Raw genomic sequence first — 72,089 nt, forward strand, 5'->3', positions numbered from 1 at the left:
AATACAAGGATGTTGGATCTACGTGCGAGGAAACACTGGTGTGCGATATCTCTATTTCGGATTTCAGTACCTCTATGAGTGTTTTGGACGATATATTTTGGTTGAAGGAGATAAGCTCGACTTCGACATACCTGATTCTTTGGTGAATGTTGCATAAGATGCCTTCAACTTGAGGTAACATGTACATGACTGCTCTAACGTTGGTAATCAACAACCTCCGGAGAGTTTTTAATGATTTCAATAATCCTATAGTTTATGTGCACCAAAATGATGACACCAACATAGTTTGCGCTTATGAGCTACTTGTAGCTTTTTTAAGGAAGAACCCATGGTAAACTCCCGATACCCGTTTACCGTCTAGCTTCTCAAGGATATAGGTATTTACCCTACCTTTTCCTTGACGCGGACTCTCATGAATTTACTCGCTAGTTTTCCCACATAGTCTCGACTCTTGTCTGACAAGTTGATGTTTTTCTTGAAAACCATGTTTCGATGTTGTGTCAGGCATTTGCTCGAAGGTTGTACGTCCTGAAATATTTCTGGTATGCCTTCATGAGGTTCTGTCGTTCTATTCCAAAGAGCTGTTTCTTCGCTTAGTTTCAACGGTCCTCGATCTGCATCTTCCGATTTTCGCAAGAAATCATACTCTGCACCCGAACTAATCCTATGAAAAACGGAGCATGACCTGTGCTATAGTGAGCCGTTGTCCGATTTGGTGGACAGATCGATCCCATTGCCGGTGATCTTTTTGTTGATGGAGGCAGCATCGAGTAGCGGTTACTTTTGCCCGATTTACCCTTTCAACAGAATTCGGGCTAGGGTGGTAGACGGTGAGATTCCAATGTTTCTACTCTTAGATCCAGGGTTAGGTCTCAAAAAGTCAAGGGAAATCATTTTCCATGATCGTGAACAGATTGTGGGATTTCCACAGACGGGTGTCTGAATGTTATTTGGCGTTTTTTACTCTTTGTAGATCAAACAGCTTTTACAATACCCTTGAATATCCGCTACCATTCGCGGCCAATAGAAACGTTCGCATAAATTGGCTATCGTGTTGAGAAATCCGTAATGAGCTTTCTCATCCGTTCGTTTAATTAGATCTCTTTGCTCTGGTCACGGTACTATTGATCACAAATGTACATTTTACCTTCTGAGACTTCAAAATCCTTATAGCGTTCCGGGAATTCCTCAATCATGTCACGAAGTTGGGAAATGTATGGATCGGAAAGGATACAAATGGATCGTGACAACGCATTCGCGGGAATGTTCTCCGATCCTTTTTTGTACTGGTACGGAACATCATATTTGGCCAGCTTCAAGGCCCACCGCGCGATCCGATACGTGGCGATTTAGACTCGATCGACATTACTACTGTGGAAGACCGTGAGGCTCATCGCGTCCATTTGCACGATGAATTGCGTGCCTTCCAAGAAGTGTTTGGAGTGCTTATTAAAACGGCCAAACACTTCCTTCGGTCGCACTATATCTGCGCTAGGTGCTCGAGAGATTTTTAGAGAAGTAAGCAATTGTACAGCGTTCCCCTTCTTGCACGGCACCGATTGCTAAATCCAAACTATCCGTTTCAAGGATCAAGGGAATTTGGAAGTTGGGATTGCCCAGAATCGGGGCCGTCATTAGCCTTTCAGGACGCGCGCCTTCAAGCAGCCGAAACTGCACCGCGCTCACGCTGTATACGACGAGCGAGGTTTTTTTGAAGTGTTGTACTTGTTACAACAGCGCGCGTTCTGAAAGGTTAGGGCAGTTTTCAGGCTCGTCAAAGCAGCTTCGGCCTCCTCGGTCTAGACAAATTTCTTTCTGTTGTTTTTCAGGAGATCGTTTATCGTGGTGGTGATGTCCTAATAATTTTGCACAAACTTCTGGTAGAAACCGGTCAATCCGAGAAGCATCCGTATGTCTTTCATTGTCTTGGGGCTCGGATAATCCAACACGGGTTGAATTTTGGTAGTGTCCATCGCGAGACCCTGTTCGGACAGAACATAGCCAAGGTATCTAATTTGCGTTTGGCAGAATCAACTATTGGTGAGGTTAGTTGTCAACCCCGGTTTCCGTAGGGTATTGGAAACGACGATAATATCATCCAAGTACACTGTACACATATACTCGCGGCTCCAAGTCATGGAGTATCTTTGGCATTAGTCGAGCCAAGGTTGCCGGGGGGTTGTGTTGGTGGTACCAAACGACATAACAGTAAAACAAAATAATCCTTTATTGGTCTTAACGCAGTCTTGTCTTTTGCGCACTTCGCCAACAGCACCTATAGCATACTATAGTAATAGAATTCCGACACAAGCTCCGACATATACATTTATGCGCAAGCTGATGCTATTTCAATGTTCTATAAATCTGTTTTAAGCCATCAAACATAAATGAGGTGTAGAACCATGACTTCAAAAGTTTTTGTTTAATAACATTCATAAAAGCAAACTCCTTCCAAGGTGAGCAGTACACATTTTTATGAAGCAAAACCCATTCGTTTGATGTAAACACCAGATGAACAAGCACGATCGTCCCAGCTGATGAACCTCGGGATATGGAGTAGTTTGCTCCTTTGACGGAGGCAGAAACAACTTTTTCATTCTATATGGTAATTTCTTAGCCACCGAACTTCGTTCGGCAGACTACGACTCGACGGCAAGGCCAGGTGAAAATCTGGAAAGTTTCCCCCCCTAGCCGCGCCGTTATGAATTGTATCGTAGTAATCCTCTGAACGATGTGAACACGACGTCGTGGATGGGATGTTTAATGAATTTATGGCGTCTGTTGAATTAATCTTGTCACTGTGAATGAATCTCAACCGCTGGTGCGGAATGCTATGACATTCTACATTCGGGCTAAATGATTCAAATATCTGTTGAAACAAACTCATTTGCCCGTGGACATTTAGAGACTTGCACTACACACCCAACATTACGAATTAACATGCAAAAAGTAAACATTGTCTTCATTTATTATAATATGCATAATAATTATTGCAGGAATGGGAATAAATATAGACCGACACTGAAGAAGAGACAGAGAAGCAGTTAATACATGACGTCACTAATTGCACAGTGACGTCATTATACACGGAGCCAGAAACTAATAAAAAAATAGGTTCTTTTATGCGTTTCTTCTTTAGCACGCTTAAATAGACAGTGCTAAAATAAAATTGTTCAAGTCTACGATTTCGAAGAAGACCATTTATATGATAAGCTTCATGCGCAAAGAAAACCTAGTGCTCTACTAAACCAGTTCTGCAGGAATATATTTTCTCAGATTGAATTGTCAGAGCTTCCAAAAAGCCAAGGCAAAAGGTGTAGTCCATAGCAATGACAAGGATTTTGTTCTTTTCTTTTCCAAATGTTTTAATTAGGACTTTCAGTTCACTCCGCTTCTTTCCTGCAGCATCTCATTGGGTGTGCACATTTAGCATTCGTTCCTACCAGAAAAAAAGCAAACTTTCAACGTCCAAGTTGTCGTACCCATTTCTGCTGCCGGCCGGAGGGCTGTGTACAGCGTGAATTGGGATAGACGGAAAGGTACTCTTCGGCGAAGTTTATTTTACTTACAATTATCCTTGCGATAAAGTTTCCCTTCAATTCAACTTTGGCGATGGAATCGAGCAACGAACGCAATGGAGAGAATGAATGGAATTTTTGTGATGTGTAGGCAAGCAGAGTTTCTCGGGCTTTTCTAAAAATTACGTGATGGGTGATAGCGCGACAATGACGGTTTTTCGCAACGATTTTATCGATGTTTTTTTTTGTGTATGAACTACATTTTGGAAATTGACTTTTGTTTTCAATATACAACTCATCTTCTTCTTCTTCTATATGGCTCTACGTCCCCACTGGGACTTTGCCTGCCTCACTTCAACTTAGTGTCCTTTGAGCACTTCCACAGTTATTAATTGAAGGGCTTTCTTTGCCTGCCAATTGCATGAATTTGTATATTGTGAGGCAAGTACAATGATACACTATGTCCAGGAAGTCGAGAAAATTTTCTCGACTGGAACGGGAATCGAACCGATTGGTGATCCATAGCCTTAACCACTAGGCTAACTGGAGACCCCATACAGCTCATGCATAAATTTAAACATTTTTTTCACTTCTTTCATCTGGAAACTATCATGGTGAATTCAGTTGAGAACGACCTTAACTCCATCGGATTCGCATAAAAAGGATAAAGGCAAGCAGCTTATAAGGACAATTGTGAGACAGCAGTTCAGTTCGGCGAACTAGTGAGCACCGAGCAACAGAACAGACCTGCTAAGAGCGCGCAACGAGGGGACCATTTTCACCCTCGTTGATGATAAAAGTTAAGATCTGAATCCGTAGAGCCATAGTTTCAGGGCAAAAGAAGTATTATTTCGCAAAAGGAGAAGCGTGTTATTCACAGTTCTTTCGGCGAACAATGGTGAAACAATTAAGTCTGCTCCTTAGGTGAAGATTAAAACTTCTCATCAACTCGATTCGAGAAGATTTGGGTACAGCCAGGATTTGCTCACCAGAGTTGTGTAATAAGGTGGAGAAGAAATATTTGTTGGGCTTTCGATTATGTGTTGAATAAATCAAAAAAATGTAGTTTTTGTCTTTACAATTGTTGAATGAACGAACAGCGTAAACACATGATGCAATCGGCCGGCCGTGACTTACCACCTTGGACGGCCGAGAAGGGAAAGTTCCGCCGAGTCGTGTGCTGTGCGACGGATGACCTATAAGGTCCAGACAAAAGAGGTCCTAATGGACAGGACATAAAGTGTAAGCAAAACCACAGTAATTAGAAGTAGGTCATTCGTCAGCGCATTATCGGAGGAACAAGAACAATCTTCACATTAACTACTTCAACAACTTAGTACTTATACAATACAATTTTTCCCCAGGCTGTTACCAAGATTCACCCAGCACGATCAACTCCTGAGCCACAACCTACTGTTGCATGCAATATTAATCAAACGTCTGTTGAATTGGCGGTGTGGGTTCGATTTCCACTCCAGTCGGGGAAAACTTTTCGTCAATCGGAAAATTCTCCACTTGGCCACTGGGTGTTATACATATTGTCCGTTGTCTAATGTTAGTAATGTTTTGTATATGTGGCCTCTATCCGAGAACGGTGTAATTGTCTTTTAAATTCGCGTGCATCCTCGGAACGCAACCTACAGGCCTACGCCTGCACAAGACCACATTTCCGAACAGCTTGCTAAACTGCGAGCCCACAAGGATTGCCTTGTGACTGCCAAAGATGGATTGGAGAACGATGAACAAAAAATATAAAAAAAGTTGAACGCGGAAATTAAGACGAAGGAACGGACATCGAAGACGGCCAAAAATTAAAAAAATAATGATGCATTCAAAGAGCTCGTATCTTTGAATGCAGATTATGTTAACGAGTACGTTCACGAGCAACCAGGAAAACAGCGGTTTGAGCAGGAAGACAAGCTGCTTGAGGTAAACATCTTGGCAATCATCGACTTGGTCGTCCTGAAAAGCGCTGCGGATGTAAGACGGCGACCTTAGATGGTTCGTACGTACCGAACATTGGACGAGCTGCACGATGCTGTTTGTGCACAAGGGTTCGATAAGCTGACTTCTTCGGTATACGCGCAATGTTCATCAAAGAACAAGGCCTTGGATCGTCTGATGCTGTAATATACTCTGTCCCATCTTGTTGGAATCATTTTACTATCAGAAACCTATGGAACACATCTAGATGGTCAAGGTAAGACCACTGATATGGATCTTGAGGTGAATAATTTCAAAGCGGCGGGTCTGGAGTGGCTTGCTTGAAGCTGAAGGCGAATTTAAATTTCCTAGCAGAAAGGCAGCCTGATGTACCACTACTCCCTAATCATATGTGGGGTAGTGTTCACATACGTGAGTCTCAATACGCCTTACAAGTTGTAAAGTATAGTAACCATTCGTGCTGAACACAAAGTTTAGTATTAAATGTGCTGAACATTTTGCCTGAGAGGTTTCTTCATCCGCGTTGCCCAATAAGTGAAACACGGTCTGGTCTCCTCGTTTCCGCAGCATCAGATGTTAAGAGCAATGATCAATTTCGTCCACGCCTTTCATTGCAAATTTATATTCCGATACCGCTAAGCATTCCGCAAGATGCCTTATGACATGTATTGTCCAAAAATAACCAATGACCTTGCAGGCCGCGTTTGTCATGAACGTGGTTTGTATTGTGCATAAAAAAGCAGTCAAGTCATTCTAAAGTTATACATTCAACGCGCCGAAAGCTTTCACGAGTGCCCGCCAAATGAGGTAAAGAATTACTGTGAGTCCTTCGTAGTCAGGAAACAGGTTCAGAAGACGTAGAATGGATTGAAGCAGGTGACGAGGACACCATCGGGCTTTTCGAATTTATCCCAATCTCCACGTGCGACTAGCAAAAACACATTCATAATGCAGTTGTTTGAATTTTAAGAAACTTATTCAGATTCAGCATCATTAAATTAAGTTTGTTCACTAATTCTTCCCTGTTTTTGCCGAAACCGTTGACTTTTCAATGCATAAGTGTAACAAGTCATGGTTTTATTTTACAAAAGTACCATTTATATTGCTCCAAAATAACCAAAACCATTGAAATTAAAATATGTTTTTGATATGGTGAAATTCTTATAATTTCGAAGCAGCATCAAATAAGGTAATACAAGTGTTTGAGTGTGTCCACCATAAAATTGTTACTTTATCTACATGTATTACGAAGATTTAGCAATGGATGAAGTATTTTATTTTAGATCAGAATTTACTTAAAATAGCAATTTTAATGTTGTAGTCGATTCGGGGTGAAATGAACACTGGCAATTACGAATGGATGTACGCGCATTGCATACTGTTAGGCGTTTTAGAGAGTTTGGAAAAAATCAATCCGATTATTTTAGCCTAAAGTTTATTTAATTAATTTTGATGTTATGTAAACTCGTCTAAGATGGAGTATTCTATCTGTGGTATTGATCTACGTAGGCAAATTACTTAACCTGGTCGATGTAACCAAAGATGGCAGAAATTTCCCAAATGGAGGAGAACGTGCCTCTGGAGCCGACCTACTGAACCAAAGAATTAGCATAAAATATGCAAGGGTGTCCATTATGCCCCGATGGGTGTCCATTTCGCCCCGTACCTTTCATGCCAGCCCTGAAAAACACACGGTTTACTATTCATTATTTCTTCACCATACAGACATTCTACCTGCTGTAAATGACTCTTCGAAAAAGTTGTAGAGCTACCTTTTTTTAACAATTTTGCTAAAAAAAATTTTTTTGGTAGCTCTTAAATTGATCACATTAGAGCAATTTTTCTCGTGAACTTAGGGTGAACCTTGCAAATCCCGTTTTTTGGCTCTAACTTTTCGAAATCGAATTTCTCGTCAAAACTGTCAAAGAATGACTTTTAGAGCTTTGAAAGACGCTTCATTTCATGCGCAGAGATTGTCGATATATTTTTTGGTTTAAATTTTAGAGCCATTTTTGCTAAAAAATATGCGTTTTTCAAACATTAACAGGTCAAGTTGGGGCAAACGAAAAATTAATCTTTTTAAAGCATTTGAAAGATTAGGAATTCCGCTATATTATATCAAAAAAATTGAAGAGGTGTAATTTTTTTAACTCAAGTAAAACATATTTGAAAATTACGTGTTTTTGTCAGAAAAACGCCAATAACTTTCGAACGAAAAGAGATATCGATGAGCTCTTAGAACGAAATGAAGCGTTTTTCAAAGCTCTACAAATGCCCTTTAGACAATATTGATGGAAAATCAAAACTGAGACAAATAGAATCAGAAAACCGTTTTTTTTTGTTGGGTCACCCTATACTGTCGGGAGCGGACCTGGTGTGGTGATTAGAACACTTGACTACCACGCCGAGGACCTGGGATCGAATCCCACTTCCGACATACTCACAAAATGTGGGTTCTTCCTTCGGAAGGGAAGTAAAACGTGGGTCCCGAGATGAATTAGCCTAGGGTTAATAATCTCGTTAATACAGACAAAAAAAAACCTATACTTTCGACCAGCTAGGGTGTAAAACCAGTAAATCTCGGATACTTTTTCAAAACGACGTATCAACATAGGATTTGTGTGTTTTATACGTCGTTTTGAAAAAGTATCCGAGAAATATGAAATGACGTTCTCTTAAATAATTGTAATCTAGTTTGCCTAGAATTAAAAAAAAGTCCAAGAAGCACGTGTAGTTTGACAATCCAACGAAATTCAGTAAACGTATCCATCCGGAAAAAGCAATTCGACATGGAAGTTTCACGTGAAGAAGTTGCCCATTTCTGGATTAATGGAAAGATTGATACAAAGGTTTGCAACTATTTATCGGAAAAATCTCCTGCAGTTTGTATTATTAGTGCGAAACAAATTCTTGAACTGGAAAAACTAAAATTTGTGTCGCGTTGGGACAAATGTTCGACAACGCTGACGCGATTCGAAAAACGTAATTATAAATGGTTACAGGGAAAAGTGTTCGTACCCGTGAAAAATTAATAAAAATAAACATAAAAAGAATCTTAAGCAATTTGCTAAAAGTTGTCGAAGAACGCAAAGCGATCGCTTACGGGCGATTCAAAATGAATTCTTCACCGAAGAATTGGGACTGGCAGCAGCGTTTAGTGCACGAGCGGATGGCCACCGTATTGCTGGAAAAGCGCTAGAAAAAAATGCAAAACATGCGGATTTGAATGTTGCTAATTCCAATCCCGACTGTAACCACGTTCCAAAGCAACTGTCACCAGAAAAAGCAATTGGGCTTATATGCCGAAACGATTTCAGCAAGACTCAATATATTGATGCGATTGACTACATTGAATCAGGGTATTGACTTATACCCAGCATATAACACCATAATAGAGGCTAAAAAGCATTGCTATCCTGATGGTAAACGTAGCTGTATGTATGACATAGACAGGCATAATTATACTGTTTATTATCTACAGGTATTTCCATAAAGCCAGCGGAAGCAAGTGTGAAGCTCCAGGAACTCATTGATCATACAGTAAAGCGAATGATTGAATTTTCGGATTTGGATACCACGACTACTGAAGAAAGCATGACTGTGATATTTAAATGGGGATGTGATGGAAGCTCGAACCATTCCAGGTACTTAAGTTTCGACTATACATTCATGCACATTTTAAATTATCCCGAAAAGGCACATAATGATGTGCTTCAAACTCAATTTATTAACCATGAATCGAATGATATGATTGACGTGCCTTTAAGGACAAACGTCTTGAAATCCCGCTTCAACAGTGCATCAGAATTTCAAACGCACAAATCTCAAGAAACAAGATTCACACAACAGTGCATTTCATTATTCTGTTCTTGCTCACTCGTAATAAGTTTAAAATAAGAAGATCCGGTGCGCTGGTTTTGTTTACGCAGATATTTGTGCCCTCGAAATCATGAGTAGGTACCAAAGTCGGCCATTGTGGCGGCCATTTTAGGATTCTAACAAGTCTGTCCTTAAGTATGTAAACATTATCGAGATTATTAGCCTTAAGCTAAATCATTTTGGGACCTGCTAAAGGAAGAACTCACATGTTTGTGTGCTTGCCGGAAATGGGACTCGATAAGAGGCGTGCATATAACTGTTAATTCAGGCCCGCTAATTGCTAAAAATACTTCATTTGATAATAACAAAATTTGATTTCTAAGTACGATTTAATAATAAGGACTGAAGAAGGATGCCACTTTTTTGAGCGAATATATTTCATTGGTTTTTTAACAGATACCATCAAGTTTTTTTTTTTCGATGAAAGTGACAATGACGAACTCCGTAAATACAACGATTCAAATATATTTGCGGTTTCAATCGTTCCTTTGCAGTTGTATTCAGAAAATGGAAATATCATGAAAATTTTCTGGAGCAATGACTAGCCGTCAAGCGTGTGCTTGTGCCGTCCGATAGCATTGATTTTTCGAAAAGAGAGTACAAATTTACCCAATGAAGTTATTGCAAAAATGAATGCAGAGATTGCGGCCCTTGAACCTACTTAAATTGGTAAGTTATCTGTATCTGCCACAATATGCTTTACCATGGTGGACACAAAAGTCATAAACGATCTCACGAAAACACATTCTCAAAAGTGCTACATTTGCCAGCGGTCCGGAAAAGTCCTGAATCTACCACTTGAAACAAACGACTCAAATGATCCAGAGAAACATAGGTTTGGGATGTCTCCACTGCATGCATACATTCGGACAATGGAGATTATATTAAAAATTGCCTATCGTTTGGTATTGGAGAAGCCCACATGGAGAGTTTCGAAGGCGAATGTTCAAGTTAAGCAGCGGGATTTATGTTACGTACGATATTTCCCATACAAGTTACCCTCCAAAAGTTGCATGCAAGTTTTCATACCAACATAAAATGCTTAAATCTATCAAATTTGATTAGGTAAAACGAAATAATTTGCATGAGTCGTTAATTTAGATGTTAATTGACCAATTAACCTTTTGATTGCATAAAAAAAAATTCCATGCTTAATGGCTTGCAGTCAAAAACTCCCAAAATCGCGTATATTGCCCTATAAATTGAGGTATAGCTCAAAATAGTGACGTGTTGGAGCAAATCTGAGTTCGGATTCGGATTCAGCGACCCAAAATCCTTCGGAGACACATAAGTTTAGGGCCCATATAGCCGAGGCGGTAAACGCACGGGTATTCAGCATGACCATGCTGAGGGTGACGGGTTCGATTCCCGGTCGGTCCAGGATCTTTTCGTAAAGGAAATTTCCTTGACTTCCTTGGGCATAGAGTATCTTCGTGCCTGCCACACGATGTACACATGCAAAATGGTCATTGGCAGAGGAAGCTCTCAGTTAATAACTGTGGAAGTGCTCATAGAACACTAAGCTGAGAAGCAAGCTTTGTCCCAGTGAGGACGTTACGCCAAGAAGAGGAGAGAGGACACATAAGTTTGCTCTTGAGACAAAAAAAATGTTGCGCTGTGTAATAAATAAATGCCTCATTTTTACGTTGATTACGTCTCTTGGCACTCAATGTTAAACTACATAATTGTATTTTGTTTTATTTTATGTGATTCGTTTAATATTTTAGTTCTTTAATAACTTGGTTGTCTAACCAGTTTTAGCCATGATTTATCCCTTAATCCGAACAAAGTTCTGAGTCAAACTATGACGGGCTGAAGGCGTTTATTTGACAAGTGAAAAGCTTATTATTCAGGAGCGTATGCTTATCGATACATCAGCTTAATAAGATGCAGACAAATGTTTTGTTAAACTATTTTGTTAAGGAATCAATGCCTGTCGAATAAATTTCTTGTTAAACTTTTGAAAAGTGTTTTAATTTATCATTGTTGATACCGATGAGGAAAGTCGAACATTGACTATATTCTCAATTGAAAAATCATTTACACAATAATATGTAGAGCATAATTTCAATTCAGCTATCATTACCATTATTAAGCAACAATTCAGCAAGCTTGCTTGTTTGTGACTTGCAATTGTAAGTTGGGATAATCACATGAAATATAAGAAAATTGAAAATTTGAACATTATCGCCAGAAAATGTATGTTTTGCTCAGTTCCGTTGTATTTTATGAAACGCGCATCGGAAGAGAAGATATACAATATATTTTTAGATTTTTTCTGCTTGTCTCAGATCACTTGACTTCATTTTGCGAAAACGAAACTTTATGACAAGAAAGATTATCTGGGACACTCCAAAGAGAAATTAATCTCAATTATATTGAGAAAATACGTATAAATCGTCATCTTGCACCGCGGGACAACGGTGCAAAATCTTTATAGCCATATACCACGGTTATCAAGCGTTCAACTGCAACTATCAGTAGGTACGAGGCAGCATGCCCATAGGGCCCATATAGCCGAGGCGGTAAACGCACGGATATTCAGCATGACCATGCTGAGGGTGATGGGTTCGATTCCCGGTCGGTCCAGGATCTTTTCGTAAAGGAAATTTCCTTGACTTCCTCGGGCATAGAGTATGTTCGTGCCTGCCACACGATATACACATGCAAAATGGTCATTGGCAGAGGAAGCTCTCAGTTAAAAACTGTGGAAGTGCTCATTGAACACTAAGCTGAGAAGCAGGCTTTGTCCCAGTGAGGACGTTACGCCAAGAAGAAGAAGAGGCAGCATGCAGTCAGTGATTCCAAGCTGTGTGATGCTTTCAGCTTCCATCATGTTCTCGGCGAGCTACTAGGGGCGATACTAAAAAGCGATGTAGATGGATGTGGATTTGGAGCCGTTCTTGCCTTGTGGCAGCGAACAAAATGTGTACACGCGATTCCAGCGAGGGTAGGTTAGTCCCACCGCAGCACAGCCGGAGGAAAAGATGTGCATTTTCCTCCAACATGCAACAGTACTTTACAGTAGTGTGCGAGCACGATCCACCAGATGATGATAGCTACTTGCAATTTCGGAACGTGGTGGGTGTGGCACATCGCTCCCGGTGGGAAAACCATTATTAAAAGAAATGGATCCAAGATATGCATTTCCGTCCTTATGGCTTAATGTCTGGTGAAAACGTTGGGTGTAGTTTCTCGAATCCTTGTTGCACAAGCATAGTGTGTGTAAATATTGGGCTGTAAATTGGGGAGTAGACATCCTGGAAGGAATGGTTCATAAACAAAAACATACCGAAATCTGGGGGGAAATTGATTACTTTCTCTCTATTCTGTTCAATAAAATCAGGTTCAATGCTATGATTACAAACAAATGTTTTTAAAACATGTACTGAGTTGACCTGTAACAAGTTCCGTAAACGATAATCAAGAAACTGCTATATTTAAAAGTAATGCTGAAATGGCCAAATTTTTAAACTTTCAGTCCGGGTTGAAGTTGATCAACTAATAACATATTATTCTGAAATTGAAAAATCATGGGGCGATTTTTCTAAACACATCGAGTAATAATACATATCTAATAAGTAGTACGCACATCCCAAGAAATTTCATGGCCTATCTCGATGCGTGAAAAATTTAGGCAAGCAATCGCTCAAGAAATGAGGATGCGTCGCTTTATTCCGGATCCTAGTACAGAGCTGAATCGAAACGTCAAATCAAATGGGGGTTGCTGTGCTTAATTTCTTGACCATTCCGGTCACGGAAAAAAAATGCACTGAAAATAACTTGAGCAATTTCGTTTGAAGTGCATACCTCGCATAAAAAAGTCAATATTGTTATATAAAATCTGACATTGTTTTATACGGTATGTGTGCCATCAGTAATCTCACGCTCCCATATTCACCCTATTCGAAAACAAGCGATTACGGCACCGATTGATTCCGTTCTTTGTGTTTACATGGGTTTTCACTTCTAACAAAAAATACAAAAATAAGAAACAAAACAAACAGCACTCCAATCCCTTGTTTTTCGTAGGATGAAAATGGGAGCCACATGCTTAATAAGGGAACCAATACCCTAGCATCTTCAAAAATTCTTCAAATATATTCACACAATTGATTCACGTTAAAAGTTCTTCCATTGAAACAGAATTGTAGCGTCCTCAGCCGTTTAGACGTACTTACCTTACCGGTCAGGCTAAGGTCTTAGTGGTCTCTGCTGTACATAGTAGCCGTCTCCATTCTACTCGGTCCATGGCTTTGTGTCTCCAGTTCCGTACTTTGCGAAGGGTCTGCAGATTGTCCACCACCTGATTGACCCATCTAGTTCGCTGCGCGACACGTCTTCTTGTACCAGTCGGATGACTCTCGAGAATCATTTTAGTCGGGTTGCTATCCGACATCCTGATGGCGTGACCCGCCAACCGTAGCCTCCCGATTTTCGCGGTATGGATGGTTCTCTCAGCAGCTGATGCAGCTCGTGGTTCATTCGCCTTCTCCAAGTCCCGTCTTCCATCTGCACTCCGCCGAAGATGGTACGCAACACCTTCCGTTCGAAAACTCCAAGGGCTCGTTGGTCCTCTGCACGTAGGGGACGACCGGTCTAATCAGCGTTTTGTAGATGGTTAACTTCGTGTTACGGCGAACTTTATTCGATCGTAGAGTTCTGCGGAGTCCAAAGTAAGAACGATATCCTGCCACAATGCGCCTCTGAATTTCTCTGCTTGTGTCGTTGTCGGCGGTCACCAGTGAGCCCAAGTACACGAATTCTTCAACCGCCTCGATTTCATCACCGTCGATAGAAATTCGGGGTGGCGGGCGCGGTGATTCGTCCCTTCCTTTGACACATTAATGACTAATCCGATTCGCCTGGCTTCCCTCTTTAGTCGGATGTACGTCTCCGCAATCGTCTCAAGTTTACGAGCAATAATATCAATATCATCAACGAAACCAAGCAGCTGAACGAAATTCATGAAAATCGTCCCACTCGTGTTTTCCCCCGCTCTCCTTATTACACCCTCTAAAGCAATGTTGAACAACAAGCACGATAGACCATCACCTTGCCGTAGCCTTCGCATTGATCAATCGTATCAGTTTATCCGGGAATCCGCATTCGTGCATAATCTGTCATAGCAGGTCTCCGCAACACCTGGCGAACATCTGGTCCGCTGTAGCGCGTTAACCCATAAATCCAACCTGCCCTACGAGCTCTCTTGCAATCGGTGATAGACGGCGGCATAAAATTTTAGAGAGTACCTTGTAGGCAGCGCTCAGTAGTGTGATCGCGCGATATTTCCCGCAATCCAACTTATCCTTCCTTTTTGTAGATGGGACACATCCACTCCTCCGGTAATACTTCCTCCTCCCAAATCTTGGTAATGACCCAGTGTAGTGCTCTCACCAGTGCTACTCCACCGTGTTTTAGTAACTCGCTTGGTAGTTGATCTGCTCCAGCGGCTTTGTTGTTTTTCAATCGACAAACCTCCTCTTCAATCTCTTGGAGGTTAGGGACTGGAAATCTTTCTTCCAGCGCACGTACTCCTAGATCTGTTACCACGCCACCTTCGATACTTGCAACGTCGCCATTGAGGTGGTCATCGTAATGCTACCGCCACCTCTCGACCACCTTACGCTCGCTCGTGAGAATATTCCCGTGATTATCTCGGCTGCAATACGGTGAGTCGATGAGAAGAGCATCCTACATAGCTCTGGTCCTCACAAGTTCCTACCTCATGTTTCCACGGGTCGAGCGATGATAAAGACCGCCAGCTAAGAGTTGTGTGCTTAGATGGTAGTGCAGCCTGGGCACTGTTGTCCTTCTGACTTCAGTTAGATTGAGGAGGTACGACCCGAGCGTCTGTTCACCAAGGAGGTACGGCTGAAACAGCGTCTGTTCTGGCATCCAGCGGCTGAGTAAGAAATGCTGCATCCCGTCCAGCTAGATCCAAGGTAGCCCCATCAGCGTGGTCGCCCCAGTGTTGGTTGGGACGTTAAACAGAACTGGAACGATGGCCGTTCGGCGAGACAGGAGTGTTGGCGTACACCCAATAAGCCACCCGTAAAAATCCCCATTGCGAAAACCATAGGATGAAATACGATTCGTTGAAGGACGCTGATCCGATAGATAGTGATTAACTTCAGCCCGAGGATTAACCCAGATTACGGTACTAAGGAAAATCTTCGGCGGTGTGCAGGGTTACTGTGACGTACCCAGCTAACACGAAGTCGTATATGATGTAGAATATGATGCTTAAGTGGAGGCCAAATGCATTCAGGCTACCGTTTTACCGTGTGTAAAGTGTACGCATATCGCCTCCACTTAAGCATCCCATTCAGCATCATATGCGATCGTATGTAGGCTCGGTATTGAACTCACTTGCGTCAATCATAAAACAATCCAGTTAGTTAACATGAAAATAGGAGCTGTTCATTTAGAAGCACCTCATTTTGTTTCTAAACAAAATATTTTGTTATTCCTTATCAAGTTTTTCGCCTACTGTGAAATGCTGTGATCTCAATGTTCGCCGTATTTTCGGTGCACCGACAGACACCAATGCCTGATAATTTGCATCCTTTGACCGTGATAACGTATTTCGACCTCAACTGTAAGGTCGTCTTCAGTGTCTTGTACTTGACTTGACTCGACCACCGCCTGTGTTTATTCATCATCGGCTGCAACGTTTCTATTCGAGCGAGGGATACACCCGTTCATCAGTCTACGTTCATAAAGTTTAATTTAAACATCAGGAAGAAACTCAGTGTGCACGAATAAGGCCGATACGGAAGAAGCCTCGGGTCTCCAGTGAGCCTAGTGGTTAAGGCTATGGGTCACCAATCCGGAGACGGCGGGTTCGATTCCCGTTCCAGTCGGGAAAATTTTCTCGACTCCCTTGCCATAGTGTATCATTGTACTTGCCTCACAATATACAATTTCATGCAATGGCAGGCAAAGAAAGCAATAACTTTTTTTTATCTGTATTAACGAGATTTTTAGTTCTAGGCTAGTTCATCTCGGGACCCACGCTTTACTTTCCTTCCGAAGGAAGAACTCACATTTTGTGAGTTTGTCGGGAGTGGGATTCGATCCCAGGTCCTCGGTGTGATAGTCACGTGTTCTAACCATCACACCAGGTCCGCTCCAATTAATAACTGTGGAAGTGCTCAAAGAACACTAAGTTGAAGCGAGCCAGGCCAAGCCCCAGTTGGGACGTCGATTCATAAAGAAGAAGAAGAAGAAGAAGGAAGAAGCCTGATTTGAGTTTTCTTTATCCGTTTACTTATGAGCGAGCGCGTGTCTGCGTGGTGCTGGTACTCATTGGCGTATCTAGGATTTTTTCCTAGGGGGTGCCTAGGAGGTGCCACTTTCAGTGGCTTCCAGGTTGTTTTGCTTTTTTCGTAAAAGGAAATACCGATTCACCCTCAATTTCTTACAAGGGAAGGTTACGATGGTGTCCCCCGGGGATTTCAACCGGACTATTTTTGTTGCATTCTACGTGTGGAAATATGAATAAATCCAAATCCTTTCGGGTGATGGGCCAGTGGTGTAGTCAGGAGGGGCCCTCAAAGGGGCAAATTAGGCAAAATATAACATTATTGAAAATGCTCAAACGTCATCAAAATGTAAATTTCACAATGTTTGAAGTAGAAACAGGCAGAATATGCATTTATACATAATTTCGTATCAAATTTAATTTACCATAGGCGTTGCCAGGGTAAGAACCAGTTGAAGTTATTTTAATAAAAATATATCACCATGTTTATCACTCATCTCACCCTGGTAACGCCTATGGTAAATTAAATTTATTATGATATCATGTATTTACGCAAATTCTGCCTGTTTCTACTGTATTACATTTAGATATTTGCATTTTGATGACGTTTGAGCATTTTCAATAATGTTATATTTTGCCTAATTTGCCCCTTTGAGAGCCCTTCCTGACTACACCACTGGTCCATCACCCGAAAGGCTTTGGATTTATTCATATTTCCACATGTAGAATGCAACAAAAATAGTCCGGTTGAAATCCCCGGGGGACACCATCGTAACCTTCCCTTGTTAGTATAATAATGTACTGCGGCGCGGGAAAAATTAGCACGGAATTTAAACGCGCTATATTTCAAAGAAACTTTTATTTTTTGAAAATCCGAACCGTTGTACTGATTAAGCACTTTCCCCGCCATGTGAGGTTTGTAAACTTGATAATTTGATTGCGTATAATACATGGAATGTGTTCAGTATGAACTTAAAAATCAACGTGACAACCCCTTTGTTTTGTGGATTGAAAACCATCAGACTCGTAAGAATACATTTTCAGAGCAATTATTAGAAGTGTAAATCTCGGATCCTAAGAACTATCCATAAATTTGCGTGTAACTTGTATTCATCGTGGCATCCTCTTTGTTTTATTTCATGATACCAACCCTTACAAAAATAGTTGTCAAGAACAATTGTAAGAGTTATAAATACTTGAAGTTGAAAAATCAGGATACATATTTGGCATTTTTGGTTTTACCACAACATTATGGCGACAGCTTTTAGTTTTCATTAGATGAACACTACCACGTGGACATGAAAATACTTTTACAGAGAAATTGTGAGTATGATTCTTAAAACTACAAAATTTAGACTCGATTATCCTGAGTTCCGTTCACGAACATATTATCAGTCCAGTTGAAACCCGGAATTTTGAGCGAGCGAATTAGGATTTTTGTCTTCGGGATTTTGATGCTCGCACCAAATCCCGATTTTGTCTAAATTGGATAATATATCTGGTGAACGGAATGGTGTATGAGCTTAAAGTTTGACCTAGTAAAACCAACATTGTAATAATTAGTCAAAATATCAACTTCGCAAATTTCGGATAATCAAGTCTGGCTTGTACGTATAATACAAGCAATTTATATTTTCGGCAAAACATTAATTCCTCAAAATTCTGTCAAGGTGATTCTACGGCAATTACTTTTGGAATTATTTCTAAATTTTCTTCAGAAATTCCTTTAATGATTTAGAAAAGTTGTTTGAGAACTTTTTCGATTTTTTTGTAAATGTTTGTGTAAAATTTTCTAGAATATATTTTGATAATTTTTCTCGAAATTGGATTTGCTCAATTTCTTAAAAAAGCCTTAATATTTTCTTCAAGAATTCCTCTGCTAATTCTTATATTGATTCTTTTGGAAACTACTTTGAAAGTTCTAAGGAAATTTTGATGAAATTTTTTCTGGCAATTTCTTTGGAAACTTGGCAGGAAGTTTTTCGTGAATTTCATAGGATTTTATTTGAGAGAATTTTATGGATTTCCATTTCAGCAATTTTCGGAAGCAATAAATACAAATACAATTAAATCATATAGAATTACAAAAGTAAACACGATTTCCTGAGAAATTTTCAAAATAACTGAAAAAAAGTACTGAAATAATTTTAGAAGAATAGCCAATAGTCATTGAAATTATAAAAAAAATCCCAAAAAATTGCTGATTAAATTACAATGAACCTACCGCAGAAATTTTGAAAAAAAAAACAACCATGCCGAAGGAACTCTCTAAGAAATGGCCATACTGTGGTTTAGCTATTGGCCGAGGGTTCGAATCCCACCAAAACTCAATTTCATCCCTCAATTTGTCAATTATCAACATTCTGTGCCTTCTTAATAATTACAAGTTTTTGCGTGCATTCCTATAGCATTTCACTAAAGATTTTTCTTGTTATACATTCTAGGATTTCTCTGGAAATTCCAAATATTCTATAAATTCGTTTATGAATTCCTCTAGAGATTTCTATTGGATTTCCTTCAGCTGGAATTTCTTGAAGAAGACTAAGAGGAGTTCCAGGAGTAATACCATGATTAATTTCTAGAGTAATCCATGAATAAAAACTCTCCCCTGGAAGAATCAAAGGCATTACTGGAAGTATCCTAGGAAAACTGCCTAGAAGTTTCCCAGCAAGAATACCCGCAGAAATCTCTAGGGGGATTCCGGCAGGTATCACAGTAAGAATTTCTTATATGATCCCAGGTGGAATTCCTGGATGGAAATCAAAAGGAGTTCCTGGAGGAATCCATTTAGAAATATTTGGAGAAATCTCAGAAAAAAAATCCTTTAGGATTCCCAGGAGATACTTCTGCAAGGTTCCTAGGAAGATTGCCTTGAAAAATCCCAGAAAGTTTTTGAAGGAATCGCTAGAGAAATTCTTGGAAGAGTTCCGGGAGGTATTACAGTAGGAATTTCTGGAGGAGTCCTAGGAGAAATTACTGGAAGAACCACAGCAGGAATAGCTTAAAAAGTTCACCTTAAAGTGCTGGAGGAAAACCAAGAGGAGTTTCTGGAGGGATCCCGTGAAAAATAAATAAGAGAATCCTTGGGTAAAATATCTTGGATAAATATTCCTGGAGAAATCACCGGAGAGCTTCTGAAAAAATCACAAGAAAATCTCAGGAGGTATTCTTAGAAGGATTCTGGAACGTATCATTGTAGAGATTTCAGCAGAAATTCTAGGAGGAATTGCTGAAAAAAAAAACAATATAGGAATTACTAGAGAAACCCCATAAGGAATGCCTGGGGGAATTTAAAGAAAAAAAAACCTTTTAATACCTAAAGTCCTTGCAAGAACCGGTAGAGGTATTCAGGAAGAATCTATAGAAAAGGCCCTGAAGGAATTGCAGGAAAAATTTCTGAAGAAATCTCAGAAAGATTTCTTGGGAGAATTCCAGCCATAAAGCTAGGATAAATTCGTATACTTGAAGAATTTCTAGACGTATCATAGTAACAGGAGGAGTAGTTGGAAGTATTATTGGAAGAAGGCCAAAATGAGTTTCTGACGGAATTCCATGAGGAATTTCTGGAGGAATCTTTGATTAAAATTTCTGGAGGAACTCCTGGATGAGTCCTTGGAGAAATCCCTGGTAGAATAACCAAAATAATTTCTTCAAGAACTCCAGGAAGATTGCCTGGGCAGATCCCAGAAAAAAGACAGGAGGAAGCTCTAGAAGAATCCTTAACATTATTTCTGATGTACCACAGTTAGTATTTCTGGAGGAAAAATAGCTGGAGTAACCGCGAGAATTGCTTGAAAATTCCCAACTGGAATATCTGGAGGAATTCCTATAATTTCGGGAGTTATCATGAAATTAATTTCTTAGAGAAATCCTAGAATCAGAAATGCCAGAAGTATCCCAAGAGAAGTTCCTCTAATTCCTGGAGAAATACCTCAAATGGAGGATAGCATGCCTCTGGAGCTAGCCTTCTGTAACCTGATGCCAGGAGAAATCCCTAGAAGTACCTCTGAAGGAGTCCTTATGAGAATTGCTCGAAGAATTCCAGCTGGAATTCATGGAGGAAGGTCAATAGAAGTTCTTGGAGAAATTCCTGTGGAATTTCTGGAACAACCTCTGGAGAAAGTCCTGGATAAATCCTCGAAGAAATCTCTGGAAGAATCACCGAAGGGATTTTTAGAAAAATTCCAGGGAGATTTTCCGGAAGAATCTCAGCCACAATTACCGGAGGAAGGCCAATATAAGCTCCTGGAGGAATTTCAAGAAATTTCTGGAAGAATCTCTGATGTACCATAGTAAGATTTTCCAAAGAAATCCTAGAAGAAATTGCTGTATCAATCTCCTCAGAAATTTCAGTATGCACAAACCCATCAGGACTGCCTGGAGAATCCTAAGGGAAGTTTATTGAAGAAATATCGGGAGGGATCCGTAAAGGAAGCCTTGAGAAATCACTGGACGATTATAGGTCTGTTAGTCTGTTGATTGTTGATGTGTCATTAATAAATATTGTAATTATTGTGTGAAGTTCTAAATTTTAGGTGACTGCCAAGGAAAAATTCTAGGGGGTGCCAAATTTGTTCTAGGCACTGCACAACTTCTATATGGCCACAAATAAATTTTCATATAGGGCAGCATCCATTTATTACGTAACGCTAAAATCGAGATTTTTAGACCCCCCCTCCCCCCTCCGTAACGCTTTTTTGTATGGAAACCCAAATTTTTTTGTATGGACCGTAACGCTCGGCCATACTCCCCCTCCCCGTAGAGCGTTACGTAATTTGTGGACGGCGCCTAGTCTTGATAGTCCTATTGTTACATTGTTGTTGTTTTTGCCTTTCTCGTACACTAAGTGTACTGGAAAGCCTATATGTTCACTCCAAAAACGACTTTTTGATAGAAGGCTCGGAGGGTCAAGTCACATATACTAATCAACTCAGCTCGACGAATTGAGGTGATGTCTGTGTGTGTGTGTATGTGTGTGTGTGTGTGTGTGTGTGTGTGTGTGTATGTGTGTGTACAAATAAACTCACATCACTTTTTGGCAGTAAACCTCAACCGATTTTAATGACCGACGGTTCATTCGACGCGGAATCTGGTCCCATTGTTTCCTATTGAAAATGGTTCGGATCGGTTCAGCCGTTCCGGAGTTATGGCCATTTGGGTGTTCCGGACCAGTACCCTTGGAAGGGGCCATACATAAAAATGTAACAAACACATACATGCGACACATCAAACTGTGGCATTTTGGATAACCTGATGAACAGTCAGTGAACCAAATCCATGCATGCGACACATCAAATTGCGGAATTTTGGATAACCTGATGAACAGTCAGCAAGAAAACAGTCTCAGACCATATCTGAACCGGTAGTGTTCCGGAACCGGTTCCGGGAGTCCCGCAGGAAGTGGCCAAATATAAATGTGAACCAAATCCATGCATGCGATATATCAAAGCGCGACTTTTTTGATAACCCAATGAAAGGTTGGCATAAAAAAAGACTCAGACCATATCTGAACCGGCAGTGTATCGGAACCGGTTCCGGATGTCCCGCTGGAAGTTCATATTTAAAAGTGCTCCAAGTCCATGCATGCGGCACATCAAACTACGGCATTTTCTATAACCTGATGAGCAGTTAGCAAGAAAACAGTCTCAGACCTTATATGAACCGGTAGTGTTTCAGAACCGGTTCCGGGTGTTCCGCCGGAAGTGGCCGTATATAAAAGTTGACAAAACTCTTGCATGCGGCAAATCAAATCACGGCTTTTTCGACAACTTGATGACCGGTTATTGAGGAAGTAGGATAAGACCACATTATGGACTGTCAGTAGTGCCGAAACTAGTTCCCTCCGAAAGCGGCTAAATATAAAACGGAACCAAACCCATGGCTTTTTTGATAACCTAATAAACTTTAGCAAGCAAATAGGCTCAGACTATTTAAGAGACTATCGGTAGTGTTTCGCAACCGATTCCGGGCCGGAAGTGACACCAAACCCATGCATACGATACCTCAAATCACGGCTTTTTAGGTAACATGATGAACAGTTGCAAGAAAATAGACGCAAGCCCTATCAGTGTGTTACGGAACTGATTACGGGTGTCCCGCCAGAAATGATCAAATGTAAAAGAGAACCAATACATGCGACATATCGATGACTTATTCAGTAACAAGATAAACGGTTAACCAACAAATAATCTCAGACCATATTTGGGAGAACCGGTAGTGTTCCAGAACTGGTGACAAGACGAGTAACGCGTCGGAAGTGGTAAAATATAGAAAGGAACTAAACCATAGTGGCGTTTTTGATAATCTGATGAACAGTCAACAAGAAAATAGTCTCAGGCCACAGTAGTTCGGAATCGGTTGCGGGTGTGATTTGATAGAAGTGAACCAAAACCATGCATGCGGTACATAAAATCGCGGCATTTTCAAAAATTTGCCGAACGGTTAGCAAGAAAATAGCCTCAAATCACATCAATTTCCGGCTTTCCAGGTCACGTGATGAACTTTTGGCAAAAACATAGTCTAAGACCATATTTGAGACAACCGGAATCAGTTCCAGGTGTCCCGCCGAAAGTGGTCAAACGTAAAATTTAAACAAACCCATGCAAGCTGCACATCAAATAGCGGAATTATAAAGGTTAACAAAATAAATGTCAAAGCGATAAATCAAATTGTGGCTTTTTTGATAGCATGTAAACGTTGGGTAAGATTATAAATGAAGAAATGATCAAAGTCTTCATATATGCGAGAGAACGAAATCGTGACCAAAGCGATCTCTTCAAATCACACCATTTCATATTCCTGCGGTGTAAATGTATAGTAGGATGGTTTTATATAAAACTATAATTTAATCGCGTCAACCTTATACAGTTTTTCAATCTCCAATCTCCTTATGCTCTAAAATATATCCTTATGCTTCTAAAATTACTGCTCACAATTTGGGTGCGGCTGGTTGAGCCCTCACTCTTCTCATTGCGATTGAAATTTGAATGGAAAAATTACATTTTCTGCATTTTCCTCGTAGGAAGGTCAAATTTTACATGAATCGTGTTACCAATGATAATAAAATATAGCCTAAAGTGTGCTGAAATAAACATTGGCGAAGATCACAAAGTGATCTGTGATTGTGAATAAAGTTAACCTTCTTCAAGCATTAGCTGACGCTCACCCTGCTGCCGTAGTGGATAGAATGGGGTCACAATGACCCCAATACACGACTAGGGTTAAGGTGGTGAAGCAGTCAACTGAGAGGTCTGATCTTTTTCTGCACTGTTTTGTTGTTGAACATAACATCGGAATATGTATCATCAATAAGTTTCGAAAATCGAAAATGGCTTTGTTAAAATTGTTGCTAGTGTAAAGTGTTTTCAGGATTCAGGAACATTTTGGCTAACGTCGAAGAAAAGTTTATGAGTACATATTCGACGAGAAAGGCACTATCACCACTAGGTGGATTAATCTGGGTTTTTATATATCAACGGATATCTATCTCAAAAGATTGTACCTACAAGAACTATAAAAAAATCATCGTTAACTAACGAACCGTTAATTGTCTACTATTTTTAAGTTACATATTATGATTCCCTAATCCTGGCTTCCACGTCATCCATACGTCGTCGTTTAGTGTGTCAGATAACTTGTAGACCAAAACCCTGAAGCAATCAGCATCCACGAAGAAACCGTAAAACCAATTGACTTGTTCCAGCTGAGTGGGCACTTTCTTTTACGGTTAGGTGTCACCGGACCATGAAGGCAATATTGTGACAAACTGTGAAATAACTTTTTATCGATTGTCCCGGCGCTGGACTTGTGTGTGCCCAAAAGGGTTGGAGATCGGGAAGGATTAAGGACCTATTTTACCGTGTTATTGCGAAATTAATTCCAGCCGAATTTTGTCTTCGATCCTGGCGCTGGTGCAAGCCACACACACACACACACACACACTGCCACTTGGTCCAATGCAGAAAAGCAGAAGGATAACGACGTTCCACATCGTACCGCACGTATGAAGGTATTTAATGGCTTTCGAAAGTAAGCCGAGCGTCTCGTTCGTACCGCATTCCGCTTATGTGACCCCTAGCTTGTCTACACGCCTCAAGCTTGTCGTTCTCATCCAACCAGAAAAAGGCTGGGGCGGTTAGTTTCACTTAAGCTTAGCGACAATAAATATCTCCTGTAACATATTCGATTTTTGCTCTCTCCTTGGATTGGGACAGTTTCGGCTCGACCGGCACTAATAGGCCCTTTTGGCTATCGAATGGGAGGGAACCTTCATGTGTGTAAAATAGAACAGAATAAGGGTCTTTCCAGTAGAGCCTACTGCCGAAAGTCAAAGGTTTATAAATAAAATGTAATCTTTATTCCGGAACGGATAATCTAACGTAAAGACCTTGTTGCAAAGGAATTAAGCTTTCCGATGGGGGTACTAGTTCAAAACTCGGTAGAAAAGTTGTTTTGGGGCATGCACAGAAGATTGTAAGATAAACTGTATAGGCGTGATGCTACTTTGGATGGATCAAGTCGAAAATGAAATATTGGTAAAATGTTCGTTGGCAATATGTAGCCAATGTGAAGCTAACATTGTATCAGACAAAGCATCGCATGCACTCGACATGAAGGAGTCATTCTGGTGAGAACCGCCGAAAAAAGAAACAACTGGGTAAAACAAGCATGTAACAAGTAAGCATGTTGGTTCCCATGGAGAGGCATGTGAGTAGCTCTCGCTGAGACCGACCCACTACTTACACCTTGTCTTCAAAAATGGTTTTAGTGGCGATTTTCTGAAAGTCCTCTTCAAAAAAAGTAAAGAAAATGCATTTGGTTACTCAAATTCAGGGACCCCCCGGTAGTTACAGCAACAACATTTTTTGCAGACCCCTCGATTTTGGTCAAATGGTGGCTCAGGCTCTTTTAAGGCCCCTTAGCGTGTCATCGCAAAATGGCTTCTTCAAAATCATTGACCGAAATCAACTTTACACAACATTGCACCAATACATATTTGTAAAAAATCGACACTTATCTTATTCTATAAAATAATCAATTTTACGCGAGATATTCGGCATAAAAATGTATTCACACTACTTCAAATACAAGCCTCTTTCCAAGTAATCACGATTTCTACGCATTAGTTCACTCGAAAGTAGCAATTTTTAACGATTTGTTTCGAGCGCACTAAAACTGTGGTTGGCGGTATTTACCACCCACCGCAGTACCAACGACGACGACGGCAGCGCGGTGGTGTCTTTTGGCGCGCACAATCATCGATCATTGCACGCAGTGATGTCGATCCTGCTGGCCAAAGCATCAATAAAATTAATCGAAATCGATCAAAAAGTCAAGTCAAACCCATTGGTTATGCGTCATAAAATCAAAAATAATTTGTGGGGTGATTATTTTTTAACTTTTTTACCACAATTGTTAGTGAAATAAGCAAAGCATTATAATTTACGAAATCTTCACCAAGCGGTCCGCCAGCACTGCTGTTGCAGCAAACATAAACAGTGGGAGAGCGTACCAAAATAATTCGATCATTTCTAGTTTGTTACATAAAAAATCTAACATTTTTCGTGTCATTTGGATATGTTTCCTTGTTATTCATTGAAGTAGAGTAGTTTACTGCCTGAGTTGCTTTCAAACGATTCATATTCTTGAAATGTTTACATTGGAGGTACCGAGACAAAGAGGTGATATTTTTGTTTGTTTGTTTATGGAAATGGTATAGAAAGGCTTCACAACTACTATCGTGCTTGATGATTGTTTGGAATAAGAATCAAATAAGAAGAGTAAAATTTGAGCTGACACGCTAAGGGGCCTTAAACCGTTATAACACGAAAGTTTCTTCAGAAACCACCTCAAAACGAAATGTTGTCGACTAGGTGAAAGATAAAGCTACTATTTATATGTAGTTATAAAAAGTTGGGTCAGCGATATTGATTTTGACCGCCATGTTGGATTTTTATACCAAAACTTTTTTTTCACCATGTTGGCAACATATGGGAAACCGCAACATTTTCGGTCGACTGGATGCAAGGCGTCTAATGTCGTTTTCGTTTTTGATTCAGTTCCAACCTGGGTTGGAACTGGATCAGATCACAGTTTCAACCCCAACCCGACTTCGGTTTCGCTTGTACTAAAGTTTGTTTGACGTTGTTTGTTTACACATTTTCCGCCGATCCAGTTCCAACCCAGGTTCAAAAACGAATTCGACATAAGTAAGATGCCCAAAAAGGGTAACTATTGGATGCCTTTTCGGAACTCTTAAAAGAATCGCACGATTTTTATTTGGTGCTGAGTTCTTTAAGCTAGAATGAACATTTATTATTATTTATGTCCAATTGAAATCGTCTCCATGCCTACTTACAATCTGGCCTCTTAAGTTTTTCTTCCCCCAACAACCTTAACTGCAGTTTCAGATAATCCCTAGATTGAAGAATGTCCTTTATACTATGCACAGTGGTTCCAGTCCCATATGAGGGCGGCCATAAATATAATTTTATCGAGTTTTATGATGAAACCGCTAAATTTGATGCTTATTTGCATTCCAAATGTGTTTTTGTATTGTTTATTAAAAATGGGCTCAATCGAGTTTTTGGCCTTACGGAGCCGAAATTCATTATTTTGTAATTTTGATTACCAACTGATTTGGTTATGCTAATATTAGTTTAAGCGGTCCACGGTAGTCAAAACTGCTCGAGAATAGTGAAACACACATAATGCAATGGATAAAGAGGGTGAAAGTTGGAAAAAAAGTATTCCGTGCAATGCAATGCGGGAGGTATTTGTTAGTTTTTGAGTAAATTGAAATTACGACATTTAAATGACTACCACCAATCTGGTCGCAAACGGTCGCAGCTAAATTCGCCAGTAAATTATTGTTTAAGATTTTAGGGAAGTTTTATAGAGAACGTCCTGGTCTATTGAAATTTTTCAGTTTTTTATACTTTGTGGAAAAAGCATCTAATTCAGTCACACTTATTCAAATAAAATGATGAAAAATGGCATCTAAATTTGTGATAAACATCAATTCCAACTATGTAAGAATCGAACACAATCAACCACATACATGTCGAATGAATGAGTCTTTTTAATAGAGTGATAAATGCATAGGACTGAAATTAGAAAAAAAAAAATCAAATAAAATATCTACTCAAGAACATCTACTTTCATGAGCTCTGCGGAAAAGTTTTGGCATACATTTGATAAAAGTAATGATTGTCCCTAGTTATTAAAGCATTAAATTTGATGTTTCCGCAAAGATATCATAATTTCATTGAGGTCAATTTTTTGGATTAATAACCTATGGCGGAACCACTGTGCTATGGTTCAATTAACAAGGAGGACATTTGGTATAAGCTTACGATTGAAATTAGTTATTCTATTGCAACTACTGACTTTCAGATCGCGCAAAGAGGTATATGTTGCGTTATTTTGGATTACATGTTTCTTTAGATTACCTACGATCAAACTTACAAAGCATGAACCGCAAACCGTGATCGAACAAACTAAATTAGATATTACAAATATCTTAAGAATTTCGTACAAATTCAATGTACTTTCACTCGAATCAATCTAGATCTAAGCTACAAAACGATGTCTGCATGATTTGCTAAACCTCATCTTGACGTTCTTACCCACACCCGATATTCGCTACGCATCGGGCCTACGTAAGATCGCTGTCAGTTCGTACGCATACAACCCGATCGGAGGGTATCGTGAATCGATTCATGATTCAAATCAGCAGTGTTACCAGCGTTGGCCACTGACTGTACACTCATTGCACAATTATGGGTCACTCAAGATACAACAATTTCATAATATGAATCGTTTTTCATACAAAAATAACACTTTCATTATTTTTATTTTATATTCTCTTCATTGAAACTCCTTTTTATTGTTTTATATAAAAATCTGCTAGTACAATTCATTTTAGGCGGTGAAAATTACTGAAATGTTGGTGAATAATGAAAACCACAATTATGGGTCAAAATTGGCTGTGTAACAATTATGGGTCAATTTGTTGCCTATTGTGGGTCACTCAAGAGGAATCGGCTGAACAATAATGTTTTATCTATTTTTTCAATGAATGGTCACTTATTCTAGATAGATCAACTATAGTAGAATCTAAAACTGGTCTCAAACCTCTCAACGAAGCATGTTTTCACGATTTGGAATCAATTTTTCAAAATTGGGACAAAATCTCCAACACAACCACTGATAAACGCCTAAAAGTATGAAATGCCCATGTACGCAATTTTATGCGGCACAAAAAGTGACCCATAATTGTGTGATTTTCGGTGTTTCTTGTCACAATAATGAGTCATTTAAATTTTGCCTGAAATAAGCCTTAATTAGCTGCAGTCACATGAATTTCTACATTCAGAACGTAAATTATACCTTTGTTCTAGTGACGATACCATTTCGCACTTGAAAATCACTAAAGCTCGCCTTTACAGAGCTTACGAAAGCAGCACACGCACTTTCTGATGTTCACAATCGAAGCGTTACTTTGACAGATGGTTTTACGCCGAACAAAAAATTATTGAAATTATGTATGTTTTGAAGTATAAGCCCGTGTGCGATACGTTTAGTGACACAAAACAAATTAACTCATCAACGAAAAATGATAATGGCTAACAAAAGCTTGCAATTAGTTAGTATTTATCTATTGAAAAAGTGACTAATAATTGTGTGTGACCCATAATTGTGCAATGAGTGTATGCGATTATTGGCGGGGCATCATGTTCCTGTGTATCCTTGTCAAGTTTATCAGTATCAGTTATCAGTAAACTTAAGTAATCCTTAACCGGATACGGGCAGTGGCGTAGCCAGAAATTTGCGTTGGGAGGGGTTTTCGATGTTCAATATTCCTGTTTTTACTTGCTACTCACATTTCGTAAAAATATACACTGAATTTGAGCCATACACTCAGCGAAAAAAAACTTACGAAATTCATCGAAATACCTTAAGAAAATTTGCTATAACTAAAACTTATGGATGTCATAAGAATACCTTATAAAAATTGATCGTGCTTGTTATGGAAAATTACATAAGATAGACAAAAAAAATCTCAAAATGATGCAGACTGGATTCGATCCATGATCGTCGGGATCACTGAGCTCGTGTCTTATCCACACGGCAACCGACGCTTGAGTTTGATTACTCCTAACCCTAGTTCCGCAGTTTTAGTCCATTCGTTTTATCAAACTTATACTTTTTAACGTAACAAAATCGTCTAACTTCAACGTAATCTAATTCATCTGCCACACTGTCAACGTGATATCTGTTTATCGAATGGTCAAACAATACCACCATCTTCCTATTCGTTTTCGAAGATTCTATACGCTCTGGAGTGGTAACGGTCAGCGCTAGGTAGGCTGATACGTCGGTAATTGTAGCGTTATCGGGGAACGCTCCTCAGTGATTCCCAAGTCGACAACAGCAAGGATGTATACTATCAGCTATTATTGGCGGAGCCAGCTTCCCTACTAACAAAAGTAGCTGCATAACAGCTTATAGAGCAAGCGCTCTCGGAAGAAAGCTCTGTTAAACGCATATACAGGAAAATTGTTAGTTGGGTTGCCTCCTCTTTCATCATGCTCTCTCCGTTTGCATGTTTAGGAGAGTGAGTAAGAAAAGGAATAAGCTAGCTCCGCCAATGCTATCAACGCTACTGTTCCTCATCGTAATCGACGAGATCCTGATAGATGCGATTGATCGTGAACCAAATCGTGGGTTGCTATGGCAGCTTATTATCATGGAGCACCTAAATTACTTCGAATTGGTTGATGACGTTGCTCTCTTAGCTCAATGGCGCTCTAGTATGCAGAGCAAGATCGATGATCTTGCCAATCGCTTCTCGGCGGCAAGTCTTACTATCAACGACAACAAGACCAAATCGTTTGATGTTAACACGATCAACCCTTCCAGCTTCACGGAAGCTGGAGAATGTTGAAGGTTTCAATATCTACCAAATGGCAGCTGATGGCTGCTCCAAGATCGACATCTGTGAAAGACGAAATTTGTGCTATCGAGTCGAGTGAAGTACGAGACATTGAAGACGACCTTACAGATAAGGTCGAAATACGTATCTTTCAAAGGGTGCAAATTCTTAGTGGGATTAAAACGAACATTGCTTAACCCGATTTTCTTTTTTACCTACAGGTATTCTATTAACACGCCCATCATCATCATCTGTGCTGCTGTACGCATGTGAAACCAGGTGTGTATCAGTGGAGAACACTCAACTCAACAGTTCGTCATAAATTTACAAACATTGTACGTACTATGTGACAGAGTTGGCAATACTGCATATTAAGACTAAATCATGAAGTCAGATAATTATAATAAGATATTTTAATAAGATTGATTTTAACCTCTAGGAATTCTATGACGCAATCGTACTTATTATCCTAATGAATAAAGTTTGTATTGGCGTATTGCTTGGAAAAATGTTTCATTGTTTGTTGTTGTTTCACGTGCCTATATCCCGAAGCGAACCTTTTTCGTATACCATTCATATTTGAGTGTACTACTTAAGTGTTGTGAAGCGAATCAACATCAACATCCTGTTCATATAATTCGTATTTTAACGTCTGCACAAGTTTGCATCCTTACCGGATATGTTCGCTACTTGAACTAAGTCTTCCGTTTCCCACCGGTCGGTCGGGCGGTCGCCTGTATTACACTTACAATAACAAACTCATCCATTCTGAACCGCGTTTAAACTTTTATTCGCCCAGCAAGACGAGGAACAGCTTCGTAATCCTGTTGCAAACGCCGCCTTCGCCCGAATGGGTTTCGTTTAAAATATGTTGTGTCATAAAATTCCAATAATAATACTCTCAAAAATGCAATGCACTTTCCATGTGGCCAAACCTTCCCACTGGGATTCGGAGGAAGCACCGCTCCGCTTGGTCGGCTCCAAAATTGTTAAATTCAATTCGTTCCGCTGCATTTCTTCGGTTCGACCAGCACAGGACGAAACCGGAGCCAAAACTTTGGATGCAATTCCTTGAAAGTGCAAATAAATTCCCCGAAACTACTGAGCGCTTTTAAGAGGTGTACTCCCGACACGGGAAGAAAGCGTTTAAATTGCCAAAGAAAATTTACACTCCAACAAATCGACCTGGGTCTATGGGAAGAGCTTAGGGAAAATGCATTCATTCCTGGAAGCCAGTTCTACGACACCAGTGGGAAATGCTACGGAGGGATAGTTTACAGGATGCGGAAATTGGGACGCTCACTTGACTCTATTTTTTTTTCTCACGAGTGCATCGTAAGGTTTTCTTTACCTTGTGAAAGATCATTTGAATGACACATCATTTGAAGTTAGAAAAGAAATTAAGATTGTTATCTAACTGGTTGGTAATAGTTTTAATGAGAATTTAAATTGATATAGAGCAAAGTTTACATTTTTGTAGGAGTTTCGAATCACGTATTGTGTGTTGTTCCATACGCTGAGCGATGTTATATTTACTTTACCGTGAACAGCCTATCGTTCAGTTTCAACATTATTTCCAGATTATTCTTTCTTTTTGGAGTAACGTCCCTACTGAGACAGAACTTGTTTCTCAGTCCTTCCAAAACTAAAAATCGAGAGGTTTCCTCGTCATTTTGCATTCGTATGGCGTGTGACAGGCACAACAATATGTTACACGGTGTTCAATAAGTTCGGATACACGAATAAATTGAATTGATTTCCCATCTGTGATTCAGATTTGCCAAATGAATGTATTAATTGAAAGCTTGCATAATACTGATCAAATACAGTATATGTTTTGAAATGAATTGTGCTTAATCATTTTGTAATAATTGCAAATGTGTCTCAAGTTCCTTTCGGCCGGCACGCACGTCTTTCATTGGCATTTCGTCTAGTTTTTATTGAGTAATGGTGTTAAGTTGAATCAAATTAGGTTGTTGTCCTCAGCAACTATGACCATACGAAATAATCTATAAGATTCAGATTGGGTGAAGTACGGAGTCATTTTATCTTGATCTTCAATATTGCTAAAATTGTCTTTGTACCTGTTTCAATGATTTTTGTTTTGTAAAAAAGCAAGGCTGCGTTATATCTCAGTTTAACCCATAATTATCTTTTCAAAAACGTGATTAAAGCCTGTATCCGCAATAATCGGGACATAGAAGTACGGTAGTAACTCTGTACTGAATCAATAAAAATTGGCCAAAAACTTACTGAGAACTCTTTGATGTATGTTTATTATTTGTGCAAAATTTCATAAAAATTGATGCATTACTTTTAACTGTGGAAAAGAAGCAAACAGACGCTACAATTTAAAGTTCTGTGAGGATAATTATGAAATTTCGTGAGCAGTTATGATACTTATAGAGACACTTTCTTGCAAAATTTCATCAACTTTTATCATTTGGATTGATAGTAACTGGTGTTTATAGGGGATAGTGTTAGTGAAAATTTTTCATGTTTTTCATGTGCGATGTTTGCCCATTCATAACTTTTGAATGTCTCTGCCAATTTTCATGAAATTTTCACAGAAGGTAGTTGATTCTGTGTATATTATGCCTGTAAAATTTGATGATTATTGGTGAAGTACTTTCAACAATACAATCGATACAATAAGGGGTACTCACTAATTGTTGTTTGAGAGGCTAAAATCACGATCAGCTCCAATATAGGGGGATTAGGGGCATAATGGACACCCTTAGCAAATGAGTATGTTAGGCCTGTATAACAGACAAAAACTTAACATATTATCAGTTGGCTTACAACTCTAACTTGTTTCCTACGTATTTCAATCATTTACAGCAGGTAGAATGTCATTATTGTGAAGAAATAATGAATTGTAAACCAAGTGTTTTTTGGGCCTGGCAGGAAAGGTACGGGGCGAAATGGACATCTATCGGGGCATAATGGACACCCCTGCATATTTCATGCTGTATCTTTGATAATATCAACCAGGTAAGTAATTTGCCTACGGAGATCAATACCACAGATATAATACTCCATCTTAGACGAGTTCACATAACATCAAAGTTAATTAAATAAATTTTAGGCTAAAATAATCGGATTGATTTTTTCCATACTCTCTAAAACGCCTAACAGTAGGCAATGCGCGTACATCCATTCGTAATAGCTGGTGTTCATTTCGCCCCGAATCGACTACAACATTGAAATTGCTATTTTGGGTAAGTTCTGATCAAATATATAATACTTCATCCATTGCCAAATCTGTGTAGACATGTAGATAAGGTAACAATTCACTTGTTTTATGGTGGACACACTCAAACACTCGTAATACCTTATTTGCTGCTGCTTCGAAATTATAAGAAATCCACCATATGAAAAACATATTTCAATTTCAATGATATTTTGGTTATTTTGAAGGAATATAAATGGTACTTTTGAAAAAAAGAACATTGTCTTGTTCCTTTACACTTATGCATTAAAAGTTTTACATAAAAGTCAACGGTTTCGACAAAAACAGGGGTGTCCATTTCGCCCCGGGTGTCCATTATGCCCCTAATCCCCCTATGTTTCGACTATAAAATTGTTGATAGCGCATCGATTTTTTTGAAATTTTGCCTATGCAACTAAAGTAGATTGAGAGGTTTGTGTTCAAAATTTCAACCATTTACTTTATCAAATTCAAAAGTTACCGCGCTGACAAGCAGAACCATGGCCTGTACAAAATTCAATTTCTCGCTTTCCACTGTTTCATTGCTACAACACATTGTACTTCACCGATTCACATGAAATTTTGCAGCTGAAATGAACACATCTTAAGATATTATCAGGCAAAATTTGAGCAATTTTATTGTATCTTTTGCAGAGTTACAGCCATATTTCTGAGTCCCGATTATTGCGGATACAGGCTTTATATCCCTATTGTGGCAAATTTTAATCAAAATTGGCTTTATATAATGTATTTATGCTTTTTTCATAGATTTAAGCACATTTAAACCAAACTTGCAACTTTATTGCCCTATCATCACTGAAATAGCAGTGTAAAATTTTTGTCTATTAATTTAGTTATTTTAATTTAGTTTAGTGAAATGAAAACTCAAAAGTCAACGTTTTAAACTTCTGTCGCATGAGCTACTTTTCGAAAATTATTCTAGCGTGCCGGAGCTAACAAACATTAGATACATCTGAGGCTTATAAAAAAAAAGTAGAGAAAGACGTTATTCAAAACTATATGCTGCATTTGAACGGTGTTATATGACCTTTCAATAAATACATTAACTTTGAAAATCTGAATTACAGATGTGAAATTAATTCAAGTTATATGGTGTATCCGAACTTATTGAACACCCTGTACATTACGTTACATTATTCCGTACAGTACTACAAAATCAGACTAGCCATCCCACTGCATCTGTCAGTATCACAGCCATCAAATAAAAAAACGCGTTTTAAAAAATCAATCACGTACTTCGGCATCCTTCCACATCACCACACACGCTTTTTTGAATGAACCAACAATGCAAAATGCTGTATACAATGCGTCCCCGTTGTCGAGTTTACTTCTCAATCATTTCCATTGCGTTCGATTTCACAAATAGGTGTGCCTTCTGAGCGGGGGCCATCATCGGCAACGATTTCTAGGTGCCAGCATTTCTAGCCCGTCAATGAAGGTGGGTAGGCTCGCAGGCATGCAGGAAATGCAAACGCAGTGTGTCGATGTAAAATCTGAAGAATACCTCTCGTTGCATCGCAGATGTTTTACTATATGTGATCATTGGAAATTCATCATTCCGTCGTTCATCAAAATGGAAAACGGTAGAACATTCCTCGTTTCATTCTCGTATGGGAGATTGACTAGTGCCGTGCTACAGCGACGGTTAGCAAAGTTGTGACAGAAGCAAAAAAATATCATGAAGGGACCGTAAAACAGGTTGATCATGAGGTTGATAGTTATCCTGATAGTTTTTCAGCTAATTTCCTTAATATTTTTAATGCAGCAGTATTTTTCTTAGTTTTATATCTTTAAAACAAGTACTAGTGTCTCGGTTATCAACTGCAATAAGAAGATCATATAGTTTTTGGGTGGCCCATAATTTTTCATATGAGCGTAAATCACATTTTCATTTTGGGGTCACTTTGATAGTGCACTGGAAAACACATCAAATCCCTAAAATTGATCACCGATTGAAATCTTATGGGCATCAACATGATGGAAGAAACGGTGTGGATTGAATTTTTATACCAAAACCAAACCAAAAATTCTGAAGGAATTCCTTGAGCTGCAGCGAGAATTCTTGAAGGTATTCATGGATGGACTGCTGATCAAATCCGTGGGTGAACTTCTAAAGGATGTCTTGAAGAAAATTATGTACGAACTCCTGGATGGATTCTGTGAAATTATCTTAAATAATTCCAATACAAATCGCTGGAAGAATTCCTCTACAAATCCTTGAAGAAATTCAAAACAATCTGCAAGCATTCCTGGAGGCATCTCTGGAAAAGATGATGGAAGCATTGGCACGGTAAAGGCTGGGTATGCTGCGCAATTCAGATCCCATTGTGATCCACTAGCCTCTGCCCAGCAACTCCTATCCCTACCTCCACGCGGTACCGGCCGGAAACTATGAGCAACCTTAGGGAAGATCGGGTAACCAACCCCGGTGGGAACTTTGGTTGTAGGTTGACAGGTAAGGGGGGGTTTGCTTCGGCAAACCTGAGCGTCTGTTCTCCAGGAGGAGCGGCTCACAACAGCGTCTGATCCCCATGTTAGGGGCGGCTGATCTACGTCCGAGTGCCAGGGAAGGACTCTAAGCTCAACTGTGCACTATGGTCCTCCGGAAAGTAGGGGGTTGGTGTCAGGCCCTACGAGCCAGCCGTAAAAAACCATTGTAACGGAAAATCAGCAACAGAATAATACGAACCGAGACCAACGGCAACGACCCCAGCGAACAAAAAGGACTTGCGATTGGAAACTCGGTACGTGGAACTGCCGATCTCTCAACGTCATTGGGAGCACCCGCATACTCGCCGATCTACTGAAGGACCGCGGGTTCGGCATCGTAGCGCTGTAGGAGGTGTGTTGGACAGGATCCATGGTGCGAACGTTTAGAGGTAATCATACCATCTACCAGAGCTGCGGCAACACACGCGAGCTGGGAACAGCTTTCATCGTGATGGGTGATATGCAGAAGCGCGTGATCGGTTGGTGGCCGATCAACGAAAGAATGTGCAGGTTGAGGATCAAAGGCCGATTCTTCAACTTCAGCATAATAAACGTGCACAGCCCACACTCCGGAAGTACTGATGATGACAAGGACGCATTTTACGCGCAGCTCGAACGCGAGTACGATCGCTGCCCAAGCCACGACGTCAAGATCATCATAGGTGATTTGAACGCTCAGGTAGGCCAGGAGGAGGAATTCAGACCGACGATTGGTAAGTTCAGCGGCCTACGACTCATTGACTTCGCCGCCTTCAAAAATATGGCCATACGTAGCACCTTTTTCCAACACAGCCTCCCTTATCGTTACACCTGGAGATCACCACAGCAGACGGAATCTCAAATCGACCACGTTCTGATTGACGGACGGCACTTCTCCGACATTATCGACGTCAGGACCTATCGTGGCGCCAACATCGACTTCGACCACTATCTGGTGATGGTCAAACTGCGCCCAAAACTCTCCGTCATCAACAATGTACGGTACCGGCGACCGCCACGATACAACCTAGAGCGACTGAAGCAACCGGATGTCGCCTCAGCATACGCGCAGAATCTCGAAGCCGCGTTGCCAGACGAGGGCGAGCTCGATGAGGCCCCTCTAGAGGACTGCTGGAGTACAGTGAAAGCAGCCATCAACGACGCAGCCGAGAGCACCATCGGGTACGTGGAACGGAATCGACGTAACGAATGGTTCGACGAAGAGTGCTGAACGGTTTTGGAAGAGAAGAACGCAGCGAGGGCGGTAATGCTGCAGCAAGGGACTCGACAGAACGTGGAACGTTACAAACAGAAGCGGAAACAGCAGACCCGCCTCTTTCGGGAGAAAAAGCGCCGCCTGGAAGAAGCGGAGTGTGAAGAAATGGAACTGCTGTGCCGTTCCCAAGAAACACGGAAGTTCTATCAGAAGCTCAACGCATCCCGCAACGGCTTCGTGCCGCGAGCCGAAATATGCAGGGATAATGACGGAGGCCTCTTGACGGACGGACGTGAGCTGATCGAAAGGTGGAAGCAGCACTTCGATCAGCACCTGAACGGCGTGGAGAACGTAGGCACGGGAGCCCACGGCAACGGAAAGAACGACGACGCCAGTGCAGCGGAGGACGGAAATGAACCAACTCCCACGCTGAGGGAAGTTAATGATGCCATTCACTAGCTCAAAACCAACAAAGCAGCTGGTAAGGATGGTATCGCAGCTGAACTCATCAAGATGGGCCCAGAAAAGTTGGCCACCTGTCTGCATCGGCTGATAGTCAGGATCTGGGAAACCGAACAGCTACCGGAGGAGTGGAAGGAAGGGGTAATCTGCCCCATTCACAAGAAAGGCGACCATTTGGAATGTGAGAACTTCAGGGCGATCACTATTTTGAATGCTGCCTACAAAGTGCTATCCCAGATCATCTTCCGTCGTCTGTCACCTAAAACAAATGAGTTCGTGGGAAGTTACCAAACCGGCTTCATCGACGGCCGGTCGACAACGGACCAGATCTTTACCGTACGGCAAATCCTCCAGAAATGCCGTGAATACCAGGTCCCAACGCACCACCTGTTCATCGACTTCAAAGCGGCATACGATAGTATCGACCGCGCAGAGCTATGGAGAATCATGGACGAAAACGGCTTTCCTGGGAAGCTGACTAGACTGATTAAAGCAACGATGGACGGTGTGCAAAACTGCGTAAGGGTTTCGGGTGAACTATCCAGTTCATTCGTATCTCGCCGGGGACTGCGACAAGGTGACGGACTCTCATGTCTACTCTTCAACATCGCGCTGGAAGGTGTGATGCGACGAGCCGGGCTCAACAGCCGGGGAACGATTTTCACAAAATCCGGTCAATTTGTGTGCTTTGCGGACGACATGGACATTATCGCTAGAACATTTGGAACGGTGGCAGAACTGTACACCCGCCTGAAACGCGAAGCAGCAAAGGTCGGACTGGTGGTGAATGCCTCAAAAACAAAGTACATGCTGGTAGGCGGAACCGAAAACGATCGGATCCGTCTGGGTAGTAATGTTACGATAGACGGGGATACTTTCGAGGTGGTGGAGGAATTCGTCTACCTCGGATCCTTACTGACGGCTGACAACAACGTGAGCCGTGAAATTCGGAGGCGCATCATCAGCGGAAGTCGGGCCTACTACGGGCTCCAGAAGAATCTGCGATCGAAAAAGATTCACCCACGCACCAAATGCACCATGTACAAAACGCTGATAAGACCGGTGATCCTCTACGGGCACGAGACATGGACCATGCTCGAGGAGGACCTGCAAGCACTCGGAGTTTTCGAGCGACGCGTGCTAAGAACGATCTTCGGCGGTGTGCAGGAGAACGGTGTGTGGTGGAGAAGAATGAACCACGAGCTCGCTGCACTTTACGGCGAACCCAGCATCCAGAAGGTGGCCAAAGCCGGAAGGATACGTTGGGCAGGGCATGTTGCAAGAATGCCGGACAACAACCCTGCAAAGCTGGTGTTTGCAACGGATCCGGTTGGCACAAGAAGGCGTGGAGCGCAGAGAGCACGATAGGCGGACCAGGTGGAGCGTGACTTGGCGAGCATTGGGCGCGACCGAGGATGGAGAGCGGCAGCCATAAATCGAGTATTGTGGCGTACTATTGTTGATTATGTCTTGTATTAATGATGTTGAACAAATAAGTGTATGTATGTATAATGGAAGCATTTCTGAAATATCTGGTGGAAAACCTAAATACATTTTTGAATAGATCCCTCGAGGAATTTCTGAAGGAATCCTGCCCGAGCAGAAGGGAATAAAAACGGGATAAGGAGCTGTGTTATTTGGGCAAAAAATCTGAATTATTATTATTATTATTATTATTTATTAACGACACTTCACACCAGGAGGGTGCATTCGTGTCCGATCTGAATAATAGAATCGATTATTTTTAAGTTATTAACATAACACATTGTAAAAAAAAAAGACGCGGACACCGTCTTCAGCCAGAGGCTGTACAGACTGAATGAAACTAAACATTAGACAAGGGACACACGGAGCATGCACCAGTGGATACGGAGAAGAAACTATTCTCACGAAAAGTTTCATCGCCCGGAGCGGGAATCGAACCCTCACCCCATAGCATGGTGTGATTAGAAGCCTGGTGACCATAACCGCACGGCTACGAGGCTCCACAATTATATTATACAATTGTCTGTCATAAGCGGCAAAAAAACAACAACTATCATAACAAAATCTCCTGTGTGGTTCCTGTACAACCATTTTAATATGTAACTTGTTAATCACAGTGAATTCGGAAAATATTTCTATAACACATTTTGATATTCATATGTTATTGATAATAATTAGAGAGCAAAATTTATTATGATATCAATTTCATAGCTAAGCAAGTTATAATACTTATTATATAAAATTATCCACTTTGTCTCACAAATCCGCCAATAACATGAGTTTCATCACTCTGACGTAAGAAATATTTTCGAAAAGTCGAAAAATACTATATTATTTTTCTTATATTACTATATTAGTTAATAGTTCATTCTAAGAGATTTGAAGTTGGTTCACTACAACGCAAGATAATTGAATTTTAGTTATTTCTATATTTTCAAATAATACGAGCTTCGACTTCCAGCTGTTATCTATAAACGGTTCTCCTACATTTTTTTCGGAGCCCGGTTTTGAAATCAACACGTAATTATGCTTGAGAAAGTTTGGTCGTCGATAGTAATTTGTGACGTTAGTAATTTTTTTAACGCTGAAACTGAAGATTTTTTAGAATGCTCAACAGTTTTGTAGAACATTTTTGGGATATTGAAAAAAAAATCATAGATTATTACAATCTTTCTGGAAACATGCGTTTGAATTGCTCAGATTTTTTGCTGAATTCAAGAGTTATGTCGACAATTCTTCCTGGATTCTACAAGGATTCCTCCAAAAATTTTGTTAGAATTTCTTCTGAACTTCCTCTGATGATTCCTTCAGGAGTTTCACCAGAAATTTCAACAAGATTTTTCCTAAAATTCTAGCATCAATTTCTCTAAGAATTTCGTCATAAAGTCCTTCTATGTTTATCAAGAGACTTCTCTGAGGATTTTTTCTAAAATTAGTCGTATAATTCTTACAGAAATTCGTCAACATATTTCGTCATAAACTTTTCCATAAATAATTCTGAAAACTGTTTGTGAATAACTGACACAGGTTTGGAGAGCTATTGGTAGCTAATCCAATAGTTATAGGGACTTGGAGGACCAGAGAATACGGGATTCGATTTTCGGATCGGTTAACACATCGGGTGTGATCTGATTGATGGTCAACTAATAACTAAAATTTATTTACAACAGTAACAATTCAGGTCAATTCAACAAGTGTTGTAACGATGATCATCGGTGTGAGAACACGAAGTTCTGGCTATAGTAGTGGTAGATCGCCAGCACGATGGTCGAGTCCACCACACAGGTACAATACTGACTACACTCCATTCGAAGAACTCTGATAAATTTTCCAGAAATTTCTTCGAGAATTCTTCCACGGAATCTTTCACGGATTTTCAAAGACTCCTCTAAAATTCCTCCAAAATTCTGCATAGGATCCTTCCACGATTTCTTTTTCTGATTTTTTTGTAACCATTTGTCCCGAAATATCTTTGAGAATTTTACTCCCAGTTATTCGCCGAATTCTCCAGGAGTTGTTTAAAAATTCTGCCTAGGATTGCTCCGAAGAATTACTTTTGGAATTACTCTATAAGAAGATTACACCAGGAGTGCTTTTGAAGATTTCTCCAGGTATTTATCGAAGGGTTACACCTGAATTTCTTTTTCCGAATATTATTTAAGGAATTCTTCATAGAAATCTCCTTATTAACTGAATACAAAAACATAGAGACAGGTCATAATTGTGAAATTGTTGCTTTGATATCTAAACTTGTTACTGTTATGCTATAGTTGATATGTTGATCAATCGTACAACAATAACAAAACTTGTACTTCAACAAAACATGTTATTGAAATGTAATTTATAGTGAATGTACATCAGCAGCTTGATTATAACAAAATGAGATTGTCCAACAAAATTTGTTATGGGAAGGCTATGCCTTGATTATTTAATAATAACATAACAAGATATAAAAACAGGTTATGTGATTTCGTCACACTTAGAATAAAATGACGGATTACGGTAAAATTTTACCACAATCTCAACAACTGAACCTACGGTAAAAAGTTCGGTGATTTTCCAAATCACCGAATGTACTGTGAATCTCAGAAAAATGCATTTGTCAAAATTACCGAAACGTTCGGTACTTTTCACGAATTTACCGTAAAAATCGCAAAACGTTCGGCATGTTTGTTTACGAATGAACTGTCAATATCACTGAACGTACGGTAAATTTTACAAATGATCCGTAAATATTACGCACAAAAAAAAACCTATATTTTCGTACACACTTAGAATAAATTACAGTATGTGAGTGAACACTCGACGACTCGAGGAAGCATACTTGCTACCACTGTACAGAAGAGTCTTGCTTGAAGATGATGCGCTAATTCTAGCTGCCGGCATAGCTGTTAAATGCATTTTACAATAGTACGGTAAAATAGTCCCATCACCGATCTGTTCGGTAAAATATTCGCAGATCTCCTGTAAATTTGTGTGATTTCACCGGTTCTTCGGCAATGTCGTAGATTTCACCGATTTTCTCCTGTAATTTCATCGATTTCGCCGTAATACTGTAGTTTGCTTGTTTACATACCAGTTTCGGTGATTTTTTTTCACCGAATACTGTAATTTATTCTAAGTGTATAGTTATTAATTTGCTATTCTCCACTGCTTGGGTGAAGCAATCCCTAAACAAATTCCTGGAGCAATCCCCGAAGGAATTACTTGATGAATCACTGGAGGTATTCCTGGAGGAAGTCCTGAAGAAATGCATGGTAGAGGAATTTCTGGTGCAACTCCTGGTCGAATTCCTGGAGAAATATTTGAAAGAATGCCTGGAGGAATCCCGGGAGGAATTTTTGAAAGAATCCCTAGAGAAATTCCTGGCGAAATCCTTGGAGGAATTCATGGAGGAATCCCTGGAGGAGTTCCTGGAGAGATTACTGGGAAAATTCCTGGTCAAATTCATGGAGGAATTCATGGAGGAATCCCTGGAGGAATACCTGGAGGAGTTCCTGGAGAGATTACTGGGAAAATTCCTGGTCAAATTCATGGAGGAATTCATGAATGAATTCCTGGAGGAATTCCTGGATGAATGCAGAAATGCCTGAAAGAACTCACGGAGGAATCTCTCAAGATATGCTTGGATGAATGCCAGGAGGAATTCCTTGAGGAATACCTGGTAGAACTCCTAGAGGAATGCTTGTAGAAATTCCTAACAGAGTTCTAGCAGGAATTCCTAGACAAATTCCTGGAGTAACCCTTGAAGAACCACTGGAGCAATTCCAGGAGGAATACCTGGAGGAATTCTTGGAGGAATCTCATGGGTGATTTTTGGAGAAATCCCTGGACGTCTTCTCGAAGGAATTCACGGATGAATCACAGGTGGTATTCCTGAAGGAATCCTTGGCGGAATTCCTGCAGATAATTTCGGACGAATCACTGGAGGAAATTCCAGGAAGAATTTCTGAAGAAATTCCAGAATAAATTCTGAAGAAATTCCAGAATAAATTCTGAATGAATCCCAGGAGAAGTTCCCGAAGAAAATCCCTGGAGGAAGCGCTGAAGGAATTGCAGAAAGGATTCTTGAAAAACTCCTGAAGGAATCCCAAAAAGAGCTCGTGAAGGAATTCCTGAACTAGGGTTTGTTGAGCAATTTTAGGAGCAATCACAAGAGGAATTTCTAGGAGAATGTCTAAACAATTTCTGGAGAAACCCCTAAAAAATCAAGGAGGAATTCCTATAGGAATACCAAGAATAGTTCCTGGAGGAATCATTGAAGAATTTTTTAAATAATCCCTGGTACTGTTCCTTAGCAGCACTGCAAGGCCTACAAGGAATTCCCGAGTGAATTCCTGGAGGTATCTTGAAGAAATCCCAGGACGAATCCTGTAAGCACTTCCATGAGGAATTTCTTAGGAAATTATGGGAGAGATTTCTAAACGAATTTCTGGAAGAATTTCTGTAGAAGTGAAACCATTTGCTTTCATTCAACTTGCAAGTTCATAAACATTATATGTGTAACTTTTTGGAGAATTAAGCCATTGAACCAAGCTTTAATTTCTGAGTTCGGTCTTCAAGTTGCTTGAATTTTTTATTCTTTCCAAGTACCGTATTACCCCGCTAATTCGACACCGACTGTTGTTGAATTAGAAGATCCCGCCTGGTCCGTACCGGGAATCAAACCCAGATATTTTCAGCCTAAGGGGAATGGCATATCGGGCTGCAAAACGGTGAGTCGATAAGGAGAGCGTCCAATATAGCTCTGGTCCTCACAAGTTCCTACCTCATGCTTCCACGGGTCAAGCGATGACAAAGACCGCCAGCTAAGAGTTGAGTGCTTAGCTGGTAGTGCAGCCTGGGCACTGTTGTCCTTCTGACTTCAGCTAGATTGAGGAGGTACGATCCGAGTGTCTGTTCACCAAGGAGGTGCGGCTCAAACAGCGTCTGTTCTGGCATCCAGCGGCTGAGTAAGAAACGCTGCACCACGCCCAGCTAGATCCAAGGTGGTAGCCCCATCAGCGTGGTCGTCCCAGTGTTGGTTGGGACGTTAAACAGAACTGGCACGATGGCCCTCCGGCGAGACAGGAGTGTTGGCGTAGGCCCAATAAGCCACCCGTAAAAATCCCCATTGCGAATAACATAGGAGAAAATACGACTCGATACAATCGGCAAAGACCCACGCGACGAAATAAGGACTACGATTGGAAACTTGGAACATGGAATTGCAAGTCACTAGGTTTCGCAGGATGTGACAGGATAATCTACGACGAACTACATCCCCGCAACTTCGACATCGTGGCGTTGCAGGAACTTTGTTGGACTGGACAGAAAGTGTGGAAAAGCGGGCATCGAGCGGCTACCTTCTACCAAAGCTGTGGCACCACCAATGAACTGGGAACAGGATTTATAGTGTTGGGCAAGATACGACAACGTGTGATCGGGTGGCAGCCGATCAACGCAAGGATGTGCATGTTGAGAGTTAAGGGCCGTTTCTTCAACTACAGCATCATCAACGTCCACTGCCCACACGAAGGGAGACCCGATGACGAGAAAGAAGCGTTCTACGCGCAGTTAGAGCAAACATACGATGGTCACTCGCCGCGTGACGTGAAAATCGTTGTCGGCGACATGAACGCGCAGGTAGGAAGGGAGGAAATGTACAGACCGGTAATCGGGCGAAACAGCCTGCACGCCGTATCGAATGATAACGGCCAGCGATGCGTAAACTTTGCAGCCTCCCGTGGGATGGTAGTCCGAAGCACCTTCTTCTCCCGCAAAGATATCCACAAAGCCACCTGGAGATCACCCGACCATCAAACAGAAAACCAAATCGACCACGTTCTAATCGACGGTAAATTCTTCTCAGATATAACCAACGTCCGCACATACCGCAGTGCGAATATAGATTCGGATCACTACTTAGTCGCTGTATGCATGCGCTCAAAACTTTCGACAGTTATCACCACGCGTCGAAGTCGAACGCCGCGGCTCAACATCGAGCAACTTCGTAACGTAGAAGTGGCTCAAGACTACGCGCAGCAGTTAGCAGTGGCCCTACCAACGGAAGAGCAGCTTGGCGCAGCTACACTTGAAGATGGCTGGAGGGACATCCGATCCGCCATAGGTAGTACCTCGGCTACAGCACTAGGCTTCGCGACTCCGAATCACAGAAACGACTGGTACGACGGCGAATGTGAACAGTTGAAAAACGAGAAGAATGCAGCATGGGCGAGAATGCTGCAACACCGTACGAGAGCGAATGAAGCACGTTACAAACAGGCAGAACTCAGTCTTCCGGATGAAGAAGCGCCAGCAGGAAGAACGAGATCGCGAAGCGATGGAAGAGCTGTACCGCGCTAAGGACACACGAAAGTTCTACGAGAAGCTGAACCGCTCGCGCAGAGGCTTTGTGCCACAAGCCGACATGTGCCGAGATAATCACGGGAATATTCTCACGAGCGAGCGTGAGGTGGTCGAGAGGTGGCGGCAGCATTACGATGAGCACCTCAATGGCGACGTTGCAAGTACCGAAGGTGGCGTGGTAACAGATCTAGGAGTATGTGCACCGGACGAAAGACTTCCGGCCTCTGACTTTCAAGAGATTGAGGAGGAGGTTGGCCGGTTGAAAAACAACAAGGCCGCTGGAGCAGATCAACTACCAAGCGAGCTTCTAAAACACGGTGGAGAAGCACTACACTGGGTCATTACCAAGATTTGGGAGGAGGAAGTATTACCGGAGGAATGGATGGAAGGTATCATTTGCCCCATCTACAAAAAGGGCGACAAGTTGGATTGCGGGAACTACCGCGCGATCACACTACTGAGCGCTGCCTACAAGATACTCTCTCAAATTTTATGCCGCCGTCTATCACCGATTGCAAGAGAGTTCGTGGGGCAATATCAGGCTGGATTCATGGGTGAACGCGCTACAACGGACCAGATGTTCGCCATCCGCCAGGTGTTGCAGAAATGCCGCGAATACAACGTGCCCACACATCACTTGTTCATCGATTTCAAATCGGCGTATGATACAATCGATCGAGAACAGCTATGGCAGATTATGCACGAATACGGATTCCCGGATAAACTGATACGGTTGATCAAGGCGACGATGGATCGAGTGATGTGCGTAGTTCGAGTATCAGGGACACTCTCGAGTCCCTTCGAATCTCGCAGAGGGTTACGGCAAGGTGATGGTCTTTCGTGCTTGCTGTTCAACATTGCTTTGGAGGGTGTAATAAGGAGAGCGGGGATAAACACGAGTGGGACGATTTTCACGAAGTCCGTTCAGCTGCTTGGTTTCGCCGATGATATTGATATTATTGCTCGTAAATTTGAGACGATGGCGGAAACGTACATCCGACTAAAGAGTGAAGCCAGGCGAATCGGATTAGTCATTAATGTGTCGAAGACAAAGTACATGATGGCAAAGGGCTCCAGGGAGGAATCACCGCGCCCGCCACGCCGAATTCATATCGACGGTGATGAAATCGAGGCGGTTGAAGAATTCGTGTACTTGGGCTCACTGGTGACCGACGACAACGACACCAGCAGAGAAATTCAGAGGCGCATTGTGGCAGGAAATCGTGCCTACTTTGGACTCCGCAGAACTCTACGATCGAATAAAGTTCGCCGTAACATGCAAAAATGCAAAATAATGTCACGTTTCTGACTGTTTATTCCATAGCTAACTTCTACAGAATATCCAAAATCTTTCACTCATCGATGCCCCGCAGCGCGACATAGTTGATGAAAGCCTCGTCCTGCTTGTTATTCTGTTTCTGCTGACTGTTACAAACCTCTCCGCCCGACGATCCACCGGCAAAGCGAGAGGAAAATTATTTCGTGATTACAAAATTTGATTTCGCCTCGAACGGGGAGAACTGTTATTAGCCTAGTCGAGTAATTAAATTTGAAACTATGTAGGCAGGTACCAGCCTACCGAACGAGACCCGCCTCTAGGGCCTCCGAAGAGGCGACCACTCGATGAGTAAAAGCCTGGCAGGAAAAGCCGGCTTAGTGTGTTACATCAGTCTCCGCTCTCGATCTCGGTCAGTTCGTTCTCGGTTGGTTGTGGCCCTTTTGGAATAGCCACGGGCCAGTTTGGTTGTCGAATGCATTCATATCCTAGGTAGGTAGCTACCTGGTTGCAAACATTCTGCCGTAAGCAAAATTGTCTAAAGTCCCTTCTAAACACAGGAGTGATTCAGACTCTGTTGGATGCCAAGATGCAATCAATGCACTTACGATATCATCTAGCTGTTCTTAACATAGCGAACTATGAACTACCTTATTCTGATAAGAAAATTATACCTTTCAATAATAGAGGAGGATTTTCTAAAAACATCAATTAGCCTTTTGCACTTTTAAATGTTTAACCGCTTCTTATGTAATCAGCATATTTTCCGTTTCTAACAAAGTTGAAGTTGAAGAACAGAGTTGTATGCAGATTAAGTTTTAATTGAAATTGTTTTTTTTTTTTAAGAAGATTTACCAAAGAATGACAATTTTTGAGCATGTAGATGAAAATTTGGCTAGTTGAATTCAAATATTGTAAAAGGAGCAGCGGGCGTATTCGCGTTCGAGTTACGCGTAAAATGTGTCTTTGTCATCATCAGTTCAAGGTACCTGAGTGTGGGCTATATTTACTTACTATCAGCCCTGAGCACCCATGATGGTACATAGCGCCAGACTGAAAGATCTCCATCCTGGGCGATTGCCCGTCATTTGCCGGCTGTTCGGGCACGTATAAAGTTGATCTTCAATATTAACTTCTTTTCTCGATCAGCCTAGAAAGCTGTGTAGTGTCGATAGCGATTGTCTCAATTGGCTAAGAATAACACTAAGGACCGCCTGTTCCGGTGGTAAGAGTCCACCAACAGGTGACCCCTAATTCATGGTGTGATGCGGCTTCATGCTTACCGTGCCTAGGAATAAATGGCTAGGGGGGTCTAATAAAAGCCTAACCGCAAACGGAGCCTGTGGAGTACCAGGGCGCCCTCCACAGTATGTTGCCCTTACTGCGCTAACCGGAGCAATGGTGCAGTGGACCTTGTGTTTCTCCGAGACAATCGGCTGCCCTTCCATAGTCTCACTTGAGGCTAAATAAGGGCGGGATTACGAGAATATTGTTAATTTGTTTAAATTTTCACCTATATGGTTTCGCATTATGCGATACACACAGTGTACTCTGTGTATCCTCGCCTTTGGCGTTTTCCAATCGATACCGACCTGGTTTTGTTGCTGCTGTTCTTTGTTGTGCTGTTGTTGCGAAGAGTTTAATCTTGCCTAGTTTGGGTAGGATAGCTAGGATCAATCTTCAGCATAAAAGAACGGCAACAATCAATCTTTGCAGACTTATGCAAAATGGTTCAGCCCAAGTGGCCTTGGTCCAAGAATCTTACTTCCGTAAGGGGAATTTCTATCTAGGACACCTTGTGAACCCGGTCTTTGCTACTTTCAGTAAACATGAAATGACAAACTCGCGTGTCATGCCTCGAGCCTGTGTGCTTGTCAACAACACAATAGTTGCTACACTCATCTCTGAACTAACCACCAGAGATGTATGTGCTATCACAATTGATGTATCTGTTGGAAACCCCAACAGGAAATACGTCTATTGTTCGGTTTATTTACCGCATGATGAACCATCCCCCACGGATGCTTTCAAACAAGTCGTCACATACTGTACTTCAAAAGGCCTTCCGCTAATTGTTGGCAGTGATGCTAATGCCCACCATACCATCTGGGGCAGCTCAGACATTAACTTGAGAGGCTCCAGTTTGATGGAGTAGGGTATGTGTTCCATCATTAATCTCACGCTCCCATATTCATCCTATTCCAAAACAAGCGATTACGGCACCGATTGATTCCGTTCTTTTTGTTTTCAAGGGTGCTCACTTCTAACAAAAAATACAAACATAAGAAACAATACAAACAGCGCTTTAATCCTTTGTTTTTCGGGAGCTACATGCTTAAGAAGGGAACCAATACCCTACTTAAGTAGTACAGATCTTGCATTATTTAACATAGGCAACCGCCCAACCTTCATGGTAGGTATCTGCTAGAGAGGAAGTGTTAGACATAACGCTTTGCTCTAGTAGAATTAGTCACGATCTGACCAATTGGCTTGTGTCAGATGAAGAATCTTTATCTGACCATCGCAACATCTTTTTTGAACATTTAAATGATACTTCGAACATTGCGTTTCAGAAATCCCCGGTCAACAAACTGGGATCTTTTTACTGATTTGATTGCGGCCAAATTTCATGGATACTCACCATCCATTGACACTCCAAGTGATTTAGATGATACCGTTGATACTACAACGACCTTCATCATGGAAGCTTTTGAAGAAGCATGCCCTCTACGGTCTGTGAAGATCACAAGAGGAACCCCTTGGTGGAACTCTGATCTGGCGAAACTCAGGAAACAATGTAGAAAGAGTTGCAACAGACGACGTTCGGCTGGTTCAGAGGCTTTCAGGTCGGCTCGCAAGCAAGGATGGGAAAAAATCATTAAAATGTTGCGTATCCCTCACTCACATCCATGCACAATCCGATGCGAGTGTGCTTCTCCCCCAGCCAAGCAGAATATTTCCACTTTCATTGCCCATTCTTTCTAATCGCCGAGCACCGGGCGACGCAAGCAACGGCGGCCGAATGAATCGCTACAGAATCTGAATGCCGAAGGCGAACGAACCAATATTGAACGAATGTTTGCGTTCTGAGTCGGGTGCGAGAGCATTCGTTTTGGAACGTTCATTTAGCGTTCAGTGGAAGCATTCAGTACTGGGAATTGAATCAGTGAGTGCGTTTTGATTCAATCAGCTGAATGCCACTCGGTAGTTGAGAGAGCGAACGTTCTTTTCGTATACACCGATGCGCGATGCAAGCTGATTCAATTCGCTCTCTATTTGTTTCTCTCCTGATTCGCTTCGTTGGCGTCGGTGGCGAGCCGTTCGTGCTGCGTTCGTTCTTAGTGCGCCGTGCTCTCACTCAGTATTGGGTTGTTGGCGTTCTTTTTGCTAGTTTGCATCGCCGGCATTCGGGTGAGCGAATGAGTTTTCCCATGCTTGCTCGCAAGGCCAGCAGGAAAGCTCTCCGGTCTGCTGAACGATCCGGCCGGAAAACCCTTTGTACAAATGTTTCCAGTGTGAGTGAAGTCAGTCGGTTAAATAAAATCCTTGCGAAATCTAAGGATTTCCGAGTGAACGAACTTCGTTTGCCAAATGGCAATCTGACTTCCTCTGATAAGGAAGTTCTGGAATGCTTATTGAGCACACACTTCCCTGGATGTGTGGATATAACATCTTCGGATGAACATGATGTATTTTCTTGTAGTTATGATTCCCTGACTTCGGCTCAAAGTATTGTAACTATAGAATCGATTGAGTGGGCACTTAATAGCTTTGCTCCTTTCAAATCTCCTGGGGCAGATGGGATTTATCCTATTTTGCTTCAGAAGGGATTTGATCATTTCAATCATGTTTTGAAAAAACAATACTTGTTTGCAGTTTTGCTACGGGGTTCCCAAATCCTGGCGGGATATTACTGTGAAGTTTATTCCGAAAGTGGGTCGTGCGTCGTATGAAGAAGCAAAGAGTTTCAGACCTATCATTTTGACCTCTTTTCTTCTAAAATGCTTAGAACGCATTGTGGATCATCACATCCGTGATGTTTATCTGGCCAACGTGCCTCTTCATGCGAACCAACATGCCTACCAATCTGGTTAGTCCACTGTGACTCTTTTAAACAAGGTGGTTTACGATATCGAGAAAGCATTCGTTCAAAAGCAATCTTGTTTGGGTGTTTTCTTAGATATCGAGGGTGCCTTTGACAATGTGCCTTTCGATGCCATATTAGAAGCCGCACGGAGTCATGGTATATCTCCAATTGGATTCATCAAATGCTCAAAAACCGATATCTCTTCTCGACATTGCGTCTAGCAGGGATTAGGAAATTGAATGTTTGTGGATGCCCCCAAGGGGGAGTCTTGTCACCGCTTTTGTGGAATCTCGTAGCAGATACGCAATTGAGGCAACTCAATAATAGCGGTTTTCCTACTTATGGTTTTGCCGACGACTACCTAGCATTGTTAGTTGGTATGTGTATCACCACCCTTTTCGACCTGATGCAAAGCGCCCTTCAGGTAGTTGAGGGTTGGTGTCGCCAATATGGCCTTTCGGTTAATCCGAGTAAAACATCTATTGTTCTTTTCACGGAAAGGCGAAACCGTAATGGCGTTCGACCTTTGCGTCTCTTTGATTCTGAAATCGATGTGACTAAACAGGTAAAGTACGTTGGAGTCATTCTTGATTCCAAGCTTTCCTGGACACCTCACATTGAGTTCAGAATCAAGAAAGCTTGTATGGCCTTCGGGCAATGTCGGCGAACCTTTTGTACAACTTGGGGTCTAAAACCCAAGTATATCAAATGGATCTACACAACTGTTGTTCGGCCAATATTGGTCTATGGATGTCTAGTGTGGTGGCAAAAGGGCGAAATGAGAACGGTTCAATCAAAATAAGGCCATCTCCAAAGGATATGCTTAATGGCGATGTCTGGAGCGTTCTCTTCAACTCCCATGGCAGCGTTCGAAGTTCTCTTTGACGTTGTCCCACTACACATACATCTCAAACAAGAAGAACTTTCTTGCTCTTACCGTCTATGGGTACTCGGTCTACTAGCGGAAACTCCTGTGAACAAACCTCGTTGTTTCCACTTTTGGTGAATTGGGACAAAATTGATCTCCAAGTGATCTTACAATTGCTTGGAATTTTCCATATAGGACATTTTCCACAAAATTTCCTTCCCGGGAAGAGTGGACATCTGGATATCTAGAAAGAAGTATTTCAGACGGCATCGTATGTTACACTGATGACTTCCTTCTCGAAGGTCGAGCAGGTGCTGGTGTTTAATCTCGTGAGCTAAGGCTGTATGAGTCTTACTCACTTGGTAGACACTGCACCGGTTTTCAGGCCGAAATCTTTGCTCTTATGTGCGGAGTGCAATCAGCGCTTCAGCAGCACGTAATGGGCAAAGTAATATACTTCTGTTCAGATAGCGAGGCTGCTATTAAAGCACTTGCTTCGACCAACTCTAGGTCGAAGATAGTTATCGCTTGTCGAACTCAAATCGAGGAGCTGAATTCAGCAAACGCTGTTCACCTTGTATGGGTGCCTGGCCATTCTTCCATCGCTGGACATGCATTGGCTGATGAGCTCACACTGGAGCATCACATGACTTCATTGGCCCTGAGCCTGCTATTCCGATATCGAAATGTTGGGTAAAGCTTTAGATTGACACCTGGGCTAATACTCAACACAGACAATACTGGAATAGTTTGGAGTCATGTCGTCAAACCAAATTGTATTGTACTGAGCCATCTCCAAGGGTGGCGAAATATCTTACAAATCTGTTAAAGCAGAATTGCAGCATTCTGGTCAAAGCATTGACTGGCCAATACCGACTCAGCTATCACATGACGAATATTTAGCAAGCTGATTCATTTGCATGTGATAGCTGTGAATCCGATTATGGAACTTCGTATCATTTAATATGTAACTGTCCAGTTTTTGCGCAACTGCGTTTCCGAGTATTCGGTTTAACTACGCTAACGCTAACTGCGTTTCAGAGTATTCGGTAAACACTTACTAAGTGAAACTGATTTCAGAGACCTGAATATTCAGGATATTCTGTTGTTCTTAACCCGCTGCGGTTAAGAGCTATAGGCTCTATTTCGCTTTATGCGTTATTACAGTGCCCTCTTCAGGGCACTGTTTGAACCCATTGTGGTACGCTTATGCGTTAGTATCCTCTTCCAGGGTACTTTTCCTATTGCCCTACCTGTCCTTATCCTCATCCTTATCCTTATTTCCTTCCTTTTCCCTCAGGTAGATGATGAAATAGGCTATTATTTAGGCGATGGCACAAATGTCCCAAATGGAGGATGACGTGCCTCTAGAGCCGGCCTTTAGATACCTGATGCCATCGGTTTAAATTCTTTCTCATAGATTACCTGAGCGTGTAGCTGCCGGCTCAGAACAGCACTACGGACCACCAGTTCCGGGGGTAAAAGTCCACCAAACAGGTAACCCCAATCCAAGGTGTCAGGCGACCCGTGCTGAGGGATGAATGGTTAAGGGGGTTTAAAAGATGCTCGATCTTTAACGGAGCCCGTAGCGTGAGTAGATCGCCTTTTTGGGTTGCGTTGCGGTGATAGATCTACCAAACCGAAATCTAGTGTCGTCCTATTTTTCAATTTTGGAATATGTGTTCTTGTAATTCAAAGGATTATAGTATTTAGTCCTTACTATTAATGTTTTGGTGACTTCCAGTTTTTGAATAAAACTGAGTTTACCAACTTTACTTTGCATGTAGTTCAAAACCTCACCATCTGAGGCTAAACTCAATGCCAAGAAATCAAATTGGGTTTAGGGATCCATGTATGTACTAACTCTTCGAAGACTGGAATGTGCTAGTACGTAAGGAACATACTAGAATCCTTATTACTGAACACATGTTCCATTATTGGAATGATATTGCTGTTAAAACCCGGGTCCTAAACTTCCTACAGGGGAGAATTTAGCAGTAAAACAAGAATGATGCTAGGTTTCCGATGCATGGCCAATATCAGTACTCTTGTTTTGTTTTCTAAAAAAAACAAAACAAAAACTGTATCAAAATTGATACTTTATTGCCCCTCAATGGCAATTGAGTAATGCGACATGCACTACACTAAGTATACGGGTAATGTCACAATAGATCTAAAAACTGGTCGCAGTGACAAACCCGAACAGGAATAAAAAAAAATACCTGAGCGTCCATGATTATCAGGCCGTCCCTTATTTTGCAAAATTTGGAAATGTAATAAGTTCGTTGTTGGAAAATGATCGTTTTAGCTAAGCAATGATCGTGGCAAAATTTGAAGTCCGTATCTCCAAGCTAAGTGGTCCCTCAAGGGGCCAAAAGTTGTCAAAAATGGTTTGGGACCAAAAACATGACATTTTTTCGACGAAAAATACGCTATTCTAATAAAACCGGTGATTTTAGGACCCTGAAGGGCCAAAAATGTGCTCAGAATTGCGATATCTCTACTCGTTCTTGAGTTATTGAACATACCCTTAGATATAAGGCATGGTACACAAATTACGTAACGCTAAAATCAGCGATTTCAGACTCCCCCCCTCCCCCATGTAACGCTTTTTGTATGAAAACCAAAAATATTTGGTATGGCTCGTAACGCTAAGCTAGACTCCCCCCTCCCCCTATAGCGTTACGTAATTTGTGTACGATGCCTAAGAGAATAATCCAATGGTAATGATTTGTTATTTGATTTTTAACCAATCTTCAAACTAAAAATCTTTTCCAGCCGACCGTAAACGATTTCACATCTCATCGCAAAGAAAAATAACCAGGTAGGTCACCTTTACCACTCAGAAGACTCGCACATGATGGAAATGCATGATGTTCTAACCATCACCGACCACTTCTCGGGATGAACAGTACCAGGAGCGAGCAGCTTGGTAGTCAGTGGTTCACCTAATCGAAGAACACACCTCGCCCGTGCTGCATTGACTAACTGGAGAACTCCGGTAGGCACTTTTCCGAACAACTGTCCCACATATTTCCCGACTGCGCTTCACTTGCTCTTCACTGACTGTGCAGAGATTCAGGAGGGCTAGCAAACGAGCGATGCGATGGTGTGTATGCAAGTCTCGGTGGTAATGCCATTTTCATGTCATAATCAAAAACTGCATTGACATTTCATTACCTCTCCAAAGTCGAACTCGGAAGGCGACAGGAAGAAGCGGACCCAAACTGGCGCGACGACGACGACTACGACGACGTCCATGATGTGGGGCAGAGATGTTGTATGCAGAAGAGATCGAGCAGTTGCAGTAGATGGGAAATTCCATAATTTAATCCAGCTGTTACATGACATTTATTTATCATCAAATCATGCCAAGGCGAATAAAGAAGGGAATTGTTCTTCAGATACGGGAGAGTCAAGCATTTTAAAATTTGTATGGAGGTGGTTTAAGCATTTTAAAATGGAGGAAATTTGCACCCCCGATTTATAAACGAAGAATCATTCTGCTCAAAATTCCACGTTCCACGTACTAATCAGATTGTAATTAAAATTTGCATTAATTAAGTGATAAATGCCAAAGTGAACATTTTTGAAGGGCTCGTGCACTCTCAATTTTCAACCAAATCAGCTCATTTTTTGGGAGAAGGTATAGAATTTGGTCACGAATCGAATAAGCGGTGTGGAGCAAAACCGATGTTTTGAACCACGCTAATGCATAGTCTGCCTTCTGACCTATCTCGAGCTTTTCGCCGTACACTGAAGTTTTTTTTTTTCGACGGTAATGGTACCGCGTAAAAAAAACCGCGTAAAAAAACGCGTTATTAAAAAAAAAACGTCGTAAAAAAACCCTAATTAATCCACCTAGCGGTGATGGTGCCTTTCTCGTGCCATAAAGTATCCTTTCAACAAAACACAAGTGATAAATTAAGTCCACTCAATATGGATATATTTTATATGAGCATGATCAAAATTTCAATTGTGGATTTTTTATAATTCCGAATATCTTCCCCAACTATCCAAGGAGAACCATTTTACTTGGTTTCAGAGAATAAATTCTAGAAAACAATCGCCGTATTTAATATTGAGGCATTATATAGATATTCAAGTAATCATTTTTTAAATCTTGACATATTTTCCATGCAAAATATACACAGCAGATAAATTTGTAATATCCTCTGACGTAATTTTTGGCATTTCCGAACGTAATTTTACCTGTTTATATCGTCGTTTTCCAACAATTATCACACTCATCATGTACACCCTGTTTAGCACCGGAAAATGTCAACGAACCTGTTCCAGAAGATAGGGTAGTGGAGGTAATTTGGCCCGGGGCATGTATTTTGGCCCACCCTGGGTTTTTATAACATTTATCATAATTATCTCTACCAAATCTTGGTAAATGATTATTGGAAGTTCCAATAATCAGTTACCAAGATTTGGTAGAGATTATATGATATACGTAATAAAAAGAAACCCAGGGTGGGCCAAAATCCATGCCCCGGGCCAAAATACTTCCACTACCCTACTCGCTTATTTTCGAATAGGATGAATATGGGAGCGTAAGATTACTAATGATGGAACACACATCCTATATGAATTGTCTGTCGGTTTCATTCTAGCGATTGCTAGAATGCGATTTAAGAGTGTACTATCAAACTCGGTGAAATAGCTAAACGGCGGCGGCTAATTTGCTGCATTGAATGTGGTATCTTAAGAATATTTTTGTAACAATATTATTGCATTTTTCATTCGTTGATAGACTTTCGATCAAATCTTCGAAGAGGAAAAATAAATACTCACACGTCACTTTGCATGGCATCTAGCAACTGAATGAACCATGTATTCATTGTGCCAACCGAGAGAGTGCGTTCAATGGTGTTTTTTTAGCGGCGGCAAAACTCAATCTATGGGATAAGCGGTGTGACAATATTTTTGTGGCATAAAATTTTTCAGGTGTGAGTTTTTTACGGGGTAAAATCCGCAATAGGATCAGAATTATAAACGAACGTCGTTATGACGTCACGCGGGGAAAAATGCATGCTGCCGTTGCATGCTTTATACAACTTGCGTGAAGAATATGATATTTGCTAGGATTTTTTTTATGATGACTAAAAAAGTAACTAAAATCTCAAACAGGACTAAAATCTAAAACTAAAACTAAAATCTAAAACAGGATCGTTGAGGGATTTTTTTTTATTCGGCAATGAATGGCATGCATTCATTTTGGGAGCGTTTAAACTTGAATCGATTATTTTCTGAAGATTATTGAGGAAATTCTAAGTTCGGCGGCGTGATGAGTTTTAAGCTGGCGGCGTGCTGGAAAATCAAAACATCCGGTGGCGTAAAGTAATAAATCTCGACGGCGCACATCTCTAGTCTTTGAGACAAAATGAGATGAATATAGGTACCAGGCCGAAAAAGGGGGCTTTTACCCTATTTTATTTATATCCATCAATCTAATTTATTCGTTTCGGTCCATCCGAATGGCGCGGCACCACCCAACAATCACCCACAGCCACCCGAACCGAAACCCAACCCAACCAGTCAGCTGTCCGGTCCGCGCATCACCGCTGGCTGTGTGCGTGATCCTGATCCTGCCCGCGCGCACCAGACTTTCGGTGGGCAAACAACATCATTCGCGAGTGACAACTCTTTCGCTCGCACTATCCCAGCATTGATGTTGCATTGGTGCCGGTAGTGGGATGCAAGGTTTTTATATATTGTAAGGTTGAGCATGACGTTTAGTTTGTGGAGAAAAGCAGAGGAAGCGAAATTTCAAAGGAATTTGAGGTGGCGGGGGATTTGTTTCCAGAATTTCTCACGGTGAAAAAATAATGGCCACTCAGCCAGTTTTGACATATAAGACTACCTTAGAATATGTAAATACCTTGGTGGGATGCACTTCAAAACTAGTCCCAGTTTCGTGACGAAACTCGGAAAGGCAGTATCCGCGATCAACTAGGTAAATATCCTATAGGAACGTAATTTAAAACGAAAACCTTCGGCTGCCTCCCGTCCGTCACTTAGCATCGCCATCGCTATCGAACCATGAATGGCAGTGAGGTGGGGTGCTATGCTCGGTCAGCCTCCTCCACCCAGCCCATGCCCTCGGATGGGTTTGGGTCGGCGTCGAAGCGCTGGGTATCCATGCCCATTTCGATGACGTATTAAAGCTCCCCCAAACCGACGCGACTTTTTTCAAGCGACACGACTTTTTGTAGCTATGTTTTTGTCGCGAAATCGCTGCGCACTGATTTGAAGGGGACCTTCCACACTGCGACGACGTCGTCGCAGGCGACAAGCGACAGTGCAGCGATTTTTGTACTTGTCGCCGGTGTGTCGCGGCGCTGGTCGCTGCATGCACAGTTTTCGTCGCTGTCGCGGCGCGACTAAGTTTTGTTTGTGACTAGTTTTCGCGTTGGTGTAGATGGTTGATGCGACGCATTTATCGCTGTAGTCGTTGAGAAAAATCGCGGCGATAAAAAATCGTGATGCCGGAAAAGTCGCCTTGGTTTGGGGGAGCCTTTACTTTAGGGGGAGGGGGCAATCGGTCGTACGACTGATTCGTCATTCCGAAGGGGCTGTTCATAAACCACGTATACCAAAATTTGGCCATTTCAGACCACCCCCCCCCCCCCCCCTCGTTGACTTTTGACCATACAAATTTTTTTAAATTTATATGGAGCGTAGACTTTGGCCTGGCCAGACCCACCCCCTTCCCCCAATTAAGTCTACGTGGTTCCCCTGTTTATAAGTAAACTTTGAAATATCAGGACATATTGCCATCATTACACTCATACGTGGTTCGTTAGTGATGGGTGACAACTCTAGGCTTTTTTTTTTGCTTATATGTATAGCACGTTAGCGCCGCTCTTTCGTCGTCGTCGTTTTCTCTCACATTCTCTCTTACTTTCGTTCTCGTGGTGTGTTGCGGCGCTGCGGGCTGCGGCGTCCGTCGTCGCGGTCGTCGCGCACCAACTTAAGCAGGCTGTTACACCTGTCGCTCGGGTGGAAAATGCTGGTCCGGATCATTCAATTGGCCATAATTCCGAAACGCCTTGACCGATCCGAATCATTTTCAATAGCAAACAATGCGGTAAAATTCCGGTTCGATTCGAGCTATAATCCGAAAAATCGGTCAATGGGAAGTGCCTTAAAAGTGAGTGAACTTATTTTGTTCACAGACACACATACATACACACATACAGACATCATCTCAATTCGTCGAACTGAGTTGATTGATATATGTGACTTGGCCCTCCGAGCCTCCTATCGAAAAAAATTTTTTTGAGTGAACATATAGCCTTTCAGTTCACTTAGGTGAACGAGAAAGGCAAAACGCGTTATTTCAAAAAAACGTAAAAAAAGTAAAAAAAATCAAGTTACGTTGGATGTAATCCTGACTATTTTGCGCGTGTTTTTGAAAAAAATGGTTTTTTTTACGACGGGTTTTGAAATAACGCGCAGTACCGCGTAAAAAAAACCGCGTAAAAAAACTTCAGTGTACTGAGTAATTCTCACTGAGACCGGCCCACTATTTACACCACCTTATCTTCAAAAAGGTTATAAGTGGCTCATTTAAACCGTTCTAACTCGAAAGTTTCTCCAAAAACCACCTCAAAATGAATTGTTCTTCAAAAAAGGAAAGATAGAGCTGCTAGTACAATTATAAAGGGTTGGGTCGGCCGTATTGATTATGGCCGCCATCTTGAATTTTTATACCAAAATATTTTTTTACCATGATGGCAACCACCGATTTCCAAAATTTTTGCATCAACTGAAAGCTGAAACATTTATACATAGCATCAAAAAATTAGAGATGTCTTTTTTTCCTATCAAAAGTTTTCTGCCGTTTTGTAAACCATGCCATCGTTGCGCACTGGGTACGATGCCGGCCGTTAAAAAAATACACTACACCATCTTCAGCCAGAGGACAGACTGGACATTACATACACGAGACAGCGGACAACACACTGAATACCCAGTGGCCCAATGGCAAATTTTCCATTCGACGAAAAGTTTTCCCCGACTGGAGTGAAAATCGAACCCGCACTCCGAGGCTTACAAAACGCCTAGACGACTGCGCTAACCGCACGGCCACGAATGCCGGTCGTGAACATAAATGCAGCGTTATTTCGCAGTGTTTACGAACGCGAATTTAAAATCTGAACCCACTAATGAAAAGCTGAAGGTTTAAGCTTTTCAAAACACTAAAAAAGTTATAAAAGCAATACCTACCCGTATCATTGAAAAACAGTCAAAAACGGTAACGAACCTCCGATTCACCCAAATTTTGCGGCAGGTGCCTTTGTGTATACACGCAGGCGTAAACTCTGATTCTGTTGCATGTCGTTGCAGGTGCTCATGGAAATGCATGGAGAAAACGTGGCTTGATTTACAAAACTGCGATAACTTTTGATAGAAAAAAAAATCTCTAATTTTTTGATATGTTATGTATAAATGTCTTAGCTATCAATTGATGCAAAAATTGTGAAAATCGGTGGTAAGCCATCATGGTGAAAAAAAATGTTCTGGTATAAAAATTCAACATGGCGGCCAAAATCAATATGGCCGACCCAACTTTTTATAATTGTAAAAAGTAGCTCTATCTTTCCTCTTTTCTACAACAATTCGTTTTGAGGTGGTTTTTGGAGGAACTTTCGAGTTATAACGAGTTAAATGAGCCTCCATTTGACCAAAATCGAGGGGTCTGCAAAAATTGTTGTGGCTTCAACTAACGGGGGGTTCATCAATTGGCTTCTTTAGCGGTGTTGAGATAATTCCATATTCAGAATCTGCATGCAAAACTGAGCCAAAACCCAAATTTTCATGAATTTTGGCGCCCGGGAACCTATTTAAAAATCAGTTTGAAGTTTGTATGGGAGTGATTTGTCGAATCACCCCTCGTCGCATTTTGTACTGGATGGAGCTGTCAAGCAGTTGGCCAGCTGTCAAAAGGTGATTTCGAAAAATCTCTTCGAAAGCGATTTTAGGTACCAAAATGAAGTTCTAAAAATCTGAAAAAAATCACGGTGGTTCAGAAAAAGGTGCTCTTTCGTATAAAATCAAAAAAAAAAAAACAATACATTTTTCTTAATTTAAAAACCCAATTTGAGTAACCAAATGCATTTTCCTTACTTTTTTAGCGAGGACTTTCAGAAAATCGGCACCTTAAACATTTTTGAAGACAAGGTGCAAATAGTGGGCCGGTCTCAGCGAGAATTACTCACTCGCAATTAGGGTAATTCATGTATTTTGGACAGGCTGAGGACAACGTTAGAAAAATCGTCCCCTGGCTTCCTTAGAATGGAATGGATTATTTTGCAAAGTTACTATTACGCTTATAATATGATTGTACTTTGCGTTGCTTAACGAACGCATTTTAAGCTGAGAAAATCACAATTTCCGAACGCCTGTTAGAATTGCATATTGGACACCGAATATATGTTTTGGACACCCTTAGGTATATATAATTTGGACAGGGCAATTATCTCAATGTTTAGCCATGAATACTGATAAATCATGAAAGAAGCATAAATTAACTAATATTTTCTTGTAAATAATCAAATTTCTCCGCTTAACAGGCTTCTATTTTGATAACTATTACAGTTTTTGTTAAAATCGAGGAAATATCACCAGAACCACATAATACGCCTCCAAGTATGCAATCGCACAGCTTCCCCATGTAGTTCGCCAGATGACCAAAATATATTTACAGGAGAAAACTTGTAATATATTTTGGACACCACCTATTTTAGGCGTTCTAGATGAATGTTAAGAGATTGGCTGTCCAATGCTTCTTTATTGAACAGTTTTTATTGCAATATGGCTTTTAAATTTCTTACAATTGTCAATCCAACGATTCTGAGGTGAATATTGTATGTGACTGTGAAGTGTATGTCGTCTTGCATACCTGTGCATTTGAGGGGTTTTAGAGAAACATTTTACATTTTCGATAATTTTGAAGTAAATTCTTAATTGTTAAGCGTATTTTCAACGTAAGTCATCAGAATAGGGTTTGTTTGATCCAATAATCGATATTCAGAAGTATCTACTTTTATTAGCTCCTCCGGAACAAGACTTACATCGTAGTGCATGTTCAAATTATATTTTTTACCCTATTGACCAGATCGTCAAACACGTTTGAGTTACGGTCACTAAAATTCGTTGAAAAGTTCAGGCCGTGTGCATATAAATAGTTTTTTCTTTCGCACGCTATTGCTGACTCAATAGAACCAACCGAACTGACATATTTTTTGTAGCAGCGATGGTCTGTGGTTTTGTGGTTCATTTCGTAGTAGTAACATTGAATACAGAACGTGTTATTTGAATCATCATGCACAAAATTGAAAAAAAAAACGATAAGCGCGACACATTTCAGAGCGGTGAAATAAATCTCGCCAATCATGATTGCTTAATGTTATAAAATATAAGTACAATAATTTCAAATATTCTGCATATTTCTACCGAATCTAGAACGTGACTTGTACCGGTTGCCATATGATCTAACCGGCCATCCGTCAAACAGAATTACCGTAATCCGGGGTAACATTGATCAGAATTACGTTACATGTTTTAAATTTTTTAAACAAGTACTGGCCCTCTGAGTATGTAAAACTTCAAAACATGTTAAAATAGGCTTTTAATCAAATTTTTGATTTTATTGATTTGGGGTAACATTGATCATGTCAGTGCTCAATGTTCGTTTGTGTTGAAAATACCCTTACTTACTAAATTTAGGGTTGCTGACTTCGAATATGTTGTTCAGATTCTCAGATGTTATGTACTTTTTGAGTTATTTTATAATTAAAATCCTCTAGCTTAAGGAATTGATAGGCTACTTTTAATAAATCGTATATATTATTATAAAACAGCCTTTTTCATGGGGCCGGGTCACAACGTCCGAGGCCATACAGTCCCGGACATTAAGTCGCGTTTTTTTGCGAAATAGCGTCCAAAAGTTAGGATGCGTCATAATATCCTATGTGCCTTCTTTCCTTGGACTATCTGGCGTATCTGCAAGTTCGGACGTTATGCCCCGAAAAAATGCGCCATAAAGTCCATGGACTTTATGGCCTCGGACGTTATGATACTGCGCCCTTTTTCATAATTGTTTCGTTCATTAAATTCAACTCTCAACAGTGGCTTTGAACCTCATATTGTACCGTAATCCGGGGTAACATTGATCAGAATATTCGATCTTTCTTGAATAATTCTCTTGTTAAAGCAAATGTTACATGTTTTATATTTTTAAAACAAGTACTGGCACTCTAATTATGTGTTAAACTACTCGAAAAAGTATTGTAAAACTTTTAAACATGTTTAAATAGACTTTTTAATCTAATTTTTGATTTTGTTGATTTGGGGTAACATTGATCATGTCAGTGATCGATACTCGTTTGTGTTGAAAATACTCTTACTTACTAAATTCGGGGTCGCTGATTTCGAATATGTTGTTTAAATTCTTACAAATTATGTACTTTTTGAGTTATTTTAAGATTAAAATCCTCCAAACCGCGAATAACGCCTAAAGGTAGGCAATGGCTTAAGGATTTGATGGCCTACTTTTAATAAATCGTATATTTTACTGAAAAAGAGCATTTTTTTTAAAGTTCGGTTTTCAAATTCAACTCCAGGCTATCATGTTGAAGTAATGCAGTGATTTCGAACCTCATATTGTATCTAGTATTCATGCCATGCATGAATGTTAGACCACGTATCTCACTGCGTTACGAAACACAATTATGGAAAAATCGATTTATTTCAATGTTTATGAAATTTAATTTTCAAGAATTACATGTCATTTAATAGCTAAATAATAGCAGATTACGATATACCATTCGATAGCAGAAACAGATTCAATGTAAAATGCTTGTTTGAACATTTCATGAGGTTCGTCAAGCCGATCAATGTTACCCCGCTGATCAATGATACCCCGTTTTACGGTACCTAGTATTCATGTCGTGCATGAACGTTTGACAATGCACGTTTGACATTGCGTTACGAAACACAGTTATGGAAAAATCGATTTAAGTTTATGAAATTCAATTTTCAAGAATTATATCTCATTTAGCTAAATAACAGCAGATTACGATAAACCATTCATTAGCAGAAACTGATTCAATGTGAAATGCTTGTTTGAACATTTCATGAGGTCGGTGAAGTCGATCAATGTTACCCCGCATTATCCAAGATATCCCGTTTTACGGTACCGTCAGTGGGGGTGTCATTGGGCCAAAATTGCATAGTACATCTTTTTGTAGGTCGTTACAACAATATTTTAGCTCTAAATCAATGTTGTAATCGGTAGACACGTTCATTTTTATACTGTTTAGGATTGTTCAAAGTGAAAATGTTTTAACTTCAATTTTGACAATGATATAGCTTAAATGAAATTGGCCCAATTCCACCCTTTCTAGGGGGTGACATTGGGCCAAACACTAAAATTCAAACAAAACAGTTCAATGTGAGATAATATCACTTGAAAATCGAAACTATCAAATATATAGATACTTGCCTACAACCTCTCAGTGTCTAGTCACTTCAAAATAACATCACAGACAAACAAACGTGACAATTTTACCACATTCATTGTGAACGATCAACGTTCCTACACAATATATCCGCTATCCCATAAATATAACTCCATCTAACATTCTCAAAAGACGAAAGTAATATTTATTTATCATCTGCCTAGCATCTGATATGCGTGAATTTTAATTTTGCATGAACATTTATTTCCAAAATTTTACAGTATTATGCATAAAATAATGTGAATACTCTCAGTCGTTTTAATTCACATTTGTAAGGTTCTCGTACTGATTACATTGCTTTTATATGGCCCAAAGTCACCCCCAAGACGAAGTATTTGTACTACAGCTTGAGTAATTAAGTTTTTCTTGCAAAATAGCATACAAAACCAAGAAAATTCATTATACTTTCCAAAACAACTACCCAACACACCGAGAAAACAGTAATTCATTACATGTTCGGTTTTCAGCTGTTTTCTGCTGGGCATTTTAAAACAACGATATTGTACAGTACGCCTAACCATAAAATTCACATCAAGTTTTCTTAATAGAAAATTGACTAAATGTGACATTTTTCTACATCGGATGGTCAACGCAAGTTATATTTACCGTATACCATCCACTTTTTGATAATCACTTTAATAAATTTTAGTATTTTGAGCGAAACATCTTTCTTGATTTTTGGCCCAAAGTTACCCCCCAGGCCCAATGTCACCCCGACTGGCGGTACCGTTGAAACCGGTATACCAGTTCCAACCTTGAATGGCCCAAGCACCTTCTCCACCGTGGATGCATGAGTCATACTTGTTCCTGGTGCATGCTTCACAATGTCGTACATCACCGATAAGTCACGGTTATATGTGTTGTGGTGACTAATGAAAGGCACATACAAATGCGCCAGAAACTCCTCTACATAGGAAAAGCTTTGTCCGCTAACAATGCTTTCCCAAATGCTGGACTTTCGGATTTGGTTGGGTTGGACTGGATTCTTAGTTCTGCCGCTGAATTCTTTACCGCAAGTTGTGCATAATTCAGTGATAATCGACACCATCGAAATACATTTTTTCAGAAGACACGATCGCATCAGGTTTGCGTTTTTGGATACTTTGCGTGCTCCGTAGCAAGAGATAGTTGAGATCAACAATTCTGTTACCTTCGATATTTCTCCAATTCGGATCCACATTCAGTGCTAAATGATGCACATCTTCGGCGAGCGAATATGTACTACAATATAATAAAATTAATGCATGTAGTCGTATTGAATGCCTTAAAGCACTTCTTTTTGCCTTTCTCGTACTAAGTGTATCATCATGCGACACATCCAACTGCGGTGATTTTTGTATCCTTTAGCATGGTTGAGGAATTTTGTGCGAAAATCAACACTAGAGACCAGAAATTCCACGATGTTGGTCTAAAATCCAAGATGGCGGCTTAAAATCCAAGATGACGGCTTCAAATACAAATGACGTCTGTATAATGGAGTTTTAGGCTCTAAAACAATGAAATATTGGTATATTTGGTATGGGGAAAAAGTCTGGACTCCAAAAATGGCGAGCAGAATGTATCAAAAATGGCGGCTGTTTAATTGAGTTTTGAGCTCTAAAACCATGCAATATGGGTATATTTGGTATGGGGAAGATGTCCGGAGTCCATGAATGGCGACCAGAATATCTAAGATGGCGCCCTAAAATACATGATGGCGACAGTTTGATGGAGTTTTAGGTCCTAAAACCATATAATATGGGAATATTTCGTATGGGGAAGATGTCGAGTCCAACAATGACGACCTAAATATACAAGATAGCGGTCTGAAATCCAAAACGGCGGGTTTAAATTCAAGATGACAGCTATTTAATGAAGTGTTGGGCTCTAAAATCATTGCATATGGGTATATTTGGTATGGAGAAGATGACCGGAGTTCAAATATGGCGACAAGAATGTCCAAGAATCCAAAAATCGTGACCTGAATAATCCAAGATGGCGATCAAAAATCTAAGATGATGTCCCAAAATTCAAGACGGCGGCCTTTCAATGGTGTTTTAGGCTAATAAATCATTCAATATGGGTATATTTGGGATCTCCAGTTAGCCTAGTGGTTAAGGCTATGGATCGCCAAACCGGAGATGGCGGGTTCGATTCCCGTTCCGGTCGGGAAAATTTTCTCGACTCCCTGGGCATAGTGTATCATTGTACTTGCAACACAATGTACAAATTCATGCAATGGCAGACAAAGAAAGCCCTTCAATTAATAAAAGTGGAAGTGCTCTTAGAACACTAAGTTGAAGAGAGGCAGGCCAAGTTCCGATGCGAACGTCGAGCCATAAAGAAGAAGAAAAAGATGAAAAAGAAGAAGATATTTGGCTTAAGGATGATTTCCGGAGTCCAAAAAAAGCAACCACAATAATCAAGATGTCAGTCCAATCTCCAGACCAGAATTTTAAGATGGCAAACTTGAATCCAAAATGGCGGCTCTAAATTCAAGGTTGCGACTTTTAAAAAAGTTAAAGACTCAAACATCAAAAGCCAGATAAACGATATGGTTGATGGTGTCATTAAATGGATGTCTGTTAAACGTATGAAAGTGCGATATTCATCAACATGTCACTTGAGTTTTGTTGATTGTATTTCGAAGGCACGAGAAAGGCGACATCACCGCTAGGTGGATTAATTAGGGTTTTTCAATTACGTATGATTATGATTCATGATAGTTTATTATATTATGTCATAAGACAACGTAGAATGTAGTTGTAATAGTTAGGGCGATGCTATATTGTAGTTTTTTTTTTGTAATAGATACCTACATCATTTTATTTTCATCATCATTCGACATCAAATTCATGATAACACTGAATCACTGAGAAGACTGGAAAGGCAGAGTAGACAGAAAAAACGGAGACAGAGAAGACAAAGATAAAGATTACAAGGAAGACAGAGAGGTATTTATTATGTGAGGCTGTGGAGTGCTTCCAGAAATTGCCTTGACTTCTATCGTATTTCCCTGATAGCTTTTCTAGGGATTTCGCTTGGAGTTCATCCTGGGATATCTCAAGTTTTCTCGACGATCCTCACTTCAATTCTCACTGATAACTCGAATAAAATGGTTCTCGAGGGCAATCCGACCAATACAAGACGACGTAGTGCGCAGTGAGCGAAATGGACCAATCAAGTTGAGGACGATTTGCGGATCCTTCGAAGAGTGCATGACTGGAGACGTACAGCCATAGACCGAGTCAAATAGAGACGACTCCTACATACAGCAAAGGACACTCAGGCCTTAATCTGACCGGTAAGGTAAGTAATTTTAAATCAAATAAAATATAAGGCAAAGTTTATAATTTACGAACGTCTGTCTTTTATATATTTAATTGATACAACTGATAATCAAATCAGTGATGTGATAGCACAAATCAAAAATCAAATCCAGCCGAATACGAGCTTTGATTGCAGCGGTTAAAATATTGTTAGAAAAATCGTGACATCAGCAAAGACAAGCTACATACACTACCCGTCATAAGTACGGACTCACAAAAAGTATTGCAACAATATTGCATCACCCTGACTCACCTCGATATCTCCAAAACCTGAGGACTTACAAAGATGCTGTCTTCAGGAAAGTTATTCAGAAGATCAAAAGCAACAACTTTTCTGAAGGCGGCATTCTTGTAGGTGTTCTGGTTTTAGAGATATCGAGGTGATTCAGGGTGATGCAATATTGTTGCAATATTTTTTGTGAGTCCGCACTTATGACGGGTAGTGTACATGTAGTTAAACCATTCGACTAACCCATTCATACAACAAATACCTTTCACAAACAGAGGCATTTGTCATTCCAAACAAGTGAAACTTCCGACTGGTATGTATGAGCCGCTCGCAACATTTCATTTGGAAAGCATAAAAAGATATATTTTCTGCTTCTTTTCATCCTGGTTGCGTTTTGGAAACCACATCGAAAACTTTTCTACCCCAAAAAGTCCCGATGATGGCCGTTCGGTCAGGCTGCCGGCCATGCCATGTTTGAACAAAGAATTCGTGTGAAGGAACAGAGCTGGTGTATACTGTTTGCCTCAGATTCACGTTCCGGAACAAAAAAAATTGGCACAAAATCTAAACAATCGCCGTATCATGGCCTCGGCTGTGGGGGTTTGCTATTGGACGGACTACCATGAATACTATGGACTAATATCAACAGATCAAACAGTAGCCCAAAATTGTTGCTTTTATTCTGCGTAATTCATCGTCACACAGACCAGAATTGGAATAGTTTGCTACTCGCATATTGTGAGGCGAAGCAACACTGTCCGGCTAACCCTTCGAACGGACAGTTATTTCGAAGAATTGTAAAATTGGGTTGTTGTATGACGTTCCCCAGTGCCATACCCATTCGGGTTCAACATGTGAGAATTTTATAATTTATGATTATTTAGTTTTCTATTGTTTTCCATCTCCAGTCAAGTTCGTTGTTTCATCTGTTTGTAAAGGATGTCGTTGGCAGCGCTGCCCCAAGTCATGTATATTGAATGAGAATAATGTTGGAGACAGTAGTTCCCATTGAAATCTCGCCGTGGCGTAAAATTTGTTTTGTTGTTCTTGGCAAGGAGTCGGAGAAATTGGTGGCGATCACTAGTTGTATTTTCAGAACGGGAACTTTTCTGCCACTTGTCAAATGGCAATCAGTGCTTGTGAGAGTGAAATACTATGGCCAGGCAAATTTTGTTTTTTTTTTTTTATAATGAGATGAAACTATTGGAAAGCAGATGAAGTGAGTTATTCGATGGATGCCGATAACTTACTAACTTTCAGTCGAATTGAAAGAACTCCATCCTGGGTGATCACCCGCCATCCAATTTACCTGTGGCCAGGTCGAATTTATGTCTATTTCCTTTATTTACTTTGTTAACAACAACGATAGAGCTCTACAATTGAGAGGCTATTGATGAAGACCTGCAGCCGTTGAGTGTTCGCCACTGATACACACCAGGTTTTACTAGCATACAGCAGCACAGATTTCACTTTTGAGTTTCGGGTTACGGCGTGTTGACTAATCTGACAATTTTTCAACAATCTCCACTACTTGCCCAGCTACCGTATAGCTGGAAGGGTTGAGCGTATTTACATCCATCGATTTGCTCTTGTTGACGTTGATGGTAAGACCTGCCGCCGAGGAGCAAGACTACCGAGCTAACTCTGCATATCAGAGCACCGTTGAGCTAAGAGAGCAACGTCATCAGCCAGTTCGCAATAATGTAGGTGCTCCATGGTACGGCTGCCAAAACAACCCACGATTTGATTCACGATCAATGGCACCTAGGTACTAGGATATCGTCGATTACGATGAGGAACAGTAGCGGGGATAGTATACATCCTTGCCTTACTCCAATGATGACCCGGTTAATGTCAAACAAGACACCGTTGTGCAGTACTCTGCACGAAAATGCCCCATACTGTGCATGAATGAGGCCACAATGGTTTTCTCAGGGACCCCCGTGTCTGAGGGCACCTCATATACAGGGGATAGACAAAATGATCGGGACAGGTAAAATTTTCACTTTTCAAAAAATGTTCAATTAGTTGTAACTTTTCGAAAAGTGTATCGAATATTCTCAAATTTTTACTGTAAGTTCATCAACTAGTTGTGTATCAGTGGCCCAAATTTGGGAAAGATCGGGCCATTTTCCACGAAGTTATAGAGTTTCTTGAAAATGGTAAAATTATCCGACAGCCAACTTTGAGCTATTATATCTCCAGATTTAATAAACCGATTGCAATGAAATTTTGACCATTCATGACTTATATAATGAACTCTGAAAAACATTTGACTTAACTTGATATTTTTAACAAGAGCAAAAGTTATAGCGATTTTATTTTTCTCGCGATTTTTTAGCAAATTGGTCTATTTTTTATATGTATTTCATTACTTTTTCAATTTGTTGGCGGCTATGTTGTTACTTTCCTTCAATACACAATTATATATAAGTCAATTGGAGGGAAATTAAATGAACTATTATTTGCATCTTGAATTTTGAAACGATGTTGAAGTTTTGGATAATTTGGTGTTTTATAAGAAAAATAATCTAATCGTTTTAATTTTCTTCCGCGTTAAGAATTTTAAATTAAGGCAACGGTTTTTCATAGATCATTATGTAAGTCATAAATGGTCATAATTTCATTGCATTCGGTTCATTGAATCCGGAGATATAACAGCTCAAAGTTGGCTATCGGATAATTTTACCTTTTCCAAGAATATTTATAACTTCGTAGAAAATGGCCCGATCTTTCCCAAATTTTGACCACTGATGCACAACTAGTTGATGAACTTACAGTAAAAATTTGAGAATATTTGATGCACTTTTCGAAAAGTTACAGCTAGTTGAACATTTTGTGAAAAGTGAAAATTTTGCCTATCCCGATCATTTTGTCTATCCCCTGTATATTCGTGGTTGAGACGGTCCGTGGTTCTTAGATGATACGGAGCGTGACAAGGTGCAGAGGACTTTGAGAACGATGCACAGTAACAAATATCGCATATAGTCGAGTCACCTTTTTTGTGTATCTTTATTAAGACGCGTTGCTTCCAGTCGGCCTGAAATGTCGCGGCTTCCCATATTTTGCAGAATAATTGATGCAGCAGTTGTGGAGATACTACGGGGTCAGGTTTTGAGCATCTCGGCTGATGTGCGATCGACCCACGAGGCTCTGTTCGATTTCATACTACGGGTAATTGTTTCGATCTCCTGCAATGATGGAGCTTCGGTAAGGGTAATGCGTCGAACAATTGGCAGATCATGCATGTTGGTGGTGTGGCCGGCTCTTGAAAAATGTTTGCAAAATACTGGAACCAGTGTTTCAACTGGTCAGCCGGATCGGTCAATTGTTTCTTTCACGAGAACGGAGGTGAGACATCGTAGAGGAGACGAATGTCGCCGGTATTTACGGCTTTCTCACCATCGTCAGCTATACTCTTTTGTCCCGTCTTCACGTTTTATTTCCTTCTCGTGAGCCCAATAGCGCTGACGGATTACGGCTCCTCGTGTTTTCGCTCGCTCTATCGCTACTTTGGCGTACCTTCGCTCCTCTATCTATCTCCAGGTGTCATCTGCGATCCACTGTTTTCTCTGGGTGCGTAGCTTACCCAAATTATTCTCACCTGTGGTGATGAAAATGTTCTCGATGGCGCTCCATTGATCTTCTACGCTTCCATCATCCAGGATATTCGCAGCACGGTTCTCCAGCTCCTCGACGAAGGACATTTTCATCGAAGCGTCTTCCAATCGGCTTGTGTTGAATCGACGACCGATTTTCCCCTCCTGTCACTGGATCCTCGCAGTGTGCAGCCAGATCTCGCCGATTAAGAGATGATGGTCGGACGCAATGTCGACGCTAGGTTTGTTCCGCACATCAAGCAGGCTCCGTTTCCATTTTTGACTGATGCAGATGTTGTCGATTTGCTTTTCCGTGACGCCTTCACGGGAAGCTCATGTCACTTTGTGCACTGGTCGATGAAGAAAGAGCGATCCCCCAATCACCATGTCATTGTTGCCACAAAACTCTGCAAATAGCTCTCCGTTCTCCCTC

This window comes from Aedes albopictus, chromosome 2 (genome assembly GCF_035046485.1).
Source record: "Aedes albopictus strain Foshan chromosome 2, AalbF5, whole genome shotgun sequence".
NCBI classification, from domain to species: domain Eukaryota; kingdom Metazoa; phylum Arthropoda; class Insecta; order Diptera; family Culicidae; genus Aedes; species Aedes albopictus.